The following is a 72,089-nucleotide window of genomic DNA, read 5'->3' as shown; positions in this document are numbered from 1 at the left end:
TTAGAAATAGATTTAAAATAAAATTAAGAATAATATAAAATAAAATACATTTATTCGAATGAATGTTGAAATGAATATTATAAGATGTATACGCATGGATCTAGAATAAATATTTCATCAGCATATTTTAAATAATAATATATAATAATATACATTGGAATATTTTGCATAAGTAAAATATATAGAAATTGGTATAAAAGAATATAATTTGAAATCATTGATCGATTATACAAAATAAATTATTATATAAATAACATTAAATAATAAAAAAATGCATGATAAAATACTAATGTATCGTAATAAGACAACATTTTAAAAATAATATATGATAAATTTTTAAAAACAAATATATGATAATAAATCTAAAATACTAAAACAATGAATTTAATTCACAAATAAAATACATAAGCAAAATTGAATATCATTATTTACAAAAGATTTAAAATCATAAAATATAATAATAAAATAAATAAATAAATAAATAAATAAAAGGTATAAACAAATAAAAAATGTAAGAATAATAGCAGACAAAAACAAGAGAGAAAAAAAGAACAATAAAAATAATAGTAAACATAACTAAAAAACGATTAAACCAAAATTCAAACATTTGAAGGGTTAAAATTGCAATCGATTCAAAATTAGGGGACTAAAACAACAAATAAACGCACGAATCTGTGTGCTAAAATCCCGTCCGTGAAAACAGAGTCGTTCTACCGTAGATTTAAATGAAACTAGAATTAAATGCGAGGTAACAATTAAAAAATGAAGAAAAAAACTGAATTGAAATGAAAAGAAAATGCGGAGGGAATTGTTGCGCAAATAGACCATCGAGTAAAAATGCGTGGATCCTTCCCTCGGGTTGGGTCACCACGCGGATCTGGGTCTCAGAACGACGCCGTTTCGGTGCCATTATGTTGGCTCGGAACAGTGACGTCTTAAATCCCGAATTTAAAACCAAAATAAACCCTAAAAAAAACTAAAACAAAACCTAAACTGAAGAAGGGCTCAGCGCCGTTCTGCCGATGACCGATCAAAAAAGGCCTCCGAACCCTCGTTCATGCTCCGATTGCGATGGAGAGAACTAGGATTCGGCCTCAAGGTATGTTTTTCCAGTTTCCCAACATCTTTCTATTATGTTTTCCTCATATGGTGAATCAAAAAAAAGAACAGAAGAGAGAATCAGCAGAAAGAATAAAGAATCGGAGAGAAAAAAGAATCACCTTCCAAAAACTCTTCGTTTTTTCTTTTTTGTATATTGATATTGTCTGTAACCGTTTACAGTGCGTATTTGGCTTTTATATAGCTAGAAAAAATGAAAAAACTAAAAATCCCCAATTTTTTACTGTAATTTGTTCTTTTCTGTTGTTTTTTCGTTGCTCTTGTGTGTGTATTTGCAGGTACGACCGTACGGTGACGTGGCACGGCGCAGCGCGTGGAGACGTGGGGAGAAGGAGGCGCACGTGCGAGGGAAGGCGGTGTGTTGATTGCGGCGCGATGGCTCGCTGCAAGCTGTTAGGGTTTTTGATTTGTGGTTAGGGCTAGTGGTCATTCGGGCTAGGGCTGTATTTGGGCTTAATTTTGGGCTGGTAACTTGGGCTTAGGTTTGATTTATTTTGGTTTGTAAACTGGACTGATTTTATTGGACTTTGAAATTTTTAATTTTTATTTTTGGGTTTTAATATATGTATCAGGCCGGGTAAATTTGGGTCATTACAGTAAATTTGGGTCATTACACTCAGTGAGTTAGAGCGCAACAATTCATTTGTCAAAATTTAAGTATGCCTTTTTCTTTTCAAATTTATGCATTTTGAAAAGGTTGTTCAATCACTTAAGTCGAACGAGAAGTCAGAATCCAGTAAGTTAGGTTTCGATTTCTCGAAGTTCTTAAACATCAAACATTGCCTGTATTTTAAAATCAGGATAACAGAATATCACATCCAATAAGTTAGGATCCGGCATTGTGAAATCCCCAATGCTTAGTTTTAAAATTGTATGGTTTTACCTAAATAAACATTTGGCTTATTCAAATCCATCGAGAAGAATTGCAGCCCAGTAAGTTAGGGCACAATTCTCTCGAAAATTATGAATACCAGGCCTTTTTGAAAATTATGAAATAGAATGATTTTAACGTTCCAATGAAACTCAATTTAAAAGTAAATGCAATATGATTGAGCAGTAATGTAATATGTAAAAGATACAATTTGATTTAAATGTGCACTAAGGGATAATAGACAAACAATGAATAAACTCAGACAGAAATAGCAATAACAATTTTAATCATATTATGTAAATACCAATATTAACGATTGAAAATTGGAAGAAATTAATAATCAATTTCAAAAGACACCTTAAGGTAAAAAATATGGCCTAATATTATTATTTCTACAATGGTTTTAAAAAGTAACAATATATGTGAGTTTAGAAATAGATTTAAAATAAAATTAAGAATAATATAAAATAAAATACATTTATTCGAATGAATGTTGAAATGAATATTATAAGATGTATACGCATGGATCTAGAATAAATATTTCATAAGCATATTTTAAATAATAATATATAATAATATACATTGGAATATTTTGCATAAGTAAAATATATAGAAATTGGTATAAAAGAATATAATTTGAAATCATTGATCGATTATACAGAATAAATTATTATATAAATAACATTAAATAATAAAAAAATGCATGATAAAATACTAATGTATCGTAATAAGACAACATTTTAAAAATAATATATGATAAATTTTTAAAAACAAATATATGATAATAAATCTAAAATACTAAAACAATGAATTTAATTCACAAATAAAATACATAAGCAAAATTGAATATCATTATTTACAAAAGATTTAAAATCATAAAATATAATAATAAAATAAATAAATAAATAAATAAATAAAAGGTATAAACAAATAAAAAATGTAAGAATAATAGCAGACAAAAACAAGAGAGAAAAAAGAACAATAAAAATAATAGTAAACATAACTAAAAAACGATTAAACCAAAATTCAAACATTTGAAGGGTTAAAATTGCAATCGATTCAAAATTAGGGGACTAAAACAACAAATAAACGCACGAATCTGTGTGCTAAAATCCCGTCCGTGAAAACGGAGTCGTTCTACCGTAGATTTAAATGAAACTAGAATTAAATGCGAGGTAACAATTAAAAAATGAAGAAAAAAACTGAATTGAAATGAAAAGAAAATGCGGAGGGAATTGTTGCGCAAATAGACCATCGAGTAAAAATGCGTGGATCCTTCCCTCGGGTTGGGTCACCACGCGGATCTGGGTCTCAGAACGACGCCGTTTCGGTGCCATTATGTTGGCTCGGAACAGTGACGTCTTAAATCCCGAATTTAAAACCAAAATAAACCCTAAAAAAACTAAAACAAAACCTAAACTAAAGAAGGGCTCAGCGACGTTCTGCCGATGACAGATCAGAGGCCTCCGAACCCTCGCTCATGCTCCGATTGCGATGGAGAGAACTAGGATTCGGCCTCAAGGTATGTTTTTCCAGTTTCCCAACATCTTTCTATTATGTTTTCCTCATATGGTGAATAAAAAAAAAGAACAGAAGAGAGAATCAGCAGAAAGAATAAAGAGTCGGAGAGAAAAAAGAAGCACCTTCCAAAAACTCTTCGTTTTTTTCTTTTTTGTATATTGATATTGTCTGTAACCGTTTACAATGCGTATTTGGCTTTTATATAGCTAGAAAAAATGAAAAAACTAAAAATCCCCAATTTTTTACTGCTATTTGTTCTTTTTTGTTGTTTTTTCGCTGCTCTTGTGTGTGTATTTGCAGGTACGACCGTACGGTGACATGGCACGGCGCAGCGCGTGGAGACGTGGGGAGAAGGAGGCGCACGTGCGAGGGAAGGTGGTGTGTTGATTGCGGCGCGATGGCTCGCTGTAAGCTGTTAAGGTTTCTGATTTGTGGTTAGGGCTAGTGGTCATTCGGGCTAGGGCTGTATTTGGGCTTAATTTTGGGCTGGTAAATTAGGCCTAGGTTTGATTTATTTTGGTTTGTAAACTGGATTGATTTTATTGGACTTTGAAATTTTTAATTTTTATTTTTGGGTTTTAATATATGTATCGGGCCGGGTAAATTTGGGTCATTACAGCTGCCCCTCTTTGCTCAATTTCGTGTAATGGGAATGAAGCAAAGATTGAAACGGGCTAATTTTACCCGTTCGTCCTGGACCTTGGTGCACTTCTTCTTCAAGTAGCCTCATTCCTTCCTACTGCATCTTCAGAGGTACAGGAATTAGTGCTTTGATTCACTCTACTGCAATATCAGGGAGAAATGATTTGTAACTCGTAACTTTTGGGAAGTAAGATTCGCCATTGTAGCTTCAAGATTTTTAACTGCACCGCCAGGGAAGTAAGATTCGCCTTTATGGCAGCTTTAATCCTTTTAGCTGCAATGTCAGGGAAGCGAGATTCACTGATGTGGCTTTAATCTGTTCCACTGCACCACCAGGGAAGTAAGATTTGTTGTTGTAGCTTTAATCTTTTTAACTGCAATGTCGAGGAAGCAAGATTCACCGATGTGGCTTTAATCTGTTCCACTGCATCACCAGGGAAGTAATATTCATTCTTGTAGCTTTAATCTCTTTAACTGCAATGTCGGGGAAGCAAGATTTACCGATGTGGCTTTAATCTGTTCCACTTATCAGCCAGGGAAGTAAGATTCACTGTTGTAGCTTTAATCTCTTTAACTGCAATGTCGGGGAAGCAAGATTCACCGATGTGGTTTTAACCTGTTCCACTGCATCGCCTGGGAGGTAAGATTCACTGTTGTAGCTTTAATCTCTTTAACTACAATGTCGGGGAAGCCAGATTCACCGATGTGGCTTTAATCTATTCCACTGCATCGCCTGGGAGGTAAGATTCGCTGTTGTAGCTTTAATCTTTTGAACTGCAATGTCGGGGAAGCAAGATTCACCAATGTGGCTTTAATCTGTTCCACTGCATCGCCTGGGACGTAAGATTCGTTGTTGTAGCTTTAATCTCTTTAACTACAATGTCGGGGAAGCCAGGTTCGCCGTTGTGGCGTTAATCTGTTCCACTGCATCGCTTGGGGGATAAGATTTGCTTCTTCGGTCTGTTCCACTGTAATCTCAGGGAGATAAGACCTGATGCGATCTACTCTACTGTATCTTTAGAGAGATAAGATCCTTACACTGTAATCTCAGGGAAATAGGATTACCGGCTTCAATCTACTCCGCCGTAATCTTAGGGAGATAAGATTCACCATTTTCGATTAGCTCCACTATTGCTTAGGGAGATAAGATCTGCACTATTCACTGATCTGTTCTCTGGGGAACACAACCTGTATAATTAACCTAATTATGCCTAATGATTAGGATGGCATGATCAAAATGAATCAAATGCTCCTAACTAGACATGTGTGAATGGTGTTTGCATGAATGCAAAATTTTACTTTTCCAAAAATGATCCCGCTTAGGTTGTCATTACTCGAATTTTATTAAGGCTTTGTCACTGAAGTGCTATAACACCTTCCTTCTCGACTGGCGTTTTTTGAAGAAACATTTAGCCAGGTTGCCCCCCATTGTAAACCTCAAAGTTATATCCACTGGGGCACAAAAATTATACTATCATTCTCCCATCGTAATCCAATGGTAGAAATATGACTTTTCCTCAATCTTCTTTTATCACAATTCAAGGATATGGGATCTTAATCTTTCTGGTCCTCTTACACCATTTCCAGGGTGTCGTACCAAAGACTCATGCACAAATGAAGGCTCTCTTCTCCGAGGTAACCTCTTCCTATTGCTTGGTGATCATTGCTTGCTGGTTTATGGCATCTTGTCAATCAATGCATTTGACAACAAAATCCAAAGAGAAAATCTAAATTTAGACTCTTCCTTCTCAAATTTCCAACCTTTAAATTTGGTGTGCTCTAAACAATAGTTCTGTTTCAGGTTCCTATATTATTTAGAAACTTTTCAGAGTAATATGCAAAACTTCCTTTGTGAAAATTTTATTAGTCCATTAATCATTATTCCAATGGAACATGTTTGTAAAAAAGGTCATAACAATGGATAATAATAAAGTTGGTTCTAAGCATAGCTCGAAAGAACAAATTATCGAAAATAGTAAAGAAAGATGACAAAGAAATTAATTGGGAATGTATATCTTGGAAAAGAAAAAAGTATTCCAAGAACAACAAATAATATGAGAATTGGGTGCCCTAGATATCGCAGCTTGAACTTCTCTGTACAAACTTTCTGAAGACCATTTTGAGTTGGACATGTGTTTAGGAGATCTACAGTGCTTTGTCGATGCCCCAAGATGTCGCCTATCCTTACTTGTTGATTCAGGCATAGCAAGATCACCACATGCCCCAATATGAATAAGATACAAGTTGCTCTAATCACTTCATGCCCCATTCTGATCAATATTTGAGCCGCCCTTTTCGGGTTTTCAACTCAAATCCCCTTTGGCCTAAGGTGCCCATTGCGGGCTTTCCCTTTAGCCTCTCCATTTTTACTTTTTTCATTTTTTCATTCATTTTTTTGACTCAAAGTGCCCTTTGCGGGCTTTCACCTTGGTCATTTCTTCTTCTTTAAACAAAGTATTTCTTGCCTGGATCTGAGTTTGTAGGACTAGCAATCTCACTCAGGATCAGTACTTCTCCGAAAAAGGTCTTCTTTACAACCTAGGGACATTCCCAGTTTGGCATTCACTTCCCTCTAGAATCTTTTCAAAGGATCTTTTTCAACATCTAGCCCTCTTGTGGAATTCTCTGAGATGACCCTATTCATTATGGGCTCGTATCATTTGTTTCTGGTACATTCGACCCTGATGAATAGCTTTTAACCCTTTTCCTATGTCCAACTGATCACATCTCGATTGGATCCTTCCAAACCTAATACCCAGAGAGAGGGGATTTCAATAGGTAAAACTACCTCAATCCCGTAACCCAAAGAGAACATGTTGCTCTGATAGAAATCTTGATAGATGTTCGGCAAGCAAGGAGGGAAAATGGTGATTTCTCATGCCAGTCCTTGTAAGTCTCAGTCATTTTTTTTTCAATTTTCTTGATGTTCACCTCCAGGCAATTCAGTGACAAGTCGTGGTGTCTGCTTCTGAATTGATTTCAGACCTCAGCTATCGTGCTATTGTCCAAGTTCAATACCATCTTCTCTGGAATTCTATATAAGCATATGATGACATTGGCGTATGAGGCAGCCTCTAATGATCTAAAAAATGAAGCAATGCCCATTAGAAGTCTTCGATAATGGTGATTTCCATGCCCCATTTTGCTCAAAATTTAAGTCGTCCTTTTCGGGTTTTCAACTCAAAACCACTTTTGGTCACAAAGCGCCCTTCGCGGGTTTTCGCCTTGGCCTCTCCTTTTTCTTTTTTTATTTCGTTTGTTATTTTGATTTTGATTTTGATTTCCTCTTTTTTTTTGGATCTAAACTCATGGGATTAGGCAATTCCATGGTATCTCTTTTGATTAGAACTATTGCTTCACATAAGATCTTCAACTTTCATCTCATATGCGAAAGGTCTTTTGGTATCAGATTTCTTTCATAGAGCCTTCTGGGGTGAAACTACGATAAAACTTTGGATCCTCCTCTTCAATTAGGATAAAATCCATCAAAACTTGAAGAGATGAAAACTTGACTTCAAACGGGCCAAGCTATACTGAGTCAACAAGAAAGGCATTGCCCCGACAAGGAATTTTCATTGCATCGTTCACACTGTAAATTTTTGTGATCGTGTTCTTGTGCAGATTTCATTATCAGCGCTTAACCCGGGTATATCCTGGTATGATCATATAAAAACGTCTTTGGACTCTAGAGGTGACTCAACAAGGTCTTGCTTCGTCTTTGCAATCAGGTCAATTCTACTCTTCACCAAGCTCATAATTTCTAATGATTCCTTGTGAGGTAGGATCTGTCTATCTTCTTGTTTTACCCTCCTCACCAAGTCCGGAGATAAGCTACGATCTATGTCATTTCCAAAGTCATGAGATCCGTCTAAACACATGTCTCGCTTAAAAGGAAAGTCTGAGTCTATAGCAGTGTCATTCGTGTCATTGATATCGAGGACCCATAGCAAGTACCAAAGAATATACAAAGAACGTATAAATTCATGAATAATTATTTGTACAATATGATTATGAATGAATGAATGATATGGAAGAAAATCCAAAAGAATGAAATAATCAAAAAATAATTATTCAAAAGGAACGAAATAACATTGGCTCAAAAGTGATCACAAAGATGTATTTCATTGGAATAATAACGTTTAGACATGAGCCTATTTCACAAAGGAAATTTCTATCATTTTTAGGCTAAAAACAACAAAAATGTTCTGAACATTACTCTAAATAAGTTCTAAAAACTACAGGGCTTTCTTCCGCAGTTTAATCGCTTAGAACACTCCCAAATTTGTAAGGGCGGACATCTAACAAGGTTCCTCCTTCAGTTGCTGTGACAGCCCAAAATTGACCCTAGTCGGGAAGTGGTTTCGGGACCACAAAACCGAGTCATAAAAATAATTGATTTCCATATTCTATGCTTATTATGTGTGTACATGAGTATGTGGAAGTTTCATTCTCCAATTTTTCCAATTGCATGAGAAATTATTAAATAGGGATTGATATGAGACATGGTGAAAATATGATAGGCTAATTTAAAATGGTCTATTAATGCATGTTGTGAAAATGATGGGTTTGCATGTCAAATTACCCAAAATTTGAGCTAGTGGTTGGCCATGCTATGGGTGGAAACATGTTGGGAACATGTTGGCCTAGTGAGGTATGTAGGAAAAAAATAAAATAAGGGCATGGGCATAAAATAATGAAAAGGAGTATGATGAATACAAAAAAAAAATGTGTGTAGTTGTTTCCCCCCCCATTGCCGTGAGCTAAAGAAAAGAAAGGAGAAAATTTTTGTTCATCCTTTCTCATCTTCATTTAGCCGAAACTAGAAAGAAAAAAACAAAGAAAAAAAATGCTCATCCTTTGGTTCATCCTTGGCCAAAAATTTTAAGGAGGAAGGAAGAAGAAAGGTTGAAGAGGTTCGGCCATGCATGTAGCTAGGCTAAGGTATGTTTGATGATGTTCCATGAGATGCATGCATGTTTTAGTTGTTAGCTTGAGTTCTACCTAGCCCATGGTCTAAATCTTGCTATGTGATGGAAATGACACTCGGCCATGGATGCATCATTCTTGGTTGATGTTTGATGTTGTGGTGATGAGGCATGAGGATGAGTTAAGATTCGGCCTAGGTGGAGTTTGTGTTAATGCCATTGCATGCTAAATATGAAGCTTGTTAATGATGCATGTGATGGTGGCTTGATGATTCTTGAACCTCCTTTTTAGCATTTTTGAGTGAGCACATATGTGCATTGGTTGCTAAATGGAGAAGAATCGGCTAGCAAGTTGTGTGCTAAGGCCGAATATAACTTTTGCATGTTAATGAGCAATGCATGTGTTAAATTGATGGAAAGGGAGAGGATGCTTTACTAGTGTGTATATGTGTGTATTAGCCAAGTTTTGAACTTGAAACAAAAGGGTGTTTAGTCAATACAAGTGACCATACTTGTAGAATGTATTAAGTGTTGAAATCGGCCCCAAAATAGACATGCATATTCGGCCAAGGGGGGAAAATTAGCTAAAATGTTGAGTTTGATTCATGATTCCGTACATATGTGACTTTAATGTCTAATGTATAAATATGGGCTAAGTGCCTTGTGTTCCTCTTTTCGATGCTCAAATGATTAAATCAATTTATTTGTTTAATTAAGCTCAAGAGCAAAGGGGAACTAAATCCGATAAAGGGAAGGAAAAAGTGGTCAAATAGCTATCGGAATCGTTCGACAACACCCGAGGTAAGTTCTTGAGTAAGAGAGCTTAAATTATGATGTGATTAGATCATGTTTTAAGCAAATTAAAATCATGCTCTTTGTGTGGCTATTGAGCCGAATTTGCAAGAATGATAAATGTCTTGTGTTTGAGTTTTGCTAACGAAAATGAAATACGAATGGGCCATGATTTATTGTTAAATGTGCATGGTTATTTGAATGATGTCCGGGCTAAGTCCCGAAGGCTTGTGCTAAGTGACAATATCCGGACTAAGATCCGAAGGCATTTGTGCGAGATACTAATTCCGGCTAAGCCCGAAGGCATTTGTGCGAGATACTAATTCCGGGCTAAGCCCGAAGGCATTTGTGCGAGATACTAATTCCGGGCTAAGCCCGAAGGCATTTGTGCGAGTTACTAAATCCGGGTTAAGTCCCGAAGGCATTTGTGCGAATTACTATAACCGGGCTATGTCCCTGTAACACCCCGAACCCGAAACCGACACCGGAGTCGAACACGAGGTGTTAACTGACTTTAACCCCTTATAAAATTTATTTTCCAGACACTGCCCAATCTGTGTACTAGTCGTTTTAAAAATCATATCTTGAGTTTCGTAACTCGAAAATCAGTTTTGTAATTTTTCCCAGAAACTAGACTCATGTGCCCATCTATGTATTTTTTCTAGAATTTTTAGTCAGGCCAATTAGTACAGTTTATTAGTCAAAGTCTCCCATGTTGCAGGGGTCGACTACACTGACCTTTGCCCATTACGACTTGGATATCTCCCTGCACGGGGCTTCAATACTGATGCCGTTTGTTTCTATGAAAACTAGACTCAGAGAGGAATCTATACATATATGGTACGACCCCTAATTATCTCTGGTTAATTTATAATGAATTTCCAAAGTCGGAGCAGGGAATCCAGAAACCGTTCTGGCCCTGTCCCACAAAAATCTGATTATCTCTTAATATACTGCCCATATGATCTTTTCGTTACTTCCTCATGAAAACAGACTCATCGAGCTTCGATTACATAATTTATTCATCAATTAATTCCACTCCTACTATTTTTAGTGACTTTTCAATCTCATGACACTGCTGCTGCCAGCATCTGTTACGAAAGTAACTAGGTCCATTTCATGCCTACCCTTGATCCAACTCAATCGAACATTCGTGCCATTTTCGCATGGCTTAAAGTTTACATGCCAAAGTTCAAACACAACGTAATAGCTTATACATGCCAAAATGTTCTTCTAAGCCAACTAAGAAGAAAGTACCAAAACTTGCTATCCGGTGTGATGACTTCGATGACGGCCCGATCACGCAAAAAGAGATGTGTCCAAGAAACCTAGAATAGGTGACAAGGAAACACCGAGTGAGTTTATAACTCAGTAAGTCATAAGCTATGCACTACCATCCATCAATAACATTATCACAAGAGAAAACAAAATGGAACGAGGCTAATTACTCCATCCATTCCGAACCATACCATAGTTCCTCCAACCTATCGATTCAATTTCATATCAATTCAAGCATTCACATTCCATATACTCATCAATAGGACATTGAAGCATTTTCATAAATCAATTTATTTTCGTTACAATCAAACGACTAAACGGCCTTTCACCCATCCTACGATAAATTTTATGTACGTGACTTCAAGTATAGTTGTCACATAGGTTCAAACTTACCGAGCTCAACACCAAGTATAAGCATAGCACCTATTAGCCATGTACTCAAGACACTTACCCGATCCGCTGTCCGCGATCGACTCAATAGTGTCGCACACATAGTGTCCATAATGATTCACGAATGCATATTGAGTCCGCACACTCAGTGCTATATAATCAACTCGCACACTTAGTGCTACGTAATCAAATCGCACACTTAGTGCTACATAGTCAAACTCGCACACTTAGTGCCGCATGGTCAATTCGCACACTTAGTGCATCATATTCATTTCGCACACTTAGTGCAACATAGTCAAATCGCACACTTAGTGCTGTACAATTTAATCTCACGCACTTAGCGCCAATCTCATGGTCATAAATGGTTATACCCGCACGTTTAGTGCCGAGATCAACAACTCAGTACATCTTACCTCTTTTCTTTTCATTCAACAATTTCATCATCACATACGTACATGTATATATATATATATATGTATATTTATTCATTCCATTCAGCATCAATACATAAACATTATGACCATTTGAAATAATACCAACTACATGCTTAATGACTTACCTTGTGTTGGGTAAGACGGTTCCAACTCGACTACTCAGTGATCTTTTCTTTGCCTTTATCGGATCTAGTTCCCTTTTGCTCTTGAGCTTAAGTTCAACAAAATTTAAAATAGTCATTAATCGACTATTCAAGTATTACTTTCAGAATAATATATATATTGATTTGACCTTCACACACATAGATTATAGTAAGCTTTATAATAGTCAATAAATAACTCATTGGCAAATTTTCATTAATGTTTACAACAAAATCACATATTCACTACGAGCTGTTTTCCTGAGCAGTAGTCGCTAAATTGTTTATAACTGGAGTTACAAAACTCCAAATCACTAGCCGTTAATTTTCCCTGAATATAAACTCGTATATCTTCCATCCATAAAATTTTCAGAATTTTTGGCTTGGCCAATCAATACCAGATTTTTCTTAAAGTTTCCCCTGTTTCACTGTTTGACTATTCTGACCACTCTTCACTACGAATCAAATTTCTCATTTTACAGAATTCAAAATGTGTTGTATTTGATCTCATTTGAAACTAGACTCATTAAGGAGTCTAAGCATATACATTTTATCTTATAATCATTTTTGTACAATTTATAATGATTTCCTAAAAACAGAACAGGGAATCTAGTAGTCATTTTGACTCAGCCCCACAATACTTCAAATATCTCAAGATCGGTAACTCTTTTGTTTTTATAGTTTCTTTTGTAAGAAAATAGACTCTTCAAGCTTTAATGGCATAATTCACTCAGCTTCTAATTCAACTCCTACAAATTATGGCGATTTTCCAAAATCACCTTACTGCTGCTGTCCCCAAACAGATTATTACCAAATCAAATACTAACATTAGCATTTCACCTTAATAGCTAGCTTACCAAGCCTTAATTTAACATATTAATCTTTAACATATCTTTCACTTTTCATCAACAACTATCAAAAAGCTCAAGCACTCATCAATGGCAAAACACAAAATCATCATCAATCCACAAAATTGAACCATGGGTTTTTAGAACTCAAGTCAACTACTAAAACATGCATGCATCTCAAGAACAACATCAAACATACCTTAGTCTAGCAAACCACCATAGCCGATTTTCTCTAGCTCTTCCCCTTCCTTTCTTTCCTCTATTCGGCCAAAGGTGTTCAAGAATGAACACATTTTTTTTTGTTTTCTTTCCTCAACTCACGGCAACAAGGGGGGTATGGATGAGACCATTTTTTTTTCATCACCCTTCCTTTTCATTGTTTAATTACCATGCTCTTTATTTTATTTTTCTTAGCATACATCACTAGCATAACATGTTGGTGACATGTTTCCACCCATAGCATGGCCAGCCACTATGCTTTAATTTGGCTAATTTGACATGCAAGGACAAACACTTTCCCACATATATTAATGGGCCACTTGAACACTTGCCTAGCATATTTCTAAATTGTCTCACATAAGTCCCTACTAATAAATTCCACATACACTGACCAAATTAAAGTATGGAACTATCACACAAGCATTTACGCACATCATAAACACAGAATATAATCTTTAATTATTTATAAGACTCGGTTTTGTGGTCCCGAAACCACTTCCCGACTAGGGTCAATTTTGGGCTGTCACAACTCTCCCCCACTTAAGAAATTTTCGTCCTCGAAAATCTTACCGGTAAATAGGTTTGGATATCGTTCTTTCATCGAGCTCTCGGTTTCCCAAGTAGCTTCCTCGATCCCGTGTTTGAGCCATAACACCTTTACTAGCGGAACTCTTTTGTTTCGTAACTCCTTCACTTCACGAGCTAGGATACGCATCCGTTCTTCTTCATAACTCATATCGGCTTGAATTTCAACCTCTGATGGGCTAATTATGTGCGATGGATCAGATCTATAGCGTCGAAGCATCGAAACATGAAAGACGTCATGGATCTTTTCAAGCTCAGGGGGCAAAATCAATCTATACGCAACTGGCCCCACTCGTTCGGAGATTTCGTACGGCCCAATGAATCTCGGGCTCAACTTGCCCTTACGGCCAAACCTAAGTACCTTTTTCCAAGGCGAAACTTTAAGAAACACTTTATCTCCCACCTGATATTCAATGTCTTTTCGTTTCAAATCCGCATACGATTTCTGACGATCTGTGGCTGCTTTCAGACTTTCACGGATTACCTTTACTTTCTGTTCGGCATCTTTAATCAAATCAACTCCGAAAATTTTACTTTCACCGAGCTCGGTCCAAAACAATGGTGTACGGCATTTACGACCGTACAAAGCCTCGTAAGGTGCCATCTTAATACTTGATTGAAAACTATTGTTGTAAGCGAATTCAATCAAAGGTACATACCGTTCCCATGAACCACTAAACTCAAGGATGCAGCATCTCAGCATATCCTCGAGTATCTGAATTATCCGCTCGGATTGACCATCGGTTTGGGGATGAAAAGCGGTGCTAAAATACAGCTTGGTACCCAAAGCTTCTTGCAATTTCTTCCAAAATCGCGAGGTGAATCTCGGATCTCTATCTGACACGATAGAAATAGGTACTCCATGTAATCTCACAATCTGAGAAACATACAATTCGGCTAGTTTATCCAATGAAAAATCCGTACGCACGGGGATAAAGTGAGCCGACTTAGTCAGCCTATCAACAACAATCCAAATCGCATCCTTCTTACTTGCGGACAATGGCAGTCCGGACACAAAGTCCATTATGACTCGGTCCCATTTCCACTCGGGTATCATGATCGGCTGAAGTAACCCTGAAGGCACTTGATGTTCCGCTTTCACTTGTTGACATATTAAACATCTCGAAACAAAGTCGGAGATGTCTCGTTTCATACCATGCCACCAAAACCGACATTTCAAGTCGTTGTACATTTTCGTGCTCCCCGGGTGAATTGACATTCGGCTACAATGGGCTTCGTTCAGAATCATCGGAATGAGTTCCGAATTCCTTGGAACACACAAACGACTTCTAAACCTCAAACAACCATCATCATCAATCTGAAACTCCGATTCCTTGTTCGGAACACACTCAGCTCATTTTGCAACCAATTCATCATCGACTTCCTGAGCTTCAAGAATTTGATGAGTCAATAATGGTTTGGCTTTTAATTCAGCTACTAACACATTGTCAGATAGAACAGACAAGTGTACATTCATCGCTCGCAAAGCAAACAGTGATTTCCGGCTTAAGGCGTCCGCAACCACATTAGCCTTTCCCGGGTGGTAATCAATGACAAGCTCGTAATCTTTCAACAACTCAAGCCAACGTCTTTGTCGCAGATTCAAGTCTCGTTGAGTCATCAAATATTTGAGACTTTTTTGATCCGAAAACACATGGCACTTCTCACCAAACAAATAATGTCGCCATATTTTCAATGCAAACACAATGGCGGCTAGTTCGAGATCATGGGTCGGATAATTTCTCTCGTGTGGATTTAATTGTCTTGACGCATAGGCCACAACTCGACCTTCTTGCATCAATACGCAACCCAACCCAAGTAGGGATGCGTCACTATAAATGACAAACTCTTTACCCGATTCGGGTTGCACCAAAATTGGAGCTTCAGTCAAATGAGTTTTCAGTTGATCGAAGCTTTTCTGACATTTCTCTGTCCATTCGAACTTAACATCCTTTTGAAGTAGCTTCGTCATTGGTGTGGCTATCATCGAGAAACCTTTGACAAATCGTCGGTAATAACCGGCGAGCCCTAGAAAGCTCCGGACTTCGGTAACATTTCTCGGAGGCTTCCAGTTAAGTATGGCTGAAATTTTGCTCGGGTCAACTCGAATACCCGATGCGGATACCACATGACCCAAGAAGCTAACCTCTCTTAACCAGAACTCACACTTACTGAACTTAGCATATAACTGCTTATCCCGCAAAATTTGCAACACTTGCCTCAGATGCTCAGCATGTTCGGTCTCATCTCTTGAATAGACCAAGATGTCATCAATAAACACAACTACGAACCGATCCAAATACGGCCTGAAGATCCGATTCATCAAATCCATAAGCACCGCAGGGGCATTAGTGAGCCCGAACGGCATCACTAAGAACTCGTAGTGACCGTACCTCGTTCTGAAAGCAGTTTTGGGTACATCCGAATCTCAAATCCGCAACTGATAATAACCCGATCTCAAATCTATCTTTGAAAACACCGATGCTCCCTTTAATTGATCGAACAGATCATCAATACGCGGTAACGGATACTTATTCTTTATCGTCACTTTATTCAGTTGACGATAGTCAATGCACAACCTCATGGTTCCGTCCTTCTTTTTCACGAACAATACTGGTGCACCCCAAGGTGAGAAACTCGGTCGAGCGAAACCTCTATCCGTCAATTCTTGCAACTGAGCTTTCAACTCTTTTAACTCGGTTAGTGCCATACGATACGGAGCGATCGAAATTGGCGTAGTTCCAGGTACAAGCTCAATACCAAACTCTACCTCCCGAACAGGTGGCAAACCCGGTAACTCTTCAGGAAAAACATCCGGGTATTCACAAACCACCGGCACCGATTCGGGTTTCTTTTCTAACTCTTTGTCATCAAGTACATACGCGAGGTATGCTTCGCACCCTTTCCTTACATATTTCTGGGCCAACATTGCTGATATTACAGCTGGCAACCCCCTTAAGTCCGCAGACTCAACTCGGATTATTTCGTTATTTGCGCACCTCAAATCGATAGTCTTGCTTTTGCAATTCACAACCGCATCATGCGCGGTTAACCAGTCCAAACCAAGAATAACATCAAACTCGTCGAACGGCAAAAGCATCAAATCGACCGGAAAACAGGATTCTCGGATTATTAGAGGGCATCTCTTACACACTTTATCAACAAGTACGCATTGACCCAAAGGGTTTGATACTCGAATTACGAGCTCAGTAGACTCAATAGGTAGAGTCTTACTGGTTGCTAAGGTTTCGCATACATATGAATGAGTAGAACCAGGGTCAATCAATGCAATCACATTAGTATCAAAGAGAGTGAAGGTACCAGTGATGACGTCGGGGGAGGATGCCTCCTCTCGTGCGCGAATGGCATATGCTCTAGCAGGAGTACGGTTCTCGGCTCGATCGGCCGTATCAGAGGCCCCCCTCTGACTACCACCCCTGCCTCCTAAAATTCTTGGTGGTCTACCTCTAGATGTCACTCCACTAGGTCTTGCACCTTGAATCTTATTCTTCTCATCCAGCTCCGTGCAATCTCTAATGAAGTGGTCCTTCGAACCGCATCCGTAACAGGCCCTGCTAGTAGACTTGCCCCAACATTCACCTAGGTGTCGTCTTCCACATTGGGGACATTTAGGTTTCTCGTGACGATTATTGCCCACACTAGCTACCGAAGTAGCTCGGGAGCCCATCGATGGTCTTGCCCTGATGGAAATTCCCGCAGTCGCCCTCGACTTATTAATGTCCTCCCTGAACTTCTTTACAGCTGAGAACGAAGCTTTACCCGTCGATCTTTTACGATAATCTCTAGCTTCAAATTCAGCCTTCCTCTTCTCCTTTCCAAGTTCTTCCGCCTTGCAGGCTCGTTCGACTAGTGTTACGAATTCTTTTATTTCCAAAATACCCATTAGTAGCTTTAAATCTTCATTCAATCCTTCCTCGAATCTTTTGCACATAGCAACCTCATCAGCTACACACTCCCGGGCATACCTACTGAGTCTTACGAATTCATGTTCGTATTCAGATACAGTCATACGGCCTTGCTTGAGTTCCAAGAACTCCTTACGCTTCTGATCAATGAACCGTTGGCTAATAAATTTCTTTCGGAATTCCGTTTGAAAGAAGTCCCAAGTTACTCGCTCGTTCGGGACTATGGAAATCAAGGTCCTCCACCAATAGTAGGCTGAGTCTCGCAACAAAGATACAGCACATTTTAGACATTCGTCAGGTGTGCATGACAATTCATCGAACACCCGAATGGTGTTATCAAGCCAGAACTCGGCCCTTTCGGCATCATCAGTTACTATGGCCTTGAACTCCTCGGCCCCACGCTTCCTAATCAAGTCTACAGGTGGCTTACTCAGCCTCACAGGATCAGCGACTGATGGCATTACAGGCTCTTGGGGTGGATTATTCAAATTTGGGAATTGTTGGACAGCCGGGTTGGTTCGGGCATATTGCGCGACCCACTCATTCATCATGGTAAAGAAGGCTTGTTTAGCCCCCTCACCTTGATTATTCGCAGATGACTGAGGTTCAACAGGCGGCGTCCCTTGTGCAGGAGCAGCCGCTACGCTCTCAACGTCATCCGCTAGGGTTCTTTCTACACCGGGATCCATTTACTAATCAAAACAAAAACATTTCAACCGTCAGAAGTCATCACCCTTTTAAACATTAACATTAAGGCATGTATAGCTAGACTCATACGTGCTATGGTAGTCCTAGAACCGACTAAACCATAGCTCTGATACCAATCAAATGTAACACCCCGAACCCGAAACCGACACCGGAGTCGAACACGAGGTGTTAACTGACTTTAACCCCTTATAAAATTTATTTTCCAGACACTGCCCAATCTGTGTACTAGTCGTTTTAAAAATCATATCTTGAGTTTCGTAACTCGAAAATCAGTTTCGTAATTTTTCCCAGAAACTAGACTCATGTGCCCATCTATGTATTTTTTTCTAGAATTTTTGGTCGGGCCAATTAGTACAGTTTATTAGTCAAAGTCTCCCATGTTGCAGGGGTCGACTACACTGACCTTTGCCCATTACGACTTGGATATCTCCCTGCACGGGGCTTCAATACTGATACCGTTTGTTTCTATGAAAACTAGACTCAGAGAGGAATCTATACATATATGGTACGACCCCTAATTATCTCTGGTTAATTTATAATGAATTTCCAAAGTCGGAGTAGGGAATCCAGAAACCGTTCTGGCCCTGTCCCACAAAAATCTGATTATCTCTTAATATACTGCCCATATGATCTTTTCGTTACTTCCTCATGAAAACAGACTCATCGAGCTTCGATTACATAATTTATTCATCAATTAATTCCACTCCTACTATTTTTAGTGATTTTTCAATCTCATGACACTGCTGCTGCCAGCATCTGTTACGAAAGTAACTAGGTCCATTTCATGCCTACCCTTGATCCAACTCAATCGAACATTCGTGCCATTTTCGCATGGCTTAAAGTTTACATGCCAAAGTTCAAACACAACGTAATAGCTTATACATGCCAAAATGTTCTTCTAAGCCAACTAAGAAGAAAGTACCAAAACTTGCTATCCGGTGTGATGACTTCGATGACGGCCCGATCACGCAAAAAGAGATGTGTCCAAGAAACCTAGAATAGGTGACAAGGAAACACCGAGTGAGTTTATAACTCAGTAAGTCATAAGCTATGCACTACCATCCATCAATAACATTATCACAAGAGAAAACAAAATGGAACGAGGCTAATTACTCCATCCATTCCGAACCATACCATAGTTCCTCCAACCTATCGATTCAATTTCATATCAATTCATGCATTCACATTCCATATACTCATCAATAGGACATTGAAGCATTTTCATAAATCAATTTATTTTCGTTACAATCAAACGACTAAACGGCCTTTCACCCATCCTACGATAAATTTTATGTACGTGACTTCAAGTATAGTTGTCACATAGGTTCAAACTTACCGAGCTCAACACCAAGTATAAGCATAGCACCTATTAGCCATGTACTCAAGACACTTACCCGATCCGCTGTCCGCGATCGACTCAATAGTGTCGCACACATAGTGTCCATAATGATTCACGAATGCATATTGAGTCCGCACACTCAGTGCTATATAATCAACTCGCACACTTAGTGCTACGTAATCAAATCGCACACTTAGTGCTACATAGTCAAACTCGCACACTTAGTGCCGCATGGTCAATTCGCACACTTAGTGCATCATATTCATTTCGCACACTTAGTGCAACATAGTCAAATCGCACACTTAGTGCTGTACAATTTAATCCCGCGCACTTAGCGCCAATCTCATGGTCATAAATGGTTATACCCGCACGTTTAGTGCCGAGATCAACAACTCAGTACATCTTACCTCTTTTCTTTTCATTCAACAATTTCATCATCACATACGTACATGCATATATATATATGTATATTTATTCATTCCATTCAGCATCAATACATAAACATTATGACCATTTGAAATAATACCAACTACATGCTTAATGACTTACCTTGTGTTGGGTAAGACGGTTCCAACTCGACTACTCAGTGATCTTTTCTTTGCCTTTATCGGATCTAGTTCCCTTTTGCTCTTGAGCTTAAGTTCAACAAAATTTAAAATAGTCATTAATCGACTATTCAAGTATTACTTTCAGAATAATATATATTGATTTGACCTTCACACACATAGATTATAGTAAGCTTTATAATAGTCAATAAATAACTCATTGGCAAATTTTCATTAATGTTTACAACAAAATCACATATTCACTACGAGCTGTTTTCCTGAGCAGTAGTCTCTAAATTGTTTATAACTGGAGCTACAAAACTCCAAATCACTAGCCGTTAATTTTCCCTGAATATAGACTCGTATATCTTCCATCCATAAAATTTTCAGAATTTTTGGCTTGGCCAATCAATACCAGATTTTTCTTAAAGTTTCCCCTGTTTCACTGTTTGACTATTCTGACCACTCTTCACTACGAATCAAATTTCTCATTTTACAGAATTCAAAATGTGTTGTATTTGATCTCATTTGAAACTAGACTCATTAAGGAGTCTAAGCATATAAATTTTATCTTATAATCATTTTTTTACAATTTATAATGATTTCCTAAAAACAGAACAGGGAATCTAGTAGTCATTTTGACTCAGCCCCACAATACTTCAAATATCTCAAGATCGGTAACTCTTTTGTTTTTATAGTTTCTTTTGTAAGAAAATAGACTCTTCAAGCTTTAATGGCATAATTCACTCAGCTTCTAATTCAACTCCTACAAATTATGGCGATTTTCCAAAATCACCTTACTGCTGCTGTCCCCAAACAGATTATTACCAAATCAAATACTAACATTAGCATTTCACCTTAATAGCTAGCTTACCAAGCCTTAATTTAACATATTAATCTTTAACATATCTTTCACTTTTCATCAACAACTATCAAAAAGCTCAAGCACTCATCAATGGAAAAACACAAAATCATCATCAATCCACAAAATTGAACCATGGGTTTTTAGAACTCAAGTCAACTACTAAAACATGCATGCATCTCAAGAACAACATCAAACATACCTTAGTCTAGCAAACCACCATAGCCGATTTTCTCTAGCTCTTCCCCTTCCTTTCTTTCCTCTATTCGGCCAAAGGTGTTCAAGAATGAACACATTTTTTTTTTTCTTTCCTCAACTCACGGCAACAAGGGGGGGTATGGATGAGACCATTTTTTTTTCATCACCCTTCCTTTTCATTGTTTAATTACCATGCTCTTTATTTTATTTTTCTTAGCATACATCACTAGCATAACATGTTGGTGACATGTTTCCACCCATAGCATGGCCAGCCACTATGCTTTAATTTGGCTAATTTGACATGCAAGGACAAACACTTTCCCACATATATTAATGGGCCACTTGAACACTTGCCTAGCATATTTCTAAATTGTCTCACATAAGTCCCTACTAATAAATTCCACATACACTGACCAAATTAAAGTATGGAACTATCACACAAGCATTTACGCACATCATAAACACAGAATATAATCTTTAATTATTTATAAGACTCGGTTTTGTGGTCCCGAAACCACTTCCCGACTAGGGTCAATTTTGTGCTGTCACAGTCCCGAAGGCATTTGAACGAGGAGCTATATCCGGTTAAATTCCGAAGGTACGTGATTTGGGAATGAATGAACTTGCTGTAAAATTCCAGTTAATACTCTCGAAACATCCCAACATTGAGGTATGTTTCGTATGTGCTTGAATTTAGTTGAGCCCTTACAAATAAGTATTCGCTCAGTTGATAAACGAGCTACCGGCCTTTGGCTGAGTTGATCTTTTGTGTATGTACATAAGGGTTGATAATGTGAAGCAAGTACGATATCGTAAATTTGTGCATATGAAATTATCCGTTTAGCTATATGAATGCTATACTTTTGTTGTGCTAGAATTCCTTGCTCAAAACTTACTAAGCATAAATTGCTTACTCCGTTTCATTGCTCCTCTGTTTTATAGATTTGGTTCTCCAGCTATCGGACTCGGGATCTTGAAGTCAAAGTCGCCCACACTATCAAAGCCCCCCCTTTTGGTACAATTTTGGTTGAACTTCGAAATGGCATGTATAGGACTACCCGTTTGTTGTGGGTCGTGGACCCTTTGGACTTGTATAAATTTTGGATAGCCATGCGAAAATGGCTTATATGTGTTTGAGTATAATGTTATAATCATTTGGTGTGGATATGCTTGACAAGGATTGGCCACGGGGATGGTTAATCACTTTCATAAATTGTGCTATTTATGCAAAAAGGGCTAGTTGAATCATGGAAACCATGAAATAGGTAAAGTGTACCTTAAAGGCAGATGCTGACAGCAGCAGTGATGTAGATTTGGAAAATCACTAAAAATAGTAGGAATGGAATTAAATAGTGAATAAATTATGTAAACAAACCTTGATGAATCTAATTTCATAGGAAAGTAACGAAACAATCATACGGACAGTATGTTAAGAGATATTCAGGTTCTCGTGAGACAGGGCCAGAACGGTTTCTGGATTCCCTGTTCCGACTTTGGAAATTCATTATAAATTAACCAGAGATAATTAGGAGTCATACCATATATTTATAGATTTCTCTCTGAGTCTAGTTTCTATAGAAACAAACGGCATCAGTATTGGAGCCCTGTAAAAGGAGATATCCAAGTCGTAATGCGCAAAGGTCAGGGTAGTCGATCCCTGTAACATGGGAGATTTTGACTAATAAACTGTACTAATTGGCCCGACCAAAAATTCTAGAAAAAAATATGTAGATGGGCATATGAGTCTAGTTTCAGGGAAAAATCACGAAACTGATTTTCGAGTTGTGAAACTCAAGATATGATTTTTAAAGCGACTAATACGCAGATTGGCAGTGTCTGGGAAATATTTTTTATAAGGGGTTTAAAGTCTGTTAACACCTCGTGTTCGACTCCGGTGTCGGTCTCGGGTTCGGGGTGTTACAGTTGCTTTTCATCGATGTGAACATTTCCCACTCTTCTTCATGCATTGCATTCACTCCATTATCAATTATGATTGGGTAACAGATTTTCTGTACTAGAGTCATCAAGCTTGACAACACCCATGTTAATGAGCCTTTCAACAAGCTTTTTAAAGACGGTGCAATTTTCTATCGAATGTCCCACAATTCCCGCATGATAATCACACTGTGCATTTGCATCATACCACTTGGGGTACGGAGGTTACAGGGGCTTTGAGTAAAAAGGGGCAACAATGCACGCATCGAATAAGTGTTGATACAGCTCTTTATACGTCATTGGAATTGGTGTGAACTGGAGCTTCTCAGTACTTGGTTTCACGCCAGATTCTTGTCTTAGTGAACCTTGTTGACTAGCGACCCCTTTACCTGGATGACTTACTAACCTTGAGTAACCTATGTTATTCATCTCGTCTTCTTTTCACCTTGAGACTAATTTTTTGTTACTCTCTCCACCCTCTATTCTTCCATTTCTGATGGCGTTTTCAATCATTTCACCATTCATGATTATATCTGAAAAACTCTTTGAAGCACTTCCCAACATGTGAGTGATGAACGGGGCCTTCAATGTGTTGATAAAGAGCATTGTCGTCTCTTTCTCCAAGAGTGGCAGATGGACTTGGACTGCAACCTCTCTCCACCTCTGTGCATACTGTCTAAAGCTTTCATTTGATTTCTTTTCCAAATTTTGCAAGGTGATTCTATCGGGGGTCATATATGTTACATGCCCGTATTATTTCATTAATGCCTGTGCTAGGTCCCTCCATGAACCAATCTCGGTACGACTCAACTGATTGTACCATTTCGACGCTGCTCCAATGAGGCTATCCTGAAAACAATGTATTAATAGCTGATCATTGTTAATATACCCAGTCATTCTCCTACAGAACATGGTGATATGGGCTTCGGGGCAGCTAGTCCCACTATATTTCTCAAATTCAGGCATCTTGAACTTGTGAGGGAGTACTAAGTCTGGAACCAAGCTCAAATCTTTTGCATTGATTCCATGGTGACTATCGGCGCTTTCCAAGGCTTTGAACTTTTCCTCCAACCATTTACACCTATCTTCCCACTATTTTGGCAATTCCACGTTCGCCTTTCCTTCCTCAGCTGCTTCGTCAAAATCCGGGACATCAAGATTAACCAGATTATCACCAGGGCTAGGACCCGATCCGATCAGAAAGTTCATCAGTAATGAAACATCAGTTTGAAACCTCTGAGGCCCAATTGAAATAGAGGATCTGTGAGGAGGTACCTCAGTCTGAACCTGCGCATATAGAGGCGTAAATCCTGGAGGATAGGCAGGTCTATCCTTGTCTTCTTCTTCATCATTTATCATAGGGCCTTTCCCCTTATTTATTCCTTTTAGTAATTGCGTCAGCTCAGTCATCATGTCCTTTTGAGACTTCAGCATCCTTTCTGTCATGTCCTGTTAATTTTTTTCCAATTGCTCCTTCATTTGCATCTGTAACTGATCTTGCATATCCTTTTGCACTTGCTCCAATTTCTCTAATCTTTGATCCATTTCCTTAGTTTTGAGACGAGTACCGTAAGGATGTTTGGTTGATTGGTTTTCCAAATTAGCTGAAACAAATTTACTCGTTTAGACTCTTTCGATGGATTTTAATGCATACGACGCAGATGTATAAAATACATGCCTAAAGAGACGTTGATTCTGATTCAATTACATTTAGAAAACTTTTTTAGAAAGCAAATTCCTTTACATAAAGCAGAGGCATGTACGGCTTCGCCCTTATATTCCGAGAGACAACATCGATCTTTTTCTTCACCCACATGTTTGAGACAATCTCGCCAATTTCCAATAGATGCCATTGCTAGATCCTTTTCTTGATCTTGGTCGCGATCCATAATTTGCCCATCTTCATAAGGCTCATCAGCTTCTTTAAGGGAGTTGAAACATCGAAGGCTTCTAGACAATCATCTTGAATCTTCGGGCCACGAAATGAAGTCACGAACTCTTCCATATGTTTTTCAGAATATATTAAGGCAACTGTATTGTTTTCCACTTTATCAAGGAATCCGTATTCCATGAAAAGTTTTCTAATTTAGTAATTGGATTTGAATCAATATCTCTTTTCTAAGATGCAAATACAATGCAATCAAAACAAAACAAGATGGGTTAGTACAAAACAGAAGCAAACAAGGAAAACAAAAGTACCTAGTCGAGTGACTACTAGGGGTTTGGAGTGGCTCTACCTTGGTTAAGTTCCTAAGTCCACTATATGAGGTTTGGTTCTAAAGATAAGGTACCCGAACCAGCAGATTCCTCAATTTTCACCCATTATAGGCTCATACAGACCGAGTTCAGTTCAGGGGAATACATTTCCCTATGGCTGCACGGAGATGAAAATCTCACGAAGACATAGGTACGGATGTATCCCGAAAGTGATTCACTATCCTGCACGGAGGTGAAAACCTCACGAAGGAGTAGCTTCTCACTCCCACTTAAAAGGACAAGACTAAACAGTCTTATGCAATATGAAGCAAAAATATAGAGCTTAATTTACAATAATCATGCAAACAAATGCAAAGAGAAGATCGTAAATTTTCAAATCAAAATTTTCAATTTTCAACAAAAAACAATCAATTTTACGGCCTGACTCTCTTATTCCCCAGTGGAGTCGCCAAGCTGTCGAAACCATTTTTTTTTATTTCAAAAAAAGCGATCGGGGATCGACTTATTAAAATGAAAAATAGGAGTCGCCACCGATCATTTATTGAGGTGTGATCGGCTCACCTTAAAAAATGATTTTGGTCTGCAAAATTTGAAAAAATAGGTTCGGGAGTCGATTACACACGAGGAAGGGTTAGCACCCTCGTAACGCCCAAAATTGGTACCGAATTGATTGTTTAATGTCTTAGTGTCGAATTTTTGAAAAGATTTTAAAATACGATCATTTTATCTTTTAATTTTAATAAACCAAATTGAATAGCAAGATGTACTCGTTTTGAAGAAATAATTACCACACTCAGTGAGTTAGAGCACAACAGTTCATTTGTCAAATTTTAAGTATGCCTTTTTATTTTCAAATTTATGCATTTTGAAAAGGTTGTTCAATCACTTAAGTCGAACGAGAAGTCAGAATCCAGTAAGTTAGGTTTCGATTTCTTAAAGTTCTTAAACATCAAACATTGCCTTTATTTTAAAATCAGGATAACAGAATATCACATCCAATAAGTTAGGATCCGGCAATTTGAAATCCCCAATGCCTAGTTTTAAAATTGTATGGTTTTGCCTAAATAAACATTCGGCTTATTCAAATCCGTCGAGAAGAATTGCAGCCCAGTAAGTTAGGGCACAATTCTCTCGAAAATTATGAATACCAGGCCTTTTTGAAAATTATGAAATAGAACGATTTTAACGTTCCAATGAAATGCAATTTAAAAGTAAATGCAATATGATTGAGCAGTAATGTAATATGTAAAAGATACAATTTGATTTAAATGTGCACTAAGGGATAATAGACAAACAATGAATAAACTCAGACAGAAATAGCAATAACAATTTTAATCATATTATGTAAATACCAATATTAACGATTGAAAATTGGAAGAAATTAATAATCAATTTCAAAAGACACCTTAAGGTAAAAAAATATGGCCTAATAATATTATTTCTACAATGGTTTTAAAAAGTAACAATATATGTGAGTTTAGAAATAGATTTAAAATAAAATTAAGAATAATATAAAATAAAATACATTTATTCGAATGAATTTTGAAATGAATATTATAAGATGTATAAGCATGGATCTAGAATAAATATTTCATAAGCATATTGTAAATAATAATATATAATAATATACATTGGAATATTTTGCATAAATAAAATATATAGAAATTGGTATAAAAGAATATAATTTGAAATCATTGATCGATTATACAGAATAAATTATTATATAAATAACATTAAATAATAAAAATATGCATGATAAAATACTAATGTATCGTAATAAGACAACATTTTAAAAATAATATATGACAAATTTTTAAAAACAAATATATGATAATAAATCTAAAATACTAAAACAATGAATTTAATTCACAAATAAAAATACATAAGTAAAATTGAATATAATTATTTACAAAAGATTTAAAATCATAAAATGTAATAATAAAATAAATAAATAAATAAAAGGTATAAAAATAAAAAATATAAGAATAATAGTAGAAAAAAATGAGAGAGAGAAAAAGAACAATAAAAATAATAGTAAACATAACTAAAAAACGATTAAACCAAAATTAAAACATTTGAAGGGTTAAAATTGCAATCGATTCAAAATTAGGGGACTAAAACAACAAATAAACGCACGAATCTGTGTGCTCAAATCCCGTCCGCAAAAACGGCACCGTTCTACCGTGGATTTAAATGAAACTAGAATTAAATGCGAGGTAACAATTAAAAAATGAAGAAAAAACTGAATTGAAATGAATGGCAAATGCGGAGGGGCTTGTTGCGCAAATAGACCATCGAGTAAAAATGCGCGGATCCTTCCCTCGGGTCGGGTCACCACGCAGATCTGGGTCTCAGAACGACGCCGTTTCAGTGCCATTATGTTGGCTTTGAACAGTGACGTCTTAAATCCCGCATTTAAAACCAAAATAAACCCTAAAAAGAAACTAAAACAAAACCTAAACTGAAGAAGGGCTCAGCGCCGTTTTGCCAATGACCGATCAGAAAAGGCCTCGAGGTATGTTTTTCTGGTTTCCCAACATCTTTCTATTATCTTTTCCTCATATGGTGAATAAAAAAAAGAGCAGAAGAGAGAATCAGCAGAAAGAATAAAGAATCGGAGAGAAAAAAGAATCACCTTCCAAAAACTCTTTGCTTTTTTTCTTTTTTGTATATCGATATTGTCTGTAACCATTTACAATGCGTATTTGGCTTTTATATAGCCAGAAAAAATGAAAAAATTGAAAATCCCCAATTTTTTACTGTTATTTGTTCTTTTTTGTTGTTTCTTCGCTGCTCTTGTGTGTGTGTATTTGCAGGTACGGTCGTACGGTGACGTGGCACGGCGCAGCGCGTGGAGGCGTAGGGAGAAGGAGGAGCACGTGCGAGGGAAGGCGGTGTGTTGATTGCGGCACGATGGCTCGCTGCAAGCTGTTAGGGTTTTCTAATTTGTGGTTAGGGCTAGTGGTCATTCGGGCTAGGGCTGTATTTGGGCTGGTAACTTGGGCTTAGGTTTGATTTATTTTGGTTTGTAAACTGGATTGATTTTATTGGACTTTTAAATTTTAAATTTTTTATTTGGGTTTTAATATCTGTATCAGGCTAGGCAAATTTGGGCCATTACAGGCCACAATGCCAAAATTGGTTTTGGCTTCGTGATCCGTTTTAGTGTAACCCATGCTAGATAACTATTCATATGTGTTTCCACTATTTACTTATATAATCCTTCAAAGTTATCTACTTAAGTCACTGTTACTAAATTATTTGTATCTTAAGCTACATAATTTCGAATTAAGATCCGCAAATTTTACCTGAAACTAGACTCACATATTTTCTTACCATAAAATTTTTAGAATTTTTGGTTTAGCCAATAAGTAAAGTTTATTCTTTAAATTTTCCTTTACTCTACTGTCTAGCAGTTTTGACCTTTTTGTACTAAAAATTAATTATCTTCTCGTACAGATTTTGGACAATGTTCCTGTTTGTATATCTTGAAAATAGACTCATTCAAGATTTTAAAAACATAAAATATAACCCATAATTATTTTTATACAATTTTTAATAATTTCAGAAGTCAGGACAGGGGATTCTGAAATTATCCTGACCCTGTCTCACTAAAATTCCATTTTCTCATAATATGAAATTCTTTTTCTTACTCTGTTTCTTCTATGAGTAACTAGACTCAAATATATTTAATCCCATATTTTTTTCACCCACTAACTCGATTCCTACAATTTTTGGTTATTTTTTTAAAATTAGCCTACTATTGTTGTCCAAACAACAAGTAATATCAGCTTTTCGCTGAATCCCTTATTTTTGTGTTTCGAGTACACACCTGGTATCGATTGATGCTACAACAATCCCCGAGAACTTCAGAACCTATAATTGACCAATTCCACTCAATTTATCACTTAATCGATCGAACTAAATCTAAATCTGAAACGAGAAACGCATCCCTTAAGCGATGAAAAGCTTACCCCAGAACCTCGAAACAGTTGGTTAAGTAATAGCACAATGAGACCTTTAATCCACGCGGATGCTACTACCAAACTTCACTAACCCCCGAACCAAAGTTGGAAAAAAATCGTAAGTTAGAGAGAGCAAAAACTCTACTTACCAGAACGTGCGACGAAAATTGACCCAACGAAACGAATGTGTGGTAACCAACAAAAGAGACAGAAACAGAAAGAATAATGGAAAGAAAAAATTCATGTTTGACAACATAAAAACAAAAGGTGAAGAAAGGGAGAAGAGATGGCATTAGAAAGGTGGAGAGTTTTGAGAAAATCAAAATTTTACAAAAAGAAAACGATAATACTTAGAAAATTTGATAACCCCAAAATCCACTTCCCTAAATTCTTTCTACCAAACTGCCACTACTCAGATTTCCAATACAACTCAAACTCTCCAACTGACGAGCAAATAAAAATATATTTGTCCTTACACTCATGCAAGGATTCAAACTTCTAACCCTCTGCCAACCAACACTTCTTTTAACCACCAGACCAGCAGGCTCATTTTGGTAAGTACTTACAAACTTTTAATTAAAAGCCTACTAGCTAGAAATAGGGGTTAAGTCAGAAAAATACTAAAATTTGCCAAAGTCAAGACTTGAACTCAAGACCTCCCAGACTCACTTAAAGCACTTAACCACAAATGCCGATACACAATTGTGTCATATTTTCACAATAACAATAATAAGAATTTTGGGACGTTACATTTTTATATTTTATTAAATTTTATTATTTTATTGTTATTTTTTTCTAATTTTTAATAAGAGCAGGGGCTTAATTGCTATTTTGAAAAAAATTGAGGGTCTTTTTGGTATATTTTGAAAGTTTAAGTACCCAATTGAGTGAAAAAATAGCAGGGATTTAATTGCTTTTTTTAAAGAAGTTTGAGGGCCTTTTTGATGCATTTTGAAAGTTCAAGTGCTCAATTAAGTGTAAAAAATAAGAAGGGGCTTAATTGCTTTTTTGGAAAAAGTTTGAGGGCTTTTTACACCTTTAAGCCAAAATTAATTGAATAAGTTAAATTTTGAATCGTAACTAGAGGTGAGTTAATCGAATTGAGTTATTTGATTTTTTCGAGTCAACTCAAATAAGTAATTCGAGTTCTAATCGAGTTGAATTTTATAATTTGAATAACTAGAATAATTCAAATAACTGATTGGTGTATATACCCATTTGGTCCCTGTCAGTTTTGAAAATGAGCAAATTAGTCTCTTTCTCTCAACAAAAATTACAAAAAAAGTAAAAATCAAAATATTTATAAAAATTTCAAAATTTATATTTTTTGAAAAATTATTCAAATTTAAAAAAAAATCTAAGGAATATATAAAGAAAGTTAAAATTTTAAAATTTTTCTAAATTAATACTTTGGGACCTAATTAATTAACGATTTAAGTTTATTATCTTATTTTACTTTGAATTTTTTTCAAATATATATGACTGAAACAGTTTCCTTCGATTTGACTCAAATCGAAAAAATTTTAATTTGAGTTACAATGAGAAAACATGACTCATCAACTCGATTAACTTAAATTTTTTTACTCGATTTGATTTGATTCAATTCGACTGAACGCTCAACCCTAATCACAACTCATAGTTGGGAGTATTACAAAGTAAGACCACGTGGAAACCAAAGTAGAAGTGGAATTAAAAATAGGTTCAATTCTTCTATTAATCACTGTATTTTGTAAAAGTTATGGATTTAATCTATGTACTTTTCATATTTAAAATTTTCAGTTCTCACCAAATAGTAATTGTTAAATTCATTAGGTAGAGTTCTACTATTCCTAAAATTTGATGTGCATTATAATATGTATAATGCCATTTTAGCTTATTATTTCTCCGTATTACTTACTAAAAAATCAGTTAATGGATTAACGATTATCATTTGCGTTAAGACTGAAATTTTAAAATTTGAAAAGTATAGGAATTTAAAATGATCCATTTGGAGAAAATAAACTAAATCTATAGCTGTACATATAGTACATGACTAGTAATTGAATTTAACCAAAAAATTTAATTGATATTGTTTGGGCCACGACTAACACTTCAAATTTAAAAAGTACAGGACTAAAAGTGATCAATTCAAAAAAAAAAAAGATCAAATTGATAAAAAAGTATAGGGACTAAATTTTCAACTCTCGTAAAGTACAAGGGACTAATAGCAGAATTTAACCATAAAAATTCATGAACTTGCTCACTAAGATACCGTTGAACTTTACTATCTGTTTCTCTACAACCTCTATATATACACATAAGACGCCCCGTCCTCACTGGAGAAGTCTTTACCCTTTCTCACATTCGACTTTTTATTCCTTTCTTGCAAGGGAGAACAGGAAATTATATTGTGGGATGGCGAAATTGAGGATCGCAGGGACATGGGTAGGGGTGATAGACTTAGAATTGGAGAATTGGACGGTGGCAATGCTGAGGGAAGAGGTCGCCAAACGATCAAATGCCCAACGTCCTGACTCTATCAACCTTATATCTGCTGGTAAAGTTTTGAAAGATGGCGATGGCTCTCAAAACTTAACCCAATTGGGTATCAGAAACAATGCTAAGATTCTTGCCACCCGTGTCTCCGTTGATGAAGGCAAGTCCTTGGAACAAGAATTGATGGCCGAGGAAGAACGCTCTCGCAGACTTGCTCGAGTCAAGTGAGTCTTTTTGGTCAACTCTCTCCTTTTCTCTCGCCCTTTGTTTTCTTTTAAATGCGTAATTAATAGTATTCAATATTTCTGTATAAACTGAGTGCTTTTTTTTTCTTTTTAATGGTTGATTGGGTTCTTGGTTTTATTGAAATTCTGGGTTTAATCGAAGTTACCAAATTTATTCTTATAATAAGGAAATTTATGATTACGTTCATTCTTTTAGGGTTTAGGGTTATCAATCATATATTATTATGCCAAAAGGAATTGTGTTCTTGGGATGTATAAGTATTTCCATGTAGTTGATGGAATTGTAGTATTTTTCTGTCTTAGAATCATTGTGGTACTGTATTTTGAAGTCTATGATTAAATTGATAGTGTCAAATGTTAGTATTTTGCAGTGTTTGAGTCTTTGAGAGATGTTGGTCCTTTATGGTTTACCTTAAGTTGAGATGATATCAAGCGTCTACTGTTGTTTTTCGAAGTGGGGGAATACTCTGAAAAATGCGTCTTCCTCTTTGAACGTTTTAGATGGACCAAAGACTTCCATCTTACCTTTGAAAAGTTTAATGGATGCTACAGTTTTACAGTTTTACAGTTTTCCTGCATTATGAAATGATCATCTTTTCAAGATTCGGTGGGATGGATAATAGTTCCTTTCTGTTCATTTTGTAAGTACCATTGCATATCGTTTTGCAAATTAACGAGTGACTAATCCATAGTTATCTCTATGGGCAGGGCAGCAGCCACTGCACTTTCCAAGAGACATGTAGATGGTTCACTACCAATTGAAGACTTCAATATTGAACTTGAAAACCAGGGAGGGCAAAAAGTACAATTAGGAACTGAGACTGATCAGCGGTATGTCAATTTTCCCTAGGGTATTAAGACATTTGACCCCATTTTTTAAACTGAAGTAAGTTATGAATGGTCTTTAAACAGGGCAGTGATGATGGGTCTGATGCTTCATGAAAATGCAAAGAATCTACTTACGAGACAACTGTATAAAGACGCACTGGAAGTGCTTACCATGGGTGAGGTCAGTCTCTAGTATCCTTCCTCATTTGCTTCTACAGTACTAAACTTTTCTTGTTTGAATCTGGATTCTTAGAGTAGCAGCTGATAAACTTTCTTGTCTGCTATGTTAATCAGACTTGGGGGATGAGTGTTAGATACAAATATGCCTTTGACATGGATATAATAAATCTTTCCAAGTTTTCCATATATTTGGAGGGTTGTATCTCTGCATCCACGTCTAGATATGTAACTGGACATGTGATTTAGGGAAAAGAGTCCGAGAAACATAGCTTGTTAACAAAGATAATAATTTGGTTAAGGTGAAATATTTTTCTTTGAGTTTGACAATTAATTAATATAAGTTCTATATTCTTTCTTGTAGGAGGCTTTCTCACTTTGTGATCCCAAGGTCCTTGAGGTAAGATATTCCTTCTTAGAATTGAAGAAGGTTCTTTTTCTGAATAACTTAACCCATGCTGTGTTTCAGATTTTTGTTTAGGGATATAACTAAAAGTTGATTTAGCCTTTAGTTAATCCTTATATGATCTTAAACATGCATATGTTATTTGAATAATTGCATGCTTGTTCTTTAGATTTGAATCAACTCAATATCCTATACACTTTAGCTGTATGTGCTTGCTTGCAGTTTATTGACAATGTACCGATACTGCAAATAGACATGGTGTGGTGCTATTTCTTGCTTCGAGACATCAGTTGGCTTTCAGTTGCAGGAATACGCCTTGAAAAAGCCAGAGAAGGACTTGAGCGTTGTCACGGGAAGGATTTTTCCCGTGTTAGACTCCTTCAAGCTGGTTGCCAGCCAGAGCTTGCACTGTGAGTACTTTCTTAAAACTGCTTCAGTGGCTCAATTTCTATGTTTCTGGCCTTGAATGAGAATGCTGTTTGTTGCGATGTTAAGCTTATCTCTTTTGGATACTTTCTTTGTAGACATATGAGGTTGGAGTTGTTGGAAGGGGTGGTGGCATATCATAATGGTCAGTTGGATAAATCTAAAAAGGCACTGACATCTGCACAAGCAAAATTCTCACAGGTCACTATAATTACAGTCCAAAGCAGCTAGCTCTTCTATATCCCTCCCCCCCCCCCCCCCGGGCGAGGGGGACCACTACAGCTCCTCTCATCTCAATAACCTATATATACTCTTATCAGCATACATGCAGCTATCCTTTGAGCACATCTATAAACCAAGAATTACAAGACTGGATTTGCAAATTGCTTTCTGTACTATTGCTACTTTTATATAATGAAAAATATTGGTTAAATATAATAGAAATGACATACATCAATAGTTTGTTATGCTCATCTCTTACTTCCTTCTGCCACATTCAGCCATCATTTTGTTGTTTCCATTTTTTTTTTCCACTTTTATTTTCTTAACCATATTTCTTTGCATCCTTCTCCAATATTAAGCCCTATTTTTATTTTTCTGACTATATCAGTTACAAGTGCCTGATGAAGCCTTATCTCATGTCATGAGCATGGGCTTTAAGGAACGTGATGCAAGGAGGGCATTACGATTGAACAACCAAGATATCGGGAGAGCTGTTGATTTTCTTTTTGAGGAGAAGGCAAAGAGAAAACAAAAGCGGGAGGATGATATCCAGCATAAAATAGAAATCATGTGGGTATAATATACTTAAGATCTCTTATGATTGCCATTTTCTTTTATGTACAAATAATTAATGTAACAAGTTTTCAGGGAGCTAAAGCAATATGGAGTGACACCATTGAAGAAGGCAGTGAATGTTGAGAAATTGAAAGAATTGGTGGCTATTGGGTGAGCTGGGCACTGCTGTATTCTTGTTTGTCCTTTTAAATCTTCATTGATGTGATATGATGACCATCATTTTGGTGTATTTTGAAAGTTCAAGTTTAACAATCATTGCTTCAAGTGACCCTCCTTTTTGTCCTTTTTCTTTTAAATTGAAAATGCTAAGACCTTTAAGATTTGGCAGATTTGAGAAGAAACTTGCTGCTGAAGCCCTTCGAAGGAATGAGAATGACTTCCAAAAGGCGTTAGATGATCTGACAAATCCAGAAACTAATTCTGCCATCCAGGTTGACTGCTTTTGCATGAAGCTTTCCTAATTTCCAATTTTATTGGCTGTGGCCATCATTGATTATGTTTGTCTGCAGCTTGATATTGAGTCAAGGAAAAGGAAAAGAGAGCAACGAGCTGTAAATGCCAGAATTGAAGAGCTTGTATCTATGGGATTTGACAGATCTAGAGGTAATGATGAAATAGTTCTGAACTGATATACTGGTATTTCATAGTTATTTCCATCTTTATGATATAGATTCTATGGTTGTCATAGTAGATATTCTAGTAACTAGAGGTAACCCAATAATAATTTCATATAGTTTGCATGTTTGTGGTGGAGGTGAGCGAACAAATTTAAAATTTGTGAGATATATAGCTAAACCCTGTTATGTTCCATAATAATAATGGCCAAAGCCAGAAGAAAGGGGAAAGGATATGCTTTTCTCACTAGTCATTTGAAACAATTAAACAAAAGCTTTTTTTTAGAAAAACATATCACGACTCGAAAGAATCAGTAGTGCAAACTAAGAATTCATGTAAAAGACATTATAGATTCAACATGGTAAATACATGTTGCAATCTCTCCAGTTTATTGGAAAATCTACTTGACGTACCTTGTTGCCAAATTTGGATGTAGTTGTGAAAGCTTTCTAGTGCTCAAGAGGATTATATTTGAAAAAGGTTTTGCTGAAATCATTACTTGTTTATCTCCCATAAACTTGACTAGTATTTATCCTAGCAATATTCTGATATATTCCTGGGTTCAGTGGTTGCTGTTGTTCAGGCTGGTGAGACGATGGAGCAAACGATGAGTCGACTACTGCCAGAAGTTGATCCACTCCTGGCTTTTGATGCGAACAGCAGCGGGAATCCTGCTTCAGAGGCTAGCAATTTGAACCCTGATAGTGTTGAAGGACCATTAACTGCAGACGAAGAACGGGATGTGGAGATGGAAGATGAACTTGCTAGAGACATAGGAAAAGCAGATGCGTTATCAGACTATGACATTGAAGTTACAAAAGAAGGTGAAGCAATACAGGAGTATTTAGCTCTTTTGGCCTCAACAGATAGCAAGGAAGCTCTATCTTTGTGTTGAGAAAATGAGAATGGGCAATTACTAGTACATATTTGTGAACAGGATGTCTCCACTGATACAGGACTGTCAGTACAGGTAGTAAATGCCAATAATTTCAGTGGTTTTAGGCTCTAGAATGAAAGGAAACCGAATAGCTCCTCATACAATTACAAGGCTTGTAATTTCACATTTGAATCCTTACTATCAGTTCACAATTACCCCCAAATAGTGATATATGTGCATGAATGTGTTGCATGAATGAATTTTTTTTTTTATGTGCATATATGCCTGTACTCATGATGCCTTCGATTTTCTCCTGCCTAGATTTATTGCATTTTTGTTTTAAATACTTTATAATTTTTTCTATTTCTCAAAATGGACTATATTTATTAAATTAATTTTTCAATTAAATAATATTTTCAAAATATTGTGTAACTTCCAGGTGGGTGGTTGTATAGAAGACAAAACACAAATAAATACCAATAATAAAAGCAAATAAATAGAAAAAGGAAGTCCAAATTCAAATTCGAAAAAGAAATTTAGTAATTTAATAGTTACATGCCATATAAAATAAAAGAAGAGAAAAATGCAAAACATGTAACTAATCTTCATCGGAGTCTCGCTCCGATCCAGCTATCACCTTTCCCTTGCCTTTTTCGGCTGTAGCGTTGATGCGTCGGTGGTCTTGGGCCTTTGAAAACTACCCTTGTAGTGACAGGACACTCGGGAGCGAACATTGCCTCAAATTTGTCAACATACGGTGTTGGGTCATTGTGTTGGATTTGGTGTCCTAAGTGTAGTATATTTATTTAAGTATACTTGTAATTTTTTGAACAAATTGATTAACAACATTATTCATGAAGTACAATACTTTTTATATTATCCTCATATGGTTTTTGCATACAAAGCAAAATGAAAGCAAATGTTGCTCACTGGTTGTCTAATGTTTAACTAATACTAAACGATATTACGTGATTGGATCGTAATACAGAAAGACAACTTATATTGATAGACGAACCTAAACATGTTCTTAGTCTAATTGAAAATGAACTAATATGTCGTCTATCAAGTCTAATTGGGGAGATGCTTTCTCTTGAGCATCAGAGCAAATGACTCTTAGAAGATAGAGACATAGATGTTACTGATTGGACTAACAGTATATCGGACTGGACCCAAGAAGAATAGATCCTGAATCCGTTTATGAATTTATTCACTTGTGACGTTCATAGTGTGACATACCTAAATCCTGAGTGAATGACGAACTATGTATGCGTGACTCGTACACTTTGATGGAAGTAAAAGTTTGAGTTCAAAAATATAAGAAATTGAAAGCTGGTGCGTTGGGTGTACGACTTCAGCAGTATGTAGCATCATTCACAACAATGAAATTCATAACTTGAGATATGAGTAAATGATATCCTCTCATTTTATGGTGATTGACTTTTCATTAAGGGAGATGTAATGGTTACTATGAGATAAAATAGGATCATATTAGGAGAACGACTATTATCCCAAAGAGATCAATGATATCCTATAAGGGTAACACACTTATGACAATGTCATTGGACGAGCACTAAGTAGTTGCTTTTGTAATGGTATGTTGTTAGGGAGATTTCAATCACAATACTATAGTGGAATGACTTCTTGACTAAATGAGTTTATAATTAGTAGGCGAAAAGCTAAAAATTATAAATCATTTGAGTTATAATTACATATGTCCAATTGGTCCCTTCGCTAGCTTGTTGAAATCAGAAATGAATTGCGTGTTTGAATCAAAATGAACAAAGATGACTACAAATGGTGAAACAGAGAAATGAAAAAACATTCAGAAATGATTATGGTTTTCTTCGAAATTGAGAAATGAAATCATTTGGAAATGAATGTGGTTTTCTTAAAATGGAAATGGAAATGAAAATGAGAAATGTTAATTTGCAAATTTACATGGATTACTCAAAAATAATTGGAAGAATGAGTTTATATTTTTGAGCTATTTCAAATCCCCAAAATGAAAATAAATCATACGATTATAATTAGGGGTGAGCATTCGATCGAATCAAATCGAAAATTTTCGAGTTACTCGAGTTTTCGAATCTCACTTTATCATCCTAACTTTATTTGAAGTTTTCTCGAATCAAGTCGAGTGAGATGGAAATCAAATCGAATCGAATCGAATATATTTGTTCGAGTTAAATTTTAAAAAATAATTTTGGGTCATTGTAACCACTGCCACCCATCGTAATAAAATTTGTTCACCTTAATCAAATTTTTTATTAACTTTCATCACCTCATAATTTATTTATAAATTTTTTATATATTGGTTAGCTTCTCTACTTGCTTAGTTGTTTCAATTATCTTCAGATTTTTGTTGCTATGTATTTTGGAATTAAAAAATATATTAAATGTAAAAATATGATTTTTTTAATAAAAGTTATTTTAAAAATAAAATGTGAAATTGATACCAATATAAAATTTTAACACAAATATTTTATGGCATAATTAATAATTCAATTTTAATATAATTATTCAATATGATTAAACAATTCAATAATATAAATAATATAAAATGTGAAATTTAATTTAATAATATCAATAGTAGATATAAATAAAATTATTACTATTTATGTTTAGTGATTTTTTTTGGATAATTTTGATTTTTTATTTGAGAGTAAAGGGTGAGAAGTAAAAGTTTAGGGGGAAAATAAAAAGTTTTAGGGAATAAAAGTTTGGGGAAAAGTAAATAGGAGGAGTAAAATTTTGGAGGGAAAATATTAAAAAAAAAATTGGAGGGGGGAGGGTTTGGGGTAGATGGGAGGTGAGATGGGAAGGGAATAAAAGTTTTAGGGGAAAAGTGGGAGGGAGTAAAAATTTTGGGGGAAAATAAAAGGTTTTGAGGGTTTTGGGGAGTAAAATTTTAAGAAAAAGTAAATGGGAGAGTAAAATTTTGGTGGGAAATGGATTTTGGGTAGATTGGGGGGTTGGGAGGGGAGGGGAGGGGAGTAAAAGTTTTGGGGGGAATGTGGGAAGGAGTAAAAGTTTTGAGAGAAAAGTAAAAAGGTTTGGGAGTTTGGGGTAAAAATGTAAAATATTATAGTTTGATATTCGAATTATCCGAATTATTCGAGTTATTCGAATTCGAAAACTCAACTCAATTCGAACTCGAAATTTGAAAAAAAAAATTCGAGTTGATTCGAATAACTCGATTAACTCAAATAACTCGATTTGTTTAACTCGAAATTCAAATTTTTTTTCGATTTTTTTGAGTCGAATCGAGTTTTGCTCACCCCTAGTTATAATGAACAAGTTGAATTGTAAAATATTAAATATATTTTCTCAGAAATTTTATCTGGAGTAAAATCATCATAATTTTACTGGGATAAAATTGGGATGAGAAAATTATTTAATATAAAATATTGAAGTTTATTTTGGGAAATAGAAAAATAGAATCGGGTTGGATTAAATTATAAAGTATTGGATCGAAAAGTTCAGAAAGTACTCGTAATTGAACCCGATATAAGAGAGACCCAAAATCCCCTTATGGAACACGTAGGGGGTGACAACCATAGGAGGAATACTATGGGATGCTGTCCACCCACAACTCTAAGTAGAAAATTGTTTTTCTATTTGAAATAAACCTTTTTAATTCAACAAGGGTTCTACCTTCTCTCCCTATAAATAGATAGCATTGGTAGGGCTATTTAACATAACTTTAAGATATTGCTACTCTACCGAAAAATAAAGAGAATGCTTTCTCAACTATTAAATATATATATTTTTCTAAATAACAATTTTTCCAATTTCTATTTTGAAGAGAGAATTTTCCTTTTCACCTCAAAATAAAAGAATTTGTTTTTTAGTTCTCTTGTTGATTCAATTGGTTCGAGCCCACACTCGTAATAATTTCTTGTACAAGAATAGCAGAAAATATCATTTGGTTGAAATCCGGGAATGACAAGGATCCATTTATTCAAAAACACAAATATGATTTCAATTTAGGGTTTATTGCTATAAATATCATAAACCGGATCGATTTTTAAAATTTTAATTTTTCGTTGCGCAAGAAAACTGTTTTTCAAACCAGATTTTTTCCAATCCATCTTTTCATCATCCTCATCTGCTTCTTTTTCCTCTTTTTCTTCTTCTTCATCGCTGCTAGCGGATGCATTGCTCTTTTAGGACATTGTGGGCCCTCTATCCGGTGACTCATCCCAAATCAGTCCATTAATGGTTTCATCGCCTTGAGCAATTGAGTTTTGTAGCACACCTCGTTGAACAACTTAAGTTGCCACTGTGTGCCTTCATCGACCTTATTTGTTGTGGTTTTCTTTTTTAGGGTCGGAGGCATTTCCATTTTGTCCTTGCGCCTCTGATTCCATTCCTGAATTTTTTTTTGCTGTAGCTCGTGGAACTGAAGCATTATGGTATCGCCTATAATACTCCATATAGGGCGGTGAAACTACTCAGTCAGGTTCATCTTTACCCCTTCTTATGACATAGGTCAGTAATAAGATGAGGGAACTAGATGCCGACTTTGCTTCCCCTAACACACTTCTTCGTCTCCTGATTGATCCATGTGCCAAGACAGACTTGCTTTCGCTGTAAAATTGCCAACAACAAAATTGCTCAAAAAGTATTAATTGTGTTAGTGTTGAGCACGGGACTAATACGGGTCGAGATAAATGGCATCTACATTTTTGCTAATGGGAACATTATTGCTTGATTAAATGATAGGGAAAAGTTTTGTACTGTTCCCATTTCCATTCCCCTCTACCTTTCTTTTGGTAGGCAAGAACGGTGTCCATGTCAACATTTTTATAAAATTCTAAATCCATTATTTCAATGTCATCTTGTTGATACCATAGAATGCCATAGTGCTCACTAATAGCACTTGGGGAAATGTCAATCTCTAGTCCTCAAACTGGTTCGCAATTTCCACCGTAAACTTTTAAATTTGCATAAAACTCGAGAACAATAGGGATAACCATGATTGATTTTGGGACTAGACAACAATTGAACAACCTGTGGTAACAGACTAAGTCCCAAATCTCATTACAAAAAAGGTTGGGTCGAAACCACGTTCAAGAATGAACTTTCGCCCTTGGGTTGACATAAAATAATTTTCAACATTTTTATTTGTAAATCGCTTCAAAACCACCGCCGATGGCAGCATTTTACTAACCTTACTATTTAATCAAGCTATTTAACAATTAATAAACTAACCAACAACCAAATAAAAAATGCAATACTAAAAAAATAAAAATAACAAAAATAAAAATTTCAAAGAAAACAAAGGAAAAGGAGTTTTAGATTGTAAAACTGTGTTGATGGCGACGACAAAGCAGTTGGAGGCAATGTAGCATCGTTATTCGAAGGCAAGGAGAAGGAAAACTTGCAGATAAGAATGAAAAGAAGAAGAAAATAACACCAAATAGGCAGATTTATGAGAAGAGTAGATGAAGATTAAAAAGGAAAATAGAGGAGAAGATGAAGAGGGGGAGTGTTATTGGGGTGTCTAGGGCATAAGAAATTAAAAAGATTGGGGTTTATAGGTGTTTGGGGGTTTAAAAGCCGCCAAAACATGCGGATTGCGATATTCAAAACAAGTGTTTTTCCTGACTCGACATGCGTATCGTGACACCCTTGTAATTTTGTACCCCCTATTTTGAAATTGCTTTGGGTATCACAATACCAGTGTAACTTTACCAAATTTTTTATTTTTGAAACAACCAAGGATGTCGTGATACCAAGGGACCGGTATTGTGATATTCGAAAAATTTTTGGCCTCCTCACTAGACTTTCAAAGGTATCATATTCCTCATTGGATATCGCAATACCATTGGAAAGGTGCCCCCAAAACATACAAAATTGTCATCTAACCTCCCAATTATTCAAAATCTAACCTACCAAGTCCAAAAATTATACATGCTCAAATTTAAACCTAAACTAAACAAGGAAAACAAATGGAGTCCGTGATCAGATCATTCAAATATTTACAAATTTAGTTTGAATTGCCTTCTTGACAAAATTACAAATTAACTTCAAGGCGATCGATTACGCCTCCGAAGTGGTACTGATGTGGTGTGATCGATGCTTTAATTACAAATTTGTAATTTGTCATTACAAATTAACTTCAGGGCAATCGGTTACGCCTCCGAAGTGGTACTGATGTGGTGTGATCGATACTTTAATTCACCTTTTGTCATCACCCGACTAAGGCTACTAAAGGATTGCCATGGCTTAGTGAATTTATTTCATTTCTAGATCCTTTTCTGTATTGAGCTAAAACCTGCAAGTTCACACCATTTCACAACAGTTGCAAGATTAGTTGCAAGATATCATCTCAATCGCTTGACACTCGTACCCTTGAGAGAGTGACGTCTCCTTATAACTAAGATTAGGGTCAAACACTTAAAGATTTCGACCTCCCTACCTATTTCCATCATCAATTCCCCTTTTTTGACATCTATAGTCTCCCTAGAGGTTGCCAAAAATGGCCTTCCTAGTAGGATAAGAATCTCTAGGTTTTCTCTAAAGTTTAACATGATAAAGCCCACTGGGAGGATGAATTGCCTAACTCTAACTGATACGTCCTCGAGGACTCCCTTAGGACAAATTGAAGAGCGATCGACAAGTTACAAAGTCATTGAGGTCTCACTAAGGTCTCCTAATCCTAACCTCTGATAGATTGATAATGGCATGAGGTTGATACTAGCCCCTAAATCACAAAGGGCTTTCCCAAAATTTACTCATCATATTTCTATAGGGATTATGAAGTTGCTTGGGTCTTTAAGTTTTAGGGGAACTTTTTTTGACACAACTGCACTACATTCGGTGTTAAGAGCGGTTTGCTCTCGTCTCTCGATCTTTCTCCTCTTAGACACGACTTCCTTAAGGAACTTAACACATTTAAACATTTTCTCTAGGAGAACTAACAACATGAGATTATCATTCAACGCCTTAAACATGTTGAGGAAAGGTAAAAATTCCTCAGTCTTTTTCTTTCTTTCCTCAAGATGGGTTGGAAACGGTACGGGTACTTGACTCAATGGTACAATGCGACTATCCTGTGACTCAGATTGTTTGGGGTTCAATTTCATCTTCCACTTTCTCTTCCACCCCATCTCCAAGACTAGGAGTGAGAGTGCTCTCTTCCTTCTGTACTACCTCCTCTCCACTCAACAGTCATATAAGGTCATTAACTAGCGCTCCAGATCTAAGGGTAATCATATAAGGTCCTTAACTAGCGCTCCAGATCTAAGGGTAATGGCCTTAGCATGTTATTTCCCTTCCCTCTTCGGGTTTGGGTCAGTATTGCTCAGGTTTGATTAAACTAATTAGCTAACTAATCAACAAGGGGACTAAATCGTAAACTATGCAAAGTTATAACTATCCAATCAATAATGAACGATGGTTGGTTGACTTCGATGTGGTTCATTAATCATCGAATTAGGGATCTAAATTGTTTAAACTACTAAAGTAGCTCCATTTTACCTCTCAGTCTCAGTTTTACCAAATTAGATAAGTTAGTTCGATTTATCTCTCGATCTCACTCAACTAACTCAGAACTAAAGAATCAGTGTCCAATAAAGTTACCTCTCGGTCTCACTTATCTTAGTTTTCCCTTAAGGGTGTTAATCCTAAGTTTTTAGGTTTATTCAATTTAGTCCAATCTATTACAATTTAGTCCCTAACCCAAAAATTAAGTTACCCACATATCCATCAACCAACCCCCATAGGGTTTAGTTACCCATTACCATATTTAAGCTAACAAACATCAAAGAAGCAACCATGAAAGCCACGAACATAAAACTCAATAAAAAAAATGAAAGCTTGGGTTTTTAATTTGAAAGACAAACAACTAACAACAAGATGAATGAACAAGAACAATAAAATTGAGATTTTTAAAAGATGAAAAGAAAACAAACAGAAAAAAAATTAAACTAGAGATTAAAATGTCATTACAAACAAAGTTAAGGTACTAAACATGTAAATAAACTAGGCTACAGTGTTAACTAACTTAACTAACACTAAGAATGTAAATTAACACAAAGAAAATAGCAGGAAATTAAATCTATAGCTATGGAAGAGAAGAACTAAAACCCTAGAAAATGAAAGAAAAACTAAGAAAATGACTAAAATTTGTGCCTAATGCCTCCTCTCTCTCTTCAGCCAAATTTTTGCTCATTATAGCACCTATTCTGACCTACTTTCCTTGACCAAAATGCCCATCAATATGTATTTTTTATTGGTGCTTCAGTTGGATAAGAACTACCCCTGATGTAAATTTTTGTCCCCTCATGATTGTGATATCGCGATACCCATGGTCTGGATATCGCGATATTGTTGGCAATTTCAAAATAGAAAGTTTCCTTGAAGGTTGGATATCGCGATACCATTGTAGGTGGTCTTCATTCTTCTCTTTATTTCAGGACTGTTGAGGGTATCGTGATACCTAGTCTTTGATATCACGATATCCCATCCTTGGTGATATATTTTCTTAAAATCGTGCCACCATTGAGTTCTTACAACACTCAATCTATCATTAGGGTCCAAATGACACATTTGGCCAATTTAGGTCTCAAAATGGGTACAAAAACACATTAAACACTTATTAAATAGAAAAACTAAAAACTACGCTAAACAATGAAAGATACACTAATTTTCTCGAAAACAAACTCCTTAAGTATAACAAGGAAGCCTAATTTGACATATCAAATTATGGCAGATCAACAATCCTAGTAAAATAACTAGGGTTAGTTGCCTCTTTCTCTCCTAGTTCAACTAGGAGATTCCTTTTCTATTAAATAAGCATTAATTGTATTCTACTAATTCAACTAGGGTTCACTTCCTCTTCCTATAAATAGATGACACCGATAAGGCTAAATACATAACTTAGAGATATTGTTATTCTGCCCGAAAATAGTCATAATTTATTTCTAAGTATAAATTATATTTTAATAAATAACAATTCTACCGGTTTCTATAAGAGAGAGAGATTTACTTTTCTACTGAAAGTAAGAAAATTATTTCTGGTTCGATGTTTGATTCATAATTGTTTGAGCCCACACTTGAAGTAGTTCGTGGTACAAGAATAGTAGAGAATACCCTTCGGTTGAAAGCTGGGAACGTCTAGGATCTGTCTCACTCAAAACACTTGTATTATTTTGGGAAAAAAATCATTGCTATAAATATCACAAACCGACTCAATTTTTAAAATTTTTTATTTTCGCGTTGTGCAAAAAAATCATTTTCGAAACAGTTTTTTTCCAATAAGACATTTTGGTGGTTTCAAATTTTCTTGAGAGAAAAGTGAAGTTACGTTGTATATATACTCTTGCTAAATGTATTGAAAAAATGAGTGAATAAAAGCAATATGAGTGTTTAAAGCAATGTGATTGTTAGATGCAAAGTGAGTGGAATAAAAACATGGTTAGTGATTAAAACATTGTGAGTGAAATAGTGAAAAATTTTAGAAAACACTCAAACAAAAAAAAATAGCTTAAAAGAAATCTTTCATTTCGTAATGCGCAAGTACTCGCTAGCTTTTGTATTCACCAATATTGAACAATATATTCCATTTCTTTGGAGACATAAGGAAAGTGAGAGAAGGAGAAATAATGTGCTGGGCTTAATGACTAATTTGAGGATGAGTAGGGAATGATGTCATGTGTTTTACTATTTCGAGTGCTTGAAATTGTTTCAAGTTATCTTTCGCTTGAAATCCAAACCGCCCTAAGTCTCATAATGATACAAGCCTAAAAGACCTATGTGACCTAAACATTTCATTTAGATGATCTTCTTGATTTGTTTATAATTAGCTTAAATGAATTTTTTGTTTACTATGTATCCATATAATTTATGTTGATGGATAATATAATTGAGTATTTATTCATTTGAATTACCTCTAGGTTTATTAGCTCTTTAATTTAGTGAACTAGGTATATTTGCTTTAGGAGTATTTAAGTTAGCTAAACATCAATCTTCAGTTTTATGTGAGATATGTCTTGTTAAAATTCAATATTTGATTTTCATATTTCTATTTATCTAAATATTCCAAGGGTCTTCTATTGCATGTTTTGTGTGTTGGCTTAAGGACAAGCAAAGACTTAAGTGTGGGGGAGTTTAATCTGTCATAATTTGATATGTCAAATTAGGTTCTCTTGAGTACATAATGAGCTTTCTTTCAAGTAGTTTACGAGTCTTTTAAATAATTTTTATCGATTCTTATATTTTAGTGATAATGATATCTTTTCTTATATTTGCATCTTTTAAGACTCAAATCGGAAAAACTATGCAATTGGGAGTCTGATGATTGATTTGAGCTTGTGCATGGAAAAAATGATGGCCAGACTGATCACCTCTCGACATACTAATGTCCAGAGTGTGAATACTGCAATAAAATATAGAAATACGAGGTGGTACCTACAAGTATACAGGTCGAGTTGTAATTTAGTTTTACAACGAAGTAGGTGAGTACTCCGAGGATTGTACCCAAGAGAGGCGAGTGCCAGATCGCTTCTAACCTAAACACTAAAAGATCTAGTTAGTACTTTAAATTAGCTATAGTATGAAAGCATAAAAGAAATTATTTTTAGGGCTTTTATAATAATAAAAAATATCATAAAAGAAATATACTTCAAGAGATAGAAAAGAAGAATGAATCAAATCTTCATTATGGGTGATTAGTTTGCTTCAGTAATCCCCATCAACCGTTGTTTCGGGTTCCTCGTCAATCAAATAGTCGCTATCGTAGCAGGATCTTTTGATCTTCCACTAACATAATGAGTTAGCAATGACTACTTATCTTCCGACCTCATAGTCTAGACAGCTTGGGGTGAAGGTGTTCACAGATGGGCAATACCAATTTCGGGTTAATTCCCACCTTGATGACTTCCCGGGGTTGTCAAGCCTAGGGTTTGTTTCACGTTCTTTCTTTCCTAAATAACTGATCCGTTGAGTAACCCTACAAAACAGTTAATAAAATCATCCTCCACTCGCTAATCCCCTATAGAAAGATTAGTTCCTCATGCTTTTCTTAGACAATATAGAATCAATATAAAGAGAAAGCATGCTAATTAAATCAACAATATAGAGTATATGAAAAAGCATGATTTTATTGATATTAATCACGAATCCACAAATTTTGAATGCTTTCCACAATTCAAATCTCTTGAGAGCAACAAAAAACACTGAAATAAATTCTAAAACCTAAAACCGAAAGAAAACTAAACTAATTTTACTAAAGAAAATCTAGGCTAAGTGAATGACGTCCATAACATGTTCCAAAGGAGCCTATTTATAGATTTTAGGTGGTCATCGTCCTTAACCCTAGGTTAGCTGAAGTCCTCGAGCTTTAAGTTTGATTGTGTGGACCAAAACACCTTTTAGATCATGTTTTTATCTCGTCTAGAGTCAATGTCGCGACACACGAGGACCTGTGTCGTGACATAGAAGTTAGTATACTCCTCTTGGGATATCTTCAGGGATGTGTCACGAAACCTTTAGGCCGTGTTGTGACATCGAAGGTAATCTTGAGCTTTCTCCATTCTGGTCCCTATGTTGCAACATCAAACATCCTACGTTACGACATAGCGACCAATATCGGTTTAGTACGCCTTCTATAGGTCTCTTATAGACTCAAAAATTGCGTTAGCTCTTCATTAGGCCTCATTTGGCCCCAAAGGTCAATAAAAGACTCAATTTGTACATTTTATTGAATATAAGTAAAACCAAGAAAACTTAACTAAAACATAGTGAAAATGCTAGTATTCAAGCTCCTTAATGAGAAAACTAGTTTCATCTGTTACATCGAATTACGACAGATCGCAAACCTTAAGGAAAATTGCATCTAACGTGGGTATCACGACACTGATGCTAAGATGTCGCGACACTAAGCCTGCATCACCTTAGGGTGCATAAGAAACCAACCTGGAGTCGTCAGTTGAGGATGTTGTGACACTAGGGGTATTGTGTTGTGATAAGCTATAAAAGTAACATATTTTAATTCCATTCTTAATGCATTTTTGGATGATTAATTATGCAAATTAGTGAATTTGATTCTCCTAATCCTTTAAATTCTTGTTTCTATACGTAGGAGAGCATTTGAGAGGGAAATGAGCAAAAAATGAGCCAAATCAGAAAAATAAAGTTATTTTCAAGAGCCACATGACCTGGGCATTTCCACACTGGCTAGACACACGACTGTGTGTGCCACATGGGCTAGACACACACCTATGTGCCAGCCTGTGTTGATTTTGCACCCTGCTTCCAAAATACGTGAAAAAACATAATTTTTAGGCTTTCTGAGCATTTTAAAGTCTATAAATACCAATTAGAAGAAGACATAAGAGAGGAATTAGAGAAGATCGAAGAAAACACTCGAAGAACACCATCAAAATCAACTCGAAAGTGGATCCCCATCAAGATCGAAGATCTCCTTTTAATTTCTTTCAAAGTTTTATTGAGTTTCTTTATGTCTTGTGGTTATTCTGACTTTGATATGTTTCTATTCAGGATTATTAACTAATTCCCTAGATACCTAGAGAGAATGAAACCTGTGATGAAACCTTTTATTAAATTTTTGTTTTTACGTGATAAATACTTGGTTCTTGTTCTCAATTATGTATGCTTATTTCTTGTTTTAATATTTTCGAGATATTAATTCATGTTTAATGTGCTTAGCAAAAGTCCCTGTTTAATAGTAGATCTAGCATAACTGAGTGGAGTTGCATGCAAGCCTAGAAATAAGACGACATAAATCTACTAAATTAGAGTCAAATGTAATAGGGGAATCCATAGATCGAGTTAATACGATGATAGGGGTTTTAATTAGAAAGAGATTTTAATTAGTCATCCTAGAGTCAGTTGTTCTTACTCTCGAAAGAGATATTAACATGATTTAGGGATTTCTACGGATCAATGCACAAGTGAATAAATCGTTTAATTTAGATTTATAATAATAGGTGAAATCTAGGTGGATTCTTTCTTAGGTATTGTCTATCTTATTTGTTAATATTTGATTACTTCTTTGATTCATTCTTTGTTGTGTTCGTAGTTAAATTACTTTAGTAAATTTAGATTAAAACACATCACTCCAAATTGTTGGCTAAATAGTAGAAAAACAATAATTACTAATAGTTTTAGTCCTTGTGGATACGATATTCTCTACTCACCATAGCTATACTATTGCTCGATAGGTGCGATTGCCTTTGTCATATTTATAGTTAGTTTAGTGACCATCAAGTTTTTGGCACCATTTTTTTATATTTTTTTAGCTTAATTTTTACATTCTAATTTTTTTTATTTCTTTTTGGCAGGTTCCTTTAGTTTATGACTAGAAGAAACCCGTTGGGGCCATTGTTATTTGATAGTGAAATTGAAAGTACAGCTCGTAGAAACCGTAGAGAAGCAAGGAAAAGTTGAGAGAATTTGGTAGACAAACAAGAGGAAATTATTATTAATGAGGAGATGGGTGATAACCAGAATAATCATCTACCTCCTACGGTTGTTGCAAATCGAGCTCTTATTCCTCATACTATGTACGATTATGCCAAGGCCACTCTAACTGGGGCTGAATCGAGTATTGTAAAACCCACCATTGCTACAAATAATTTCGAAAAAAAGCCGAATACAATTCAAATGATACAACAGTTTGTTCAGTTTGATGGTTTGCAAGACAAAGATCCAAATACTCATTTGACCAATTTCCTGGAAATCTACGATACTTTCAAAATTAATGGCGCCACTGACGATGCCATTCACTTACGATTATTTCCTTTCTCATTGAGGAACAAAGCTAAACAGTGGTTAAACTATTTATCACGAGGTTCCATCTATAGGCTCAAATGATTGAGAAATTTCTACTGAAGTATTTCCCACCAGCTAAGATAGCCAAGTTGAGGAATGATATCTCCTTCGTTCTACAGATCGATTTAGAGACATTATATGATGCATGGGAGAGATACAAGGATTTATTAAGAAGGTGCCCTCAACATGGGTTACCTCTACGGCTATAGGTTCAAACCTTTTACAATGGTTTGAACCCTTCAACGTGGCAATTAATCAACACAACAGCCAATGGAACTCTGAACAATAAAACTCCTGAAGTGGCTTATGAATTTATTGAGGAGATGGCACTGAATAATTATCAGTGCAAGTCATGAGGACAAAGTCGATAAAAGCATCCAGTGTTTTCAACTTAGATGCAGTCACCATGTTATCAAATTAGGTAGAACTTTTAAATAAGAAAATTAATGGTTTATATGTTTTTACGCCAGTACATCCGGTGATGCAATGTGATACAAATGGAGGAGGAATGAATAATCCAGAATGTTTACCCTTCGATCCTAACACAGAGAACGAAAAAATCAATTATATGGGTTATAATTCTAGGCCTCAAAATAACCCTTATAGTAACAACTATAATGCAGGTTGGAGGAACCATCCCAATTTCTCTTGGGGTGGTTAAAGAATCAAAGAGCACAACCCCTTCCAGGCTTCTAACAATAACCTTATCAGCAAGAGAAAAAGCTGAACCTTGAGGAGATGTTGACGAAGTATATCTCGGTGTTAGAAATGTGTTTTCAAAACACTGAGGCAACACTAAAAAATCAGCAAGCATCGATTCAAAGGCTCGAGAACCAAATAGGTCAGCTTGCTAAGTCAATCTCAGAAAGACCACAAGGTAGTTTGCCTAGCAATACTGAAATTAACCCAAAGCAACAACTTCATGCAATTACTGTGCGAGATGAAGAAGGGTTAGTTCAAACTGAACCAAAATGAGGCAAGAAATCATGGTGAATAACGATAAGGTTAAGGTAAGCTAAAAAGAAAACAACCCGATTTCCAAGGAATATAAACCTCGAGTTCCATATCCTAATGCGACGAAGAGAGACCACATGAATGAACAATTTGGTAAATTTCTTAAGCTCTTGAAAAAATTACATTTTAACTTACCGTTTGTTTAAGCTCTTTCGTAGGTGCCCAATTATGTCAAGTTTTTAAGGAGTTGTTGGCAAACAAACGAAAGTTAGATGATTCATCGACTGTAGAACTCAATATAGTTTGCTCGGTCATCTTACAAAATAAACTGCCTAACAAATCGAAAGATCCAGGGAGTTTTACTATTCCTTGTTTAATTGGTAGTTTAAACATTGATAATGCTTTGGCTGATTTAAGGGCTAGTATCAATGTCATGCCTTATAAAATGTTTAAACAATTAGGTCTTAGGAAACCTGAACAAACTAGAATGAGTATTCAATTAGCAGATAGAACCAGTAGATATCCTAGGGGTGTTATTGAGGATGTGCTTGTAAAAATTGATAAATTCATATTTCCCGTTGACTTTGTTGTGTTAGACATGGATGAGGGTAGTAAGGTACCCTTGATTTTAGGATGACCCTTTTTAGCAACTGCTAGAACTATATTGATGTTGGTACAAGTGAATTAGTACTTCGTGTAGGTGATGAAATGATTACTCTCTAAGTACGTGATTCTGTGAGAGACTCTAGTAATCGAGATGATTTTAAATGTTCTGTTAACGTGAGTAACCATGTGGCTCAACCTTCTTTGTAGGAAATCCCACAAGAGAACATGATGGAGCCATGTTTTAGTCAATGCGACAGAAACAAAACGATTTATGATGAACGAATGTTACAAATCGATGAACTAGATGAGTGGCGAGCAAATGTCAAGGAGACACCGAAAAAGCATGATGAAGAGCCAAAGCAACGCCATGATGAGCACATGAATAGACGAACCAATTTAAGGTTGGGGACAAAGTACTACTAGACAAAACGAATCCACATATTGCACCTTCAGAGCTTGATGCAAACAGAAAAAACCCATTTACGGTACTGAACGTCTTCCCGTACGGTACAATCAAGGTAACTCATTCTAAATTCAGCATAGTTAAGGTAAACATGTAACACCTCAAATTTTGGGGTTAGAAGATTTAAGGATTGTAGTAAGGGTCAGTGAGTAGGTCGAACAATTGGGTTTGTTTCCGTGTTTTAATGTTAGAATGGACTTGTTGGTTTGGTGGTTGGTAGTGTGTTAGTGTACCTTTGGGACCTGGGTTCGAGTCCTCATATGTGTGATTTGGGGAAATAATTTTAGTTTAGTTTTTTTTAAGTTTAAAAAACTCGTTTTATTTATTTTATTTTTACTTTTTGGAAAAATATGAGAGATTTTTGAAACTTCCCAAGTATGTTTCATGTTTTTTGATTTTCTCTCCCACTTTCTCATGTCAATTTTTTTCTCTTCTTTACTCTTCTTTGGGATTTCAAAAATTTGATGTTTTCTCTGCCATTGAATTCTCCTCAGTAAATTTTGTTTGAAATCGTTGGGTTCCATTGGACTTCGTTGTTTGGTGTTCGGGTAGTTCAAGGAATTAAGCAGAGGTAAGTAGTATTCTTTGATTTTTGTAGGGCAATTTTGGGTTATTCATTTGTGTTAGTTTGGTATGATGATAATGTTGGTATGTTTGTGTAAATGAGTTTTTAGAATTGTGTTGAGGAGGCGAATCCGTCAGGTTTTGGTGCTTGAGAATTCGTTTTAATGTGTGTTTTCGAACCCGTAGTAATTAGAAATTTCTTTGTGGCTACTAATTCATGATTTTTCGATCATTTTAGGGTGGTTTCGTGACCACAAGGGTGGCCACACAGGCGTATGCCACACACGGGCGGTTTACACGGCCGTGTGGAATTAGAGATTACGATTTTGGGGGTAATTTTGGTGCCACACGACTGTGTGGCTGATTTGGGGACTTTTAGTTAAATTTCACATGGGTGTGTATTTTGGACACACGGTCGTGTGAGACTTTCACACGACCGTGTCTACCTTGCACCTTATCTTAGTAGAAATGGACAGAGAGTTACACGGGTTGTCCACATGGCCATGTTCCCTGGACACACGGGTGTGTGTCATCTTCACACGGTCCTGTGCCCCTCCATATAGGCGTGTTGACCCCACACGGCCTAGGTATTTCCACATGATCGGGACACATGGCCGTGTGGCCCTATTTATCCAATTTTCGTACTGTGTCTATTTTCGATCTAATTGTGTTACGATGTGTTCTGGCCCTTGGTTAGGTCTTAGTAAGGGTGGTCAGGCCTCTGTTTCGGCCTGGACTTGTGCGTTAATCGCAATCATAGCTCTAACTAAACGATTCATTTGAGTGTTAATTGATGTTACGTTATAATTGATTCTGATTCTGGGCAATTAAATGTGTACATTTTTTATTCCCTATTTTGTTTCTGTATGGCTTTTTAGAAACGGTGTGCATTTTACATTTGCATCAATATTTTTGGGTTTGGTTGCAAAGAGAAGGGAGCCTGATCTGTTTTGGCAGTTTCAACTGTAATACATCTGTACAGTGATTAATCGCACAGTACGGCATATGTGTCAGCTCTGCTGTATATTAACATTTGAGTGGCTTAGTCCACATACAAGATGGGTAGGGTTGGATGGGCCTTTTGAGGTCTTATGTGGTGTGCATTGTTGGATGGGCTTAAATAGCTCGTATATGGTGTGCATGGTGGTCGGAGAGGCGTTTGGCTGGATGGGTCGACTTTTATTACTTGTTGTATCCATACGCATTTTGTTAGTTGACTGAACATATATATATCCATGTCTAATTATGCGAGTACTGAGATATCGATGAATATGTGTTTACTTCTATGGTTGTGTATTTTTCTTACTTATTTATGATCTGAGGTTTGAGTCGTGCCACTTTGATTTTCATCTTTTGGTTGTGTTTCTAACTCACACTGAGCTCGTGTAGCTCACCCCCTTAGTTTTTCGCTTTTCGATTACCCTCATTTTTTTGTAGCTGGATTTGGCATGCCGAAGGTTTTAGAGTGATACGTTTTAAGCCGAGTTAATAAAATGACTTTTCAATTTTTTTTAAATTTGTGAACTGCTTTGGACTGTAAACATCTATAAGGACTGTGGTACAATCTAATTTTAGATTTTTTTAAATAGTTTTTATTTTGAATTCTAGAAACTGCGGAACTTTAATTCTGAACGCTTTCGACGTAACTTGAATTCTATGAATCCTAAAAGGGCTAAACAGTTTAGTTCGATTTTAGTAAATTGTGTTCGTATAAGATGTTAACAACTCATTTTGTAAAATCGTTTCAGATCACCTCAGTGATCAATGTAACCTCCGGGATTCAGTCTAACCTTTTAGGCCAGGTTTTGAGGCATTACATTTAGTGGTATCAAAGTCAGGTTTGCAAAAACTCAGCCTGTATGTTACGTATCCGTGTGCACGCGGGATTGTTTTAGAAAAATATATTTATAAATCGTACCACAGTGTTTTGTAATGATTGGTATTCTGGAATTTTTTTTGTGAAAATTAGATGTTCGAGATTCCGATGTTGGTCCGTGCAAAATTTAGGCAATTGTAAGATCTGTTCTGTAACTTTAGAATCGTAATAATTTAATACTTACGTTTGTATTCGGTTTTGGGTATTGTAGACCTCTTAAGTGATTAGTTCGAAGATCGTTATGGATTCTGGCGTTAAGCTTGATCGTGAGGATCAATCTGGTGAGACTTTCAAGGAGTGACTTATTTCTCTAGGGCGTGTGCCCGTTCAGGAATCGGTGGTCAATGCGATTTCGCCAAATTTGGGTAGCGATAACTCGGAGGTTGGTACTGAGGCGTTGACTAGGGTAGTGAGAGAGGTTCTAGAGAATGTGTTCGAGGCTAGCATAGAAATGAATAAAGAGATGGTTCAAGGTAGGTGCATTGATTGTGGGAAGAAAAGAGATTGCAGTCCTTCAAGGTTGGAACCTCGGTCTTCGAAGTGTGGGAGAATGCAATTGAGTGTCAATAGCATAATGTGAAAGGTTCATGTGGTGGCGCGGATGTTCCGACTTGTGGGCATATTAAGAAGCGCCATCTGGGAAACTGTTGGAAAAAAAGCGAGAGCATGCCTCAAATGCGGATCCACGGAGCATCGGATTAGGGAGTGTCCTTGAAAAAATTAACATAGGTATGGTGGTGTGTTATCGTTGGTTCGGTAATGGTTGAGAATATTTCAACTTCCTGATTATGGCATAGTAATTGTGTGTGTGATGGTTACAAATATGTATCTGCTGGTAATTGGGTTAGTTTCCGCGTTTTAGTGTTAGAATGGCCTGCTGGTCTGGTGGTTGGTTGTCTGTAATACTTTTGGGATCTGGGTTCGAGTCCTCATGTGTGTCATTTAGGGAAATAAATTTTGTTTTGTTTTGTTATGTTAAAATTTTAAAATACTTATTTATTTTATTTTATTTTTTATTTTTGGAAAGATAGGAGAGATTTCTGAAACTTCCCAAGTATGTTTCATGTTCTTTGATTTTCTCTCCCACTTTCTCATGTCAATTTTTTTTCTCTTCTTTACTCTTCTTTGGGATTTCAAAAATTTGATGTTTTCTCTGCCATTGAATTCTCCTCTTTATTATTTGTTTGAAATCATTGGGTTCCATTGGACTACGTTGTTTGGTGTTCGGGTAGTTCAAGGAATCAAGCAGAGGTAAGTAGTGTTCTTTGATTTTTGTAGGGCAATTTTGGGTTATTCATTTGTGTTAGTTTGGTATGATGATAATGTTGGTATGTTTGTGTAAACGAGTTTTAAGAATTGTGTGGAGGAGGCGAATCAATCGAGTTCTTGTGCTTGAGAATCCATTTTAAGGTGTGTTTCCAAACTCGTAGTAATTAGAGATTTATTTATGGCTGCTAATTCATAATTTTATGGTCATTTTAGGGTGGTTTTGTGACCACATGGGTGTATGCCGTGCACGGGTGATTCACACGACCATGTAGAATTAGGGATTAGGGTTTTTGGGGTAATTTTGGTGCCACACGGCCTGGCCACATGGTCGTGTGGCTGATTTGGGGATTTTTAGTTGAATTTCACATGGACGAGTGTTTTGGACACACAGCCATGTCCCGTGGGCACACGGGTGTGTGAGACTTTTACACTGCTGTGTCTGCCCTGCACCTTTTCTTAGCACAAACAGACAGAGAGTTACACGAGCTGTCCACACGGCCATGTTCCTGGGAACGCGGCCATGTGTCATCTTCACACGGGCGTGTGCCCCTCCACATGGGCGTGTTGAGCCTCACACGGCCTAGGCACTTCTAGACGGCCAAGACACATGGCTGTGTGGCCTTATTTTGCCAATTTTCTTACTGTGTCTGTTTTCGATCTGGTTGTGTTATTGTGTGTTCCGACCCTTGGCTAGGTCTTAGTAAGGGTGGTCGGGACTCTGGTTCGGCTTGGAGTTGTACGTTATTCGCAATCATAGCTCTAACTAAACAATTCGTTTGAGTGTTAATTGATGTTACGTTATAATTGATTCTGATTCTGGGCAATTGAATGTGTGCATTTCTGATTCCGTATTCAATTTTGATATGACTGTTTACAAACGGTGTGCATTTTGTACTTGCATCAATCTTTTTGGGTTTGGTTGCAAAGAGAAGGGATTCTGATCTGTTTTGGTAGCTTCAACTACAATACGTCTATATAGCGGTTTACCACATAGTACGGCATATATGTCAGCTTTGTAGCATATTAACATTTGAGTGGTTCATTCCACATAAGTGGTGTGTAGGGTTGGGTGGGCCTTTTGAGGTCCTATGTGGTGTGCATGGTTGGATGGGCTTAAGTAGCTCATATGTGGTGTGCATGGTGGTCGGAGAGGCATTTGGCTGGATGGGTGGGTTTTTATTACTTGTTGCATCCATACGCATTTATTTAGTTGACTGAACATATATATATACATGTCTGATTATGTGAGTACTGAGATATCGATGAATATGTGTCTACTTCTGTGGTTGTGTATTCTGCTTACTTATTTATGATCTGAGGTTTGAGTCGTGTCACTCTAATTTTCATCTTTTAGTTGTGTTTTCGACTCACACTGAGCTCGTGCAGCTCACTCCCCTTAGTTTTCCCTTTTCAGGTACCCTCGTTTTCTGTAGCTAGACTTGGCATGCCGGAGGTCTTGGAGTGATACGTTTTAAGCCAGGTTAATAAAATAACTTTTTAGTTTTTTTAAAATTTGTGAACTATTTTGGATTGTAAACGTCTATAAGGACTGTGGTACAATCTAATTTTGGATTTTCATAAATTGCTTTTGTTTTGAATTCTAGAAACTTTGGAAATTTAATTTCGAACGCTTTAGACGTAACTTGTATTCTCTGTTATGAATCCTAAAAGGGGTAAATGGTTTAGTTCGATTTTAGTAAACCGTGTTAGTATAAGATGTTAACAACTCGTTGTGTAAAATTGTTTCAGATCACCTCGGTGATCAATGTAACCTCCGGGATTCGGTCCAAACTTCTAGGCTGGGTTGTTGGGCGTTACAAAAAAATACTTGACTCAAACCATATCTTGGTAAAATATTTGATAGCGCGAAAGAAGATCCTCGGCTCTGCGAACCATCGTAATCGTGCGCACAAGGTAAGTCGAGCTTAGACTATAAATAAGCGCTTCTTGGGAGGCAACCCGAGTGTTAACACTCTGCTAATTCTCTTAATTTTATTTCATGTTATTTTTAAAACTAATTAATTTTAAAAATAAAAAAAAGGTTTTTGACCTACACGGCCTTGACATATGGGGTTGTCCTAGGCCATGTGCACAATGGGCAATTCGAGAGTGAGTTACACAGTCTGGAGACATGGTCATGTGACCTACACGGCTTGGACACACGGGTGTGTCCTTGGCCGTGTGAATCATTCTTTTTCAATTTTAAATCAAGTTAGAGAGTTACACGAGCGAGAGACACGACCGAGCCACTCGGGCGTGTGGGATTCCGTACTGGTGTGGGAGAAGGGAAGGAGAACACACACGGCCTAGACACATGGGCATGTCTTAGGCCGTGTGAAGACTGGGCTTGCATTTTATAATGCACACAGGCTGGAAATGCCCCACACGAGCGTGTGACACGTCAGTGTGGCCCAACACGGACCTCTACACGACCGTGTTACCCATTTAAACCCTAATCCCTTTTATATTTTCGTTCTCGTCTTCCTCAATCTCTAACCCTAGCCGCCGCTCCCACTTTCTTTCCCCATTCTGACCGCCGTTCCTCCCCTTGTCGAGTACCCTAGCCACCTCGACCTTTCTCCCATCGTACACCCACACATGCGCGAACCGAACCACCCCATCGTACCCCCACAGCCGTCCCTTTCGAGCCATGCCCCACCTTCCCCTCAACCCCCTACATCCGCACCACACCCCCATCGCAACCCTCTCCTCCCATCAACAGCCCCTTTCCCACAACCCAAACCCCACCTCTTCCCCCTCCCCTTCCCCTCATTCTCTCCCGCATCACACGACCACCGTGTCCATTCACCGTCGCGTACACTACGACCGTCCCTCGAACCTCACCGTTTGCCTTTTGCCTTTTCTTTATTTTATTTCATTTTTATTTATTTAATTATTATTCTTAATTATTATTTTATTTATTTTTATTTTCTTCCTCTGTTTTCTTATTATCAATATTTTTTTGTATTTCTTTGTTTTAGTATTATTATGCTTAAATTTTATTTTTATTTTACCTTATTCATGCTTTTTAGTTATATTATTCTTATTATTTTTAATCTTATTTTACTATTATGCTTCCTGTTACATTTAATTATATTAGTTTCCTATTATTATTCTTATTATCACCTTTAATTTTAGTTGGTATAGTCTGTTTAGGTTAATTATTCTTATTATTACTACTATTTGTTACTATTATTATTCTGATTAAGTTGACTATTTGTCTTTTAATTTATCCTATAGTTTATTTTATTTATTATTCCTTTCTTATTATTTTTATTATTTCTACTTTAATTCACAATAGTTTAAGTATATGGTTTTTGCATGGTTAGATATTCATACATACTATTTTAGGAGTAGATTTCTATTTTGACTGCTTGGATTTTGATTTGTCGACCCTCTGTTTGCATATTTGGCGATGCTTTATTTATTATTTTTTCTACTATTGCATTCTTTTATTTTCAAGCACACCATGAAGAACACTTGCAGGAAATCTAAGGTCACCATTCTCGCTTTAAAAAAGTGAAAGACGACGGGCCCGACCTATTTCTCGGGCCCTTCTGCCGATGCACGCCACCCCTATGTCCAGTTAGCAGATAGCGTGCGTGCCATCATTGCCATAGCCCCGTGGGACCTATTCTTTTCCATCATCGAGCCCACATACATTGAGAAGACTTTGGAGTTCTGTTCTACATTTATTCTATAGTAGCTGATGACGGCCCATGATGAGTCGGGCATCATCACTTTCAACTCGATGGTACGTCACACATATGAATGTCCCAGAGTTCGGAGCTACCTTGGGAATCTACACTGCCGAGTCGATGAGTGCTGAGGACTTCCTTTGATTATATCGACAAATCCACTACTTGCCATCTCTTTGTTTGATCGACCTTACGACGAGCACGACGCCTTATGACCTAAGTTAGTGAAAGGCAACTTCTCTTCCTCTGGCCTTATGCTACATTCATGCCATCTTGGCTCATACATTGATTGGTAGGAAAGAGAGCACCAGAGTCGTCGGTACCATTGATGCTTATTTCCTTTGAAGCAAAGCCATGGGGCGTATTTTCGATTTAGCTTACTTCATTGCTCTCGCCTTTTGCCATCAGACAGAGTGTAGCAGGAAGGGTTCTATCTATTTAGGCCCTTATGTGACTCGACTCGCACGCCACTTCGATCTCCTTGACACACCGGAGCAGTCCTCCTCACTTACAGTAGTCGGCCAAATGTCCCCGCAGGGATTATCAAACATGAGCCATATGAGGATGATTGAGTAACTTTGTGGAGTGGATCCTCCTCAGCATCGATTATTTCATTCTAACCCTTAAGATGAACCGGAGGACTTCACTGGTGATGTCCCCTTCCATCACGAGGATCCACCTTATTGTCCACCTTTGAGTCATTGTCCTGTTTCTTCTACTGCTACCTTAGTGGGCCTCTTCGAGTGGTTCACTTGCTTCGTGCAACACTGCTTTTAGAAGTTCGATATTATTGACGCAACATTGTAGCAGACCTGTCAGCACCTCCATATATCCTCTGATCTGTCAGCACCTCCATACATCCTCTTCAGCACCGGCGACTCACGACACTGATGCCTCTGATGATGAGGACCATTAAGTTTATTTGTTTTCTTTTTATTTTTCTTTTATGTTTATGTTTATGTTTATGTTTATTTGTTTTTATTGTTATTTTCTTAGACTTATTTCGTTTTTTTATCTTTTGAACTATATTTTTATTTTTATATTTTATAGTTGTTCCTAATTGAGTTGTAATCTTTTAATCTTCTTCACTATTTGTGTTTATTTTATTATTAGTTTACTCAGAATCATGCACTACATTTAGATTTGCCTACAATTCCACTTTTAACCATTCTAGCGATTTCATCCAATATTCAGGGCAACTTCAGTTTTCTCCCTTTCTTATGGTATTTTGTTTATACTGTGATTATATATGTTTGTACATTGAGGAAAATGTACATCTTAAGTGTGGGGAGGTTATTTATATAATTATTAAAAAATCCCTAAATTATGTCTTGTATTCAAGTAATTTTCTCATATTTCCATTAGAATGATTTTTTGTCGATTTGGGATTTTTTTTGTTGATGTGTTTTGAATTAATTTGTAGATATTTGTGTATTGGTTGATTTAAACTCTAAGACATGAGAGAATCAAGCATGATAATTTATTTTTTAGAAATTTTAGATTGTTTCCCTAAATTGAAGTATTATCTTGAAGTTTGAGATTTGCAAGTTTGACATCAAAAACCATGATCTTTTGTGAGATTTTGAGCCTTTAGAGCATAAATTTTTCTTGCTCATTTTATTAATTGTTATGAGTGTGTCAACCTAATTTTTTATTCTAGAATTTTCTTCGATAATGCATGTTGAGACCACACATTTGATTTGATTTACTGAGATGACAAAGACACCTAGGTTTTAACCCACTTATCCCATAAAAAGCCTACCTTTTCAATTAACCCTTAGTGAACCCCGTTGAGCCTAACACATCGTTTCTTGGTTTACCCATTAATGTAACCCATAACTCTTTTTTTAATTGAGACTTTTTCCATTTTATTGACTCTCTTTTTGTCGAGATTTGATTTGGTTAATTTCCTATTTATGCTCTTTTGGTTGATCTACTAAATTATTTCTTATTGCTCTTAAAAAAAGAAAAAAATTGAAAAAAAATAATTATTATTTGGTTCTATGTTGATTGAGCTTGAATAATTAAATTCATATTTTGAGAAGAAGTTTGTTTTTTTCTTGAATAGTTTTTGATTTATGCACTTGTTTTTAATTCAACATTTGTTTATTTTTTCTAGTTTGGTAATTTATCAATTCGATCTCGATTATAATCAACCTTTCTGGCCTTTATCCACACCCTTAACCTAAGCCTCATTACAACCTCTTAAAGACATTTTGATTTGCCTATCATATCATTCTATAGTGGTGGAGATTTGATTTTCGTGCAAGCCTATGGTAATGACATTTTTTGTTCGACTTTTGAGTGCATATTATTGAGCCTTAAACACTTTGAGTGCTTGAGTGAATCTTTAGTGAGGATGTTGATTCTTGTTGATTTTGAATTAAAGGTAACTACTTAAATAAGGGGAGACACCTATGTTTTCGTGTTTAAAAATATTAGCTTGGATTGTTGGAGACTTTAGTGCTCTTTTAGTTGAATTGCCAATGCATGATTATTTGTGAATTACTTTGAAACATTATTGATGGGAATTACAAGTTGAGAAATATTAATTTTAATGTGAGTTGAGAATTTTGCTTGAGGACAAGCAAACGCTTAAGTGTGGGGATGTTTGAGAAGCTATAAAAGTAACATATTTTAATCTCATTCTTAATGCGTTTTTGGATGGTTAATTATGCAAATTAGTGAATTTCATGCTCCTAATTCTTTAAATTCATGTTTCTATACTTAGGAGAGCATTTGGGAGTGAAAGGAGCGAAAAATGAGCCAAAATCGAATAAATAGAGTTGTTTTCAGGAGCAATACGGCCTGGGCATTTCCACACGAGCTGGACACACACTGGTGTGAGCCACACAGGTTAGACACACGCTCATGTGCCAGCCCGTGTCAATTTCGCACCCTACTTCCCAAATACACGAAAAAACCCAATTTTTAGGCTTTTTGAGCATTTGAAAATCTATAAATACCAATTAGAAGAAGACATAAGAGAGGAATCAGAGAAGGCCGAAGAAAACACTCAAAGAACACCATCAGAATCAACTCGAAAGGGGATCCCTATCAATATCGAAGATCTCCTTTTAATCTCTTTCGAAGTTTTATTGAGTTTCTTTATGTCTTGTGGTTATTTTGACTTTGAGATGTTTTTATTCAGGATTATGAACTAATTCCCTAGATACCTAGGGAGGATGAAACCTATGGTTTCATCCTTTTATTTAATTTCTATTTTTACGCGATAAATACTTGATTCTTGTTCTCAATTATGTATACTTATTTCTTGTTTTAATATTTCTAGGATATTAATTCATATTTAATGTGCTTAATTAAGTGGAGCAAAAGTCCTTGTTTAAGAGTAGATCTAGCATAACTGAGTGGAGTTGCATGTAATCCTAGAAATAGGATGGAATAAATCTATTGGATTAGAGTCAAATCTAATAAAGGAATCCATAGATCGAGTTAATATGACGATAGGGTTTTAATTAGAAAGAGATTTCAATTAATTCACCTAGAGTTAGTTGTTCTTACTCTCGAAAGAGATATTAACATAATTTAAAGATTTCTACAGATCAAGACATAAGTGAATAAATCGTTTAATTCAGATTCATAATAATAGGTGAAGTCTAGGTGGATTCTTTTCTGGGTATAGTCTATCTCATTGGTTAATATTTGATTATTTCTTTGATTCATTCTCTGTTGCATTTGTAGTTAAATTAGTTTAGTAAATTTAGATTAAAACACATCACTCCAAATTGTCAGCTAAATTATAGAAAATTGGTAATTACTAATACTTTTAGTCCTTATGGATATGATATTCTCTACTCACCATAGCTATACTATTGTTCGATAGGTACGCTTGCCTTTGTCATATTTATAGTTAGTTAAGTGACCATCATGTTGTGAAACCGAGCTTGAGGTCACGAATCCAAGCCTTCGAGGTCATGATACCACTATTGATGGTTGAACTGAGTGAGCCAGGGCCACTACCAAGGTTGTCGCAACACTGACTTGTCTGTATCTTGAAATAAAGAACCCCCAAGCCAAGATTGTGTCTACTGTCGAGGATTTCACGACACCAAAGCTTGGGTGTCACGACACTGAAGCCTAACGAGGTGAAAAATTGTAGGGGCAATTTTGTGTCCAAACAAGCTTAAGTCATTTTTTTCATTTAAGGGCATAATTTTCTATGTTGGGTTAAATGTTAATATACTATAAATACTAGTTTATAAGCTTTTGGAAGTATATTTTTTGTGGCTAATCATCTTTCTTTACTTTTCATAGTTTTAGGTTAGGTTTCTTTTTCTTTTTCTTTTATTTTTAGATTAGGTTTTTCCTTTTTTTTAGAATATAATTTATTTTTTTTGTTTTGTTTATTCTTTCTTGTTAAATAATTTCGTAAATGAATATGGATCAAGCTTTTGGGTGTCATTTGGTTCCACATTTAAATGAGAGTTTCTTACCCTTACCTTTATATTGTGCATATCAATTGTTCGATGAATTGTCTATCTAGGTGTTGAGGTTTATTATGTTTGATATCTCTTGTTAGTTAGTTGATGAATTGATTGTTAGATAAAGTTAATGTCTATTTTTTATTTTTTTAGTTGTTCTTTTCTATCAAAATGCTTAATACACTAGAATTGATGCCTTTAGTGGAAAATCTAGATAAATGAGACTGAAAAGAGATTTTATCATTAGATAGTTCGATACGATTGTACCTAATAGTGAGACCGAGAGGAGATTTATATGCCTAGGTGAGACCGAGAAGAGAGCTTAGGTGGTATTTTTTTTGTTTAAGATGAGATCGAAAGGAGATTCTTAGCTAAAAGTGGCAAACAATATAATCAGTATAGGTTTATTAGCTTAGTTAATGATTGACAAATCAGTCAGCCATCATTTTAATCATTTACATTGTCTAAAATAATAGGATGAAAGTCTACTTTTGTTTGTTTAATTGATAGTTCAAATTTAGTTTATAAACAATTTATATTTGAATTTGCACTAATAATTTCCCACTCGATTAGATTAATAATTTCTTAACTTGTAATTAACTTGTTAAAAAAATTTACTAATTTGGCAATCTCTTAGGTTCAATCCTTGGAATACTCGAAGTGTTCCATTGTAATACTTATAAATATTACAACTGACCTGTCACACTTGTAGTACATCGTTATATTTATAATTTTATTTTTGCTTATTCATAGCCTCGAGGCACGCACATCGAGGCATGGTCACCTAGTTCAATTGGTATTTAACATGCTCACCTATGACAAAGGTAAGTATAGTAAATTCCATTTGAACTTACTAAGCATTGAATTCTTACCTATCGTTATTTCTTTATGTGTAGATTCATGGTTATCGAAATTCAGGAAGCCAGCTTGATGTGGATACCACACTAGCCACAAAATATAAAGAGTATGCTTATTTTATATAAAATATTGTGGCATGTATATAGGGTGTCCTTCATAAGTAGTAGTCAATCTTATGCAAATGAGTATCAAGGTTGATTTTGTTAGGATAAAGTGTAACAGCCCGATTTTAAGCTTAGTCGGAACAGTAGTTTCGGGACCACAAATCCGATGAGGAAAAATTTATTCCTTATTATATTTTTATGGTCTAAAATTTCACGGAAAGATTTCGTTAAAATTTCGTTCGAAAATTTCCACGTTTGAGCACTTAATTTAATCAAAAGGGCTAAATTGTAAAATGTGCAAAAGTTGAGTTCTAGAAGCTAGAGGTGTCAAATTGCTATGAAATTTTAAATTGGACGTTCTTAAATGGTAATTAGACCATTGATTATGTTATGGACAAAAATGGACATGAAATAGGTGAAATAGGATATTTTTAAGTCAAGGGCATTTTGGTAATTTGGTAATTAAAACAAATTAAAAAGACAAAATAAGGCCAAAATCATCATCTTCTCCATGAGTGCTGGCCGAATATCATGTGGACTCCATGGCTAGGGTTTATTCATTCTTTCAAGCTTCATGGTAAGTTCGTTGTAGCCCCGTTTTTCTTGTTCTTTATATTTTTAGAATCCCGGTAACTTGCTTAAGCTATTTCTATAATTAATTTGAGATAGAAATTATGTTTGAAAAATTACCCATAGATGAAAAGTGTGAATTTTGATGTTTCATGATAGAATATGAAGCTTAGAATTATGTTAAACGATTTTTGCTAAATGATTTTCAGTGAAAATGAGTGAAATGGTATAATTGTTAAAAATTATTATTGTTCATAAGTGCACTTTAGAGCAAGAATTTGATGTTGCTATAGAAAGAAGAATTGTTCAGCATGTCATAAAACATAAGAAAAAGGAATAAGATTTAATTTCCGATCCTAGGGGCAAAATCTTAATTTTGTGAAACTTTAGGGGAAAAAATGTAATTTTTCCAAAATATGATTTTTGGACTGGATTGAATAATGTGAGTGTAAAATAAGTTAAATATGTTATTATAAGTCAAGAAAGACAATGAATTGACTTTGCTTAGTGAAAAAGAAAAAAAAAGAGAAAACGTGAGAAATTTCCCGATTGAATATTCGGAATAAAAAGGGATATGAATGAAGTGACAGAAATGATCACATGTGTGTAGGTCACTATGTGAAAGTGAAAGTGATGGTCAAGTGTGTAGTACTATGTGTAGACTACTACGTGTACCGGAATGAAAGGTCGCATGTGTAGTACTATGTGTAAGCTACTATGCGTACCAGATAGCTTCGATCACGTGTGTAGTACTATGTGCAGGCTACTACGTGAACCGAAAAGTTTGATCACGTGTGTAGTACTATGTGAAGGCTACTACGTGTATCGAATGATAATAGTTAAATGAGTGGTACTATGTGCAAACTACCAAATGTTCGCTATTATACCGACTTGTTTAACAGGATATGAGAAATTGCAAACCAATAAGAATATGTGATTGAAATGCAATGAGTTGCAAAAGAGTCACTGGAGTGATGAATTTTTGTACCGTGCTTACAAAATAAATTGTTATAGTGTTATGTGAATGAGTGAATTTGAAACAGAACAGATTTGGACAGTGACAGTGATGTTAGTTTGAAAAATCACAAAAAATTATAGGAATTTATTTGGTGGTTGAGTGAGATATGGAATTAAAGATTAATGAGTCTATTTTTACATAAAAGAAACATAGCAAGCAAAAGAGTTATACATTTTGAGATATTTGAATTTTAGTGGGGCAGGGTCGGATTGATTTCGGAATCCCCTGTTCTGACTTTGGAAAATAATTAAAAATTGTAAAAAAAATAATTATGAGTTATAATTTATATGCTTAGAATTATTAATGAGTCTATTTCCAAAAGAAACAAAGGGAAATATCATCCAAAATCTGTACAATGAGATAATTCATTTTTAGTGAAGAGAGGTCAGAGATGTTGAGCAGTGAAACAAGGGAATTTTTAAAGAATAAACTGTACTAATTGGCCAAGTCAAAAATTCTGAAAATTTTATGGTAAGAATACATGTTAGTCTAGTTTTGGAGAAAATTAACAGAACTTAATTTGGAGCTCTGTAGCTTCGGATAAAAATGATTTAGTGACTCTGGTTCAAATAGACAGCTTTGAATTTAAATATAAGTGAATAGTGAAATTATGTATAATGCTAATTAAGCATGTTTTATACATAAAGGATGTGGAATGGAGAGGAGGAGGAGGATAGTAAAATGTATGAATGAATTGTGTATAAATGGTCATATGCTCGATTATAATCGGTAAATGTTAAATTGAATGGTAAATATGTATTGATACTGAAGGATTATTGCGGTATTGAAAAGCAATTGATCAAATGTTTAAGAAATTTAGTCATGATATTTATATGTATGAAAATAATGATATATGGATGATTATATCATTGAGGTTGCATTGATTAATTTGGTTTATGTGATAGAAATGTCAAGAACATTTGTCTTTGATATGTGATGATCATGTAATGCCATGAAAATTTGTTTATTTGTATGGTTTAAAATGTATCTATATTTTGTTATATAACTTTTTTTGTAATCTATTTGACAAATGAAAAAAATTAATTCGGCTACTATGTGAGGTGAATTATGATTTGTGAAGCATATCTATATTCGGTAATAATGGATAAAATATATTTATGTCATGGGTGAATTGTTAAACACTTGGGTTAGTATAAAGTGTATATTTAGTAAGGTTTGTTGGAAAAGAAATAACAGGTTTTGGTTTATATCGAATAGAGAAAATTTGTACTATCTTTGTGGCTAATTTTGTTAGCTTTGTGGGAGATGAATGAATAATGTATATATATGTGACAATTAGCTTACTAGATAGTGAGTAATTGATATATTACATTAGTTAAAAAGGACAATTTGACGATATGAGAATATGTAATGATACGGATAAATTCAGGTACTCAGGACGAATTCAACAAGTAAGTGAAAATTTATAAATTCATACTATGAGGAAGTGAACGATTGTGAGTATATTTAGCCAAGAAAACCCTAATTAACGACTCGAGAATAACGACTTGAAAGTTTTAATTTAGATGAAATTTTTACAACTTGGTTTACTACGGTTAAAAGTGTATATGTTCTGGTAATACCTCGTACCCTATTCCAGCATCGAATACGGGTAAGGGGTGTTACATAAAGTTAGAAAATGCTTAGTTTTTTATCATGTTTATAATGTTATTTAAATTCTTTTGTTTTCAAAAGCCTTAGGAGCCTCTTATGCCTAGGCTTATTGGATAGGGTAATGAGTTGAATGGTTGATAGTTTGGTATTTGAAGTAATGCTTATATATTTGGTATTGAGTCTTGGGCCCTTTAGATTAATAGAGACTAATATTTGGTAAGTTTAAGGAGAAAGATGGAAAATTTTAGGGAATTTGTCTTCATGGTCACGACCCTCTTACGTTGGTGTCGTGACATTAAGCCTCAGCCACTGCTTGTAATGTCACGACTTGGCCCGCTAAATTCATGACACTAAAACCATCGTCATCAACATCACAATTCTCCCCTGCTAAGGTCGTGGCATGGAGCCCTCTATCCTTAAAGTTGCAACATTCCCCTTTTGAAGTCACAATATCCACTTCTTGCCTTTAAGGTCGCGACCCACCTATGTTGAAATCGCGACATTATGCTTCATCCTTAGTGTTGCAACATGAATTCCTCAAAGTCATGACATTACCTCAAGATTTTTTAATTTTATGTTTTAGTCCCTTATTCAGCATCAAAATATTACAAGAGCTTTTTTAAGCTCACCCATGATATAGATTCAATTATATAATGTCTTGGAAGTTGTAACATGTATTTGTTTGTATAGTTTGAATCTTTGAATATTGAACTAGCATTGTTGTTATTTTGGCATCATATGTGACATATCATGAATCAGATCCAGTGATCGAGTCACATTAAAATATGTAGCCAACATATTTTGCATTATATTCATTTTAGTCTCTATATCCAAGATACTCATACTTTCCATATCTAACATCGGATTAAAATATTATGTCACATTATTTGATTAGGGACCTTGTACTTTTTACCTATTGCATAATTTTGTGAAAGTTTTTAATTTATTCAATTTAGTCCCTAATGTCACAAAGCTATCTAACAAGTTTAACTTAATTTCTAACATAATCCTTATCATAATCTAAGCTTACTACCTTCCAATATCTTCAAATCAAATTCAAAATAATCAATTTCATTCTAATGAGAACTTATTAAATATTTAACAATTGAAAAATTTGATACATGGGCTAGCTAAATCAAGCTCCCATCATCATGATTCTATAAAAGTATTAAAGGTTTAGCTTAGTTAACCTATGGAAATTGAATGGTCGGGTGTATGGAATAAGTTTGGAGTTTCTTTCTTTTCTCATCAATGGTGGACAGTGGAAACTTAAAGAAGATGATAATTTTATCTTTCCATCCACTTAAACATTATTTATAATTAGTTTAAGGTTTAATTAAACTTAGTTAATATTAATTAATTATTAACTTAAGGCATATATATTAATTATAATTAATGAATTTCATTATCACTTCCCACTTATATAAGAAAACTGGTTTGATAATCATTTTGGTCTGTTGGATTATTGCTAACTAAATCCCCAAGCAATTTTTAAATTAAAACTCAATATTGATTAGAACTTTACAATTTAGTCCTTCAGTTTTAATTAATGATTTTCTCTATTAAATTACTTAACCGATCTTTGATATATTTTCATACTAACTTTGAGAATCTTCCTATTTCATCCTTTCGGTTTACATAAATGCGATTCCAAAACTGCATTTTTCTACAATCACAAAAGTTGAGTCGTTATAGAAATTGACTTAGAGATTGAACTTAATATGAAATTAAATTCTATTGAGTTTAGTTTTATATAGAAGAATAGGTGTAAGCAATGAAATTTTATAGTTTTAGATAACTAAATTTAAGTGAGACAAGGTCAGATTGATTTCAGGTTCCTTTGTTTTAACTTTGAAAAATCATTAAAAATTGTACAAAAATATGTATGATATGAAATTCATATTTCTAAAAGAGTAACGAGTCTAGTTTCAGTAGAAAAAAATACAAACACTATATGTATCATGTATTGAAAGATAAATAACTTTTAGTGGAGAAGGGTCAGAATTGACTAGCAGTAGAATAGGAGAAGAAATGAAGAAAAAAATTGTATTACTTGGATTATGTGAAAATTTTGAATTTTTTATGGCAAAAAGTTCATTGAGTCTAGTTTAAAAAAAAGGCTATTTTAATTTTGAATGTTGTAGATATAAATAATTTAGTGACTGCTACTCAAGTAGACAACCTTGTTAAGATTTTATGTATAATTAGTCAAAGAATAATTAATATTACATATAGGCATGCTAGACTAAAGCCAAAGATTTTCATATATATACACGTACATATAGGATGTGGAATGGAGAGGAGGAGGAAGAAAATAATAGAAGAATTTTAATGCTATGAAGTTAATATAAGTTATGGAATTGCTAATATGTAAAGAGGATGATATCAATCCTGTGCTCATCAAATATTGCATCATCAATTTGCTCCTCGATGATACCCTTTATCATTAGAGCCATATAGTGGCCAGAGAAATTAGGAGGGAGCGAGCTTAGGTCCTTTTTCTCCAATAAGGTATCCTCTTCTACTTTTTCTTTGGCTTCAATGTCAGCCAACATTAAGGGAACTTCAATTTTCTTTATTTTCTTGTGTCTATGTTGGGTCATTATTAAAACATTTGGCCTCTAGGAAGCAATCGTTGGTTGCAACCATTTCCTTTAAAGGAACATCTTCTTCAAAGCTAGGGTTAGATGCAAAATTAGACTCATCAATCGAATTAATAGAGTCATCAATAGGACTCTTTTCAAAAACTTTCTTTTTTTTTCTAAGAATCTTATAAGGGAAACTTGAGTCTTTCCCTTTTTGACTCTTTTGACCTGTGCCAAAGCCTTTAGTCCCTTGTTCACCATGGAATGTGTCTTTGTTCTTGCAATGGTGGAAGTGACAGTAGACGTGGGTACTGAGAGTTCCACTCTAGTACCCATAACTTCATCAGGTGAAGATCCAATATTTGAATCACTTGACACATTACCAATTCTAAGAGTAGTAATAGTAGCTTCAACAATAGAGGGAGTAGATTCAATGTTAGTAGGAATATTCATAAGATTCTCATAAATAGTTAAAGCAACATCACCTTGCAAAGCTAATGCTTCAATCAATGCAACGATTTTATCCTTTGGCATGGACTAATGTTCAGGAATAGGTGGATTGGCTAAAAGTTCATCTATACTAGCCATGACTTGTTGAGCAAAGGCTTCTACTTCTCCCCATTTCTCCTCTATTTATTAATCTTGTGCTTTTGATGTGCGACCGGTAGTAAGCACTTCCACCTCCAGTACACTGGTATCTCTCTAAGTTTCAAAATGAGGATCATATGGTCCTTCTCCTAGAGCCAACTGATCTTACTAAGCCTTTTCATATTCTTCCTGAGAGGTGATCTTAGTTCGTGCCATTAGGAATAGATGAATGTGTTGGAAAAACCAATTAAGAAAACAATTATTATTGGTACAATAAAAGTTTAAGAATTTTCTTAAAACCAAGCCATTTTGTGATTTTTATAGTAATAAACCTATAACAACCCATTTTTATTGGTACGGGAGACAATGGTTTCGAAATCCCATTTTTCGGTGATCGAGTCAGTAAATATTAACTAATCTATTATAGTATTATATTAATTTTTGGTTCGATAGTTTGGTTGATTGAGTGGTTTATTAGGGTACAAAAACTAAATCGTAAAAATCGTAAAACTTATTCACTGTAGATTTTTGATTAGTTAAAAGGCTTTAAAAGTGATAGTACAAGGGTTTAAAGGGAAAATAGCCACTATCTAATTATAGTGGGCAATAAAATGCATGGGTTATTAGCGAATTATATGTTATTTTATTATTAAATTAAGTTAAAAGGTATTAAAACATAAAATAAGCTTCATGATCACTTTCTTTTTTATCGTCTTCAACCCTTCATCATTGTTTCTCCACTGAAAAGAAAGCCAAATCTTTTGGCCAAGCTTT

General features: G+C 35.6%; 1 protein-coding gene and 1 non-coding gene across 2 annotated transcripts; one reads left to right on the top strand and one right to left on the bottom strand.

Annotated features, from left to right (window-relative positions):
* The first annotated feature begins 31,709 nt into the window (after window positions 1–31,709).
* Window positions 31,710–36,584, top strand: LOC107913058 (NEDD8 ultimate buster 1). The gene is made up of 11 exons (XM_041099260.1): window positions 31,710–32,158; window positions 32,888–33,010; window positions 33,092–33,188; window positions 33,549–33,584; window positions 33,813–34,000; window positions 34,115–34,217; window positions 34,627–34,808; window positions 34,887–34,964; window positions 35,143–35,245; window positions 35,324–35,417; window positions 35,996–36,584. The coding sequence occupies exons 1-11, from the start codon at window positions 31,854–31,856 to the stop codon at window positions 36,322–36,324; spliced, it is 1,638 nt and encodes a 545-aa protein (XP_040955194.1). The 5' UTR covers window positions 31,710–31,853; the 3' UTR covers window positions 36,325–36,584.
* Window positions 36,585–50,192: 13,608 nt separating this feature from the next.
* Window positions 50,193–50,299, bottom strand: LOC121220458 (small nucleolar RNA R71). Its single transcript, XR_005917660.1, has one exon. It is a non-coding gene; the product is annotated as a small nucleolar RNA R71 (small nucleolar RNA).
* Between the last annotated feature and the right edge of the window lie 21,790 nt (window positions 50,300–72,089).

The sequence above is a fragment of the Gossypium hirsutum genome, chromosome D08 (genome assembly GCF_007990345.1).
Source record: "Gossypium hirsutum isolate 1008001.06 chromosome D08, Gossypium_hirsutum_v2.1, whole genome shotgun sequence".
Classification (NCBI taxonomy): Eukaryota; Viridiplantae; Streptophyta; class Magnoliopsida; order Malvales; family Malvaceae; genus Gossypium; species Gossypium hirsutum.
The sequence above is the reverse complement of the archived record's forward strand: the minus strand, read 5'-3'. Positions and strand labels throughout refer to the sequence as shown.

What these genes read in the sequence shown, in the direction of transcription:
- LOC107913058 (XM_041099260.1), top strand. Translation starts at nt 31,854, where the DNA reads ATGGCGAAATTGAGGATCGCAGGGACATGGGTAGGGGTGATAGACTTA. An exon ending in CGCAGACTTGCTCGAGTCAA is followed by an intron (nt 32,159 to 32,887) that starts GTGAGTCTTTTT and finishes CTCTATGGGCAG; the next exon opens with GGCAGCAGCCACTGCACTTT. An exon ending in GGGATTTGACAGATCTAGAG is followed by an intron (nt 35,418 to 35,995) that starts GTAATGATGAAA and finishes TCCTGGGTTCAG; the next exon opens with TGGTTGCTGTTGTTCAGGCT.